Raw genomic sequence first — 71,291 nt, forward strand, 5'->3', positions numbered from 1 at the left:
ATAGTTAGACCTGCTGTAGCTGCAAATACTTTTGAATTAAAACCTAACACTATTCAGATGATACAGCAGTTTGTTCAGTTTGATGGTTTGCATGACGAAGATCCCAACTCTCACTTAGCAAATTTCCTGGAATTTTGCGATACATTCAAAATCAATGGCGTTTCTGATGAGGCCATACGTCTTCAATTGTTTCCCTTTTCACTGAGAAACAAAGCTAAAAAGTGGCTGAACTCGTTACCACGATGGTCTATCACTACTTGGGAATAAATGACCGAGAAATTTTTACTAAAATATTTTTCGTCAGCTAAAACGGCTAAATTACGTAATGATATCTCTTCTTTTGTGCAGATGGATTTAGAAACAATTTACGATGCATGGGAGAGATACAAGGACTTACTGAGAAGGTGCCCTCACCATGGGTTACCGCTTTGGCTTCAAGTACAAACATTCCACAATGGTCTGAATCCCTCAACTTGGCAAATGGTTGACGCAGTTGCTGGCGGAACCATCAACAATAAAACACCGGAAGATGCCTATGAGTTTATAGAGGAGATGTCATTGAATAACTATCAGTGGCAAGTTATGAGGACAAAGCCAACGAAAACAGCCGGCGTTTATAACATCAATTCGGTTACCATGCTCTCTAATCAGGTAGAACTTCTCAATAAAAAGATTGACGGTTTACTTGGTTCTACGCAGGTACATCCAGTAATGAGGTGTGACTCAAGTGGCGGAGGTGTGGATACAAAATACCAATCCTTCAATCCTACAACTGAAGAAGAACAAGTCAACTATATGGGTAACAATAACTTTCGATCTCAAAATAACCCATACAGTAATACTTGTAATGCAAGTTGAAGGAACCACCCAAATTTCTCCTGGGATGGTCAAGGGAATCAAAAGCCACAAAATCCTCAGGGTTTTCAACCGCCACCTTATCAACAAGAGAAGAAACTGAACCTTGAGGAGATGCTCTCAAAATTCATATCAGTGTCAGAAACCCGTTTCCAAAATACCGAGACAGCACTTAACAATCAACGAGCATCGATCCAAGGACTCGAAACTCAGATAGGCCAGCTATCCAAACTAATCTCCGAACGACCACAAGGTAGCTTACCAAGTAATACTGAACCTAATCCGAAGGAACACCTCAATGCAATTAGTACTCAAAATAAGGAAGGATTCATTGCACCGGAGCTAGAACTACAATAAGACAACACGATGAACAAAGGTCGAGAAGAGGTAAACGATGATGATCTTAAACAGGTAAGTATGAATTATGAACCTCGTGTGCCATATCCTAAAGCGATGACGAAAGACAGAATAGAAGAACAATTCAGTAAGTTTGTCAAACTCTTAAAGAAATTACATATTAACTTACCCTTTATTGAAGTTCTGTCGCAGATGCCCAACTCAGCAAAATTCTTAAAGGAACTTTTGAGTAATAAAAGAAATTAGACGCTACATCATATGTGGAACTCAAGGCAGTCTGCTCAGCTATTCTAAAGAATAAGCTACCTAAAAAATTAAAAAATCCAGGGAGTTTTACAATCCCTTGCTTAATTGGTAGTTTGTCTGTGAATAATGCTTTAGCTGATCTAGGGGCAAGTATAAATCTTATGCCATATAAAATGTTTAAACGACTAGGTCTCGGTAAACCCAAACAGACTAGGATGAGCATATAATTGGCTGACAAAACAGTTATATTCCCTAAGGGTATTATTGAAGATGTTCTCGTTAAAATTGATAAATTTATTTACCCAGTATGTAACATCCCGAAATAGGGCCTAAACAGAACAATGGTTGCGAAACCACAAATCTGAGGTATAAAAATTTATTTTATTATTATTTTGAGGTTCATGATATGATTGCATGATTGTGTGAAAATTTTATGATGAAATTCTATGCATAAAGTGCTTAAGTTGAGTTAGGGACTAAATCGAATAATTTGCAAAACTTGCATTCTAGAAGTTTTTAGTATGAAATTGCTTTGGAATATTAATTAGGAGGGTTTAAATAAAAATTTGACCAATTTCTAAGTTCATGGACAAAATAGGACATGGATGGAATTTTTGAAAGTTTAATAAGGAAGGGCATTTTGGTCATTTGGATATTAAATGAAATAAAAAGGGAAAAATAACACAAAATTCATCATCTTCTTCATTAGCACGAAATTTCAAGGGTTCTCCATAGATAGGGTTTGTTTCAAGCTTTCAAGCTCCATATTAAGTGATTCCAAGCCCGCTTTTAATGTTCTTTACGCTTTGAGTCCCTAGCTCGATAAAGCTTATGCTAGCAATAATTTAAGTTAGGGTTCATATTTGGAAAAATACCCATAGGTGAAAAGTGTTTATTTTGATGTTTTATGATAGAATATGAGGTTTTAAATTATTTAGACAACTTGTGCTACTCGGTTTTAAGTGAAAACGAGTAAAAGGGCTTAATCGGTAAAAATACCTAATAGTCATAAGTACATGTTAGAGTGTGAATTTGATGTTGTCATAGAAGGGAAAAATGATCAGCATGTCATAAAACATAATAAAATAGGATGAAGTTTAAATTACGAGCCTTGGGGCAAAAGTGCAAATATGTGAAAGTTTAGGGGCAAAAATGTAATTTTTCCAAAGTTTGGGTCAAGGACTGTTTTGATAAATGTGAATATTAAATAAGTTAAATTTGCTATTATAGATCAAGAAAAGCGAAATTCGAGAGTAGATCAGGGAAAAGAAAAAGTAAAGGACTAAATTATAAAGTTTAGTCACATTTTGTATCGAGGTAAGTTACAGTAAATAAATGAAATATTCTTTTATTTTACATTATTATTGTTAATTTCCAGCATTTATATACTTATTTTCTTTGAATATTTAAAGTCGAATTAAAAGCGAAGTGACAGAGAAAAAGCATTAGGAAGCCCCGTTTGAACCTTAGGAATGTTAGGATATTGGGGTTGACAGATGTGAGAGATGAAATGAGCCATGTAAGTCTATATCAGTTATATGGATTTGGAGACAGGAATGAGCCATGTAAGCCCATATTATATATATATATGGCATTGGAGACAGAATAATTCATGTAAGTCCATGTCGAAGACATGACATTGGCGAGATATTGATGAGCGTGAACGACCTAGTATCCTTAGTATTCCGAGTGGTTCAACGGGTCATTGTACACGTTAAATTACAGTGAATTATTAGCAAAAGGGAAGGTAGATTATATTTATGAATAGTGAAAGGTCAGGTAAGAAAGAAGGTAAGTGAGTAAAGAAGAAGGTAGAAAATGAGAAGTAAAGAAAGATTATGAGGCTAGGTGACATTATGTATAATTATTCATTATGTTGAATGTTGTAATTTATTTGCTTGTAAGCTTACTAAGCCTAGTGCTTACTCTCTTTATTTTCTTTTTCTTATAGTTTTTATCAAGCCACTCAGCGATCGAAGGAAACGTCGGAGACCCGATCACACTATCGAAGAAATCACATTGGTATAGTTAGACGTTTCGTTTTGTGTATGGCATGTATAAGAACTTGGTTTCTTTTGATATGATATGATCAATGAATAATGTGTAAATACTTGCTAGTGATTAGCTAATAGAGTGGTTGATGATATACATGTTTAATAGTATGTATGATTAAGTAGTAACTATCACATGAAAACTAAGAAAAATGTGAAAGTAACTTAAAAACAGATTCAAGTATCAGAAATAACGGGAGTTTGAAAAATCACAAGAAATTGTAGAGACACGGGTTGATGGTGAATAATATATGAAATTAAATCTCGTTGTGTCTATTTTCATATGGAATAAGCAAAACAGGTAAAGGTTTTGTATTTTATAGGGTATCTGAGTTTTGGTGAAATAGGGCCAGAGCGATTTTTGGATCCCCTGTTCCAACTTAAGAAATTCACCATAAATTTTACAAAAATAATTAGGTGGTGTACTTTATATGGTTAGAATCCTTATTCAATCTAGTTTTAAGAAAAACAAATGGTATAGTCATATGATTTTTATACAGAGAGAAAAGTGGTTTGTAGTAAGTATAGGCTAGTACAGTCGAATTCTGAAACAGGGGTAACTTTAACTAATAAACTGTACTAATTGGCTGAGTAAAAAATTCTAGAAAAAATTAGTAGATAGATATATGAGTCTAGTTTCAGGAAAAATTTATGGATCTTAATTTTGAGTTTTGAAACTCGAGAAATGAATTTTGAAGCAACCATGACGCAGAAAAACAGTTTATTCCAAAAATTAAAATAAGTGGTCTAGAGTTGTTTAAAAGGTAAGATAAGTTTAGTAACACCTCAAGCTTGACTCCGGTGATGGTTTCGGGCATGGGGGTGTTACACAATAGACTTTGTCATCTTAGATATGGGTGAGGATAACGAGGTACCTTTAATTTTAGGACGACCCTTTTTAGCAACTGCCAAAACCATTATTAATGCAGGCACAGGAGAGCTAACAATTCGTACAGGAGACGACGCAGTAACACTCTAAGCATGCGACTCAGTCAAAACCTCTAAGACTCAAGATAATGCTATGAAACTTGTCGATGACAACACTAATATTCAATCGTTCTTACAGAAACCTCCTCGAACCAAGACAACAGAGACAGTGCACTATTATCAAGTAGCAAACAAAGACACCCATGAGGAACGAAGGCTTCAAATAGAGGAGCTAGATGAATGGCACAAATCGAGAACACATGATAAACCAAAACTATGCCAAAACAAGCCCGATACCTCTCCTAATCAACTTAAGGTTGGCGATAAAGTCTTACTAGATGCCGCAGATCCCCACATTGTCACTACCATACGAAATGAGAAAATCCCTATTACGGTACTTAGTATTTTTCCATTCGGTACGGTGGAGGTGACTCATCCTGAGTTCGGCACTTTTAAGGTAAACAACACCCGAGTAAAACCTTATTTTAAGATTGACAGCAGGAATGAGGAGTATGAACTCCTCAAACCACCATGATCATTCAACGGAGAGGTAAGTCGAGCTTAGACTATAAATAAGAGCCTCTCGGGAGGCAACCCGAGCACTAACATATTTCGATTTCTTTATTTTTAATTTCTAACACTTTGAATCATTAACTTAATCTTTGAACTGCAAAGCTTTTCAGCACACACGGCCAGGAACATGGGCATGCCTAAAATCGTGGCCAAACAGGCGAAGAGACACGACCGTGCGATACGATCGTGTGGAAGCAGGACATGATTTCCCCAAAACAAGGGGTGTGATAAATCCCCACGGCCGTGTGACATGGCCGTGGGTGAACTTGATAGGATACCATGGGCGTGGGAATGGAAAACCACGAGCGTGCCAAGGACAAGGCTCGATTCTGTTTCTTCGACACTGGCGTGCGACACGCCCGTGGCATTCAGCCGTGTACAACAATACACGGGCGTGCTACCATAAAACACAGGCGTGGGAGAAGCGAACAAAGCTAGGCACGGCCGTGCGACATGGCCATGCTGGACACACGGGTGTGGGATAGTATCCGGGCACGACCTAAATCGCAAAATTTGAAAAACACAGGCTCACCCTCAAAGAACACGGGCGTGACCTTAGGCCGTGTGAACCTCCCCTATATAAGCAAATCACTATTCATCTTCTTCCCCTTTTCAAAACCCTAGCCGAAATCTACCTTCCCCATTCCCTAACCCCTATTCCGGCCACCATTCCCCCGATTCTCACTTCCCCAACCCCCAAACCACCTCAAATCTACTCCCCTTGCATTAATCCCCACTTTCCCCTCTCTACACCCTCCATTTTTCCTCCACACGATTATATCCCCGCATCACATGCCCGTGCTCGCCATCAACACGCTCGTGCGTAGCCCTACAGTACCTTTGGTTCACTTTCTCAACCTTATTTTTCCAATTTGTGTTGCTACATTAGTATTATACATACTTTACATAGATATTGTTACTCTTACAAATATGTTTTAGACAATTAGGAATTTGCTTTAGAATTTTCGATATTTGAATTGTTTAAGCTACTAAATAGCATATACTAATTTTAGGCCTCTTGCTTAACTACTGATGTATCTTGGATTCTATCAATGCTCATGTATTTTTCGGAACATTATGTTGTCATCGAGAGGCAAGAAGGTCGCGGTCCCATCCTCAAAGAGACGCAGAAGACCTGGTTCTTCCTCGGTACGTGCTACAGCCGAAGTTCGGTACCCGTTCCTTGAATTTCAGCAAGCTTCGCAGGTAGAGTTATTTCAGATACTACACGCGCGACCCCTCACTACAGGTTGCTGCATTGACTGGGCTACCGTAGAGCAAGTCCAGCTAGCTGATGCTATCTGCGCCCTCCTGTCCACAGACTCATGGGAACGGTTCTTCGCTATTACCGAGCCCACTTATTTAGAGCTAACTTTAGAATTATGTTCTACTTTTCATTTACAGGTAGTGATGACAAACAATGATGACCCAGGCACAATTCACTTCAGATTAGGCGGTCTAGTTCACGCAATGAGTGTCCCAGAGTTTGGAGTCGTTGTGGGACTTTACACTGATGAGTTTATAGAGGAGGAGGACATGAATGCACTACCACACAATATCCACATTTCTCCCTCTTTGTGCTAGAAGGCTTTGGCACCACTCTCCTCCACCTACGACCCCATCGTTCGAAGGCCTCAGCTCTCCCCCTTTCTCTACGATATCTCCATGCCATATTGGCACACACCTAGACCGAAAGGAGAGAGAACACCGGTGTCGTCAACACCCACGACACCTACTATTTATGGTGCATGGTGAATGCACACGTGACTGATTTGGCATACTTCATTGCTTTCGCCATTCGCCATCAGACCGAGCAGTATAGGAAGGGAGTGATCTCCATCGGCCCTTACGTGACGTGCCTTGCCAGACACTTCGGCCTCCTCAACACCGTGGCCCAGTCATCAGTGCTTACACTGGTAGGTCAAATGTCCCCATAGGGCATCACGACTATGTTACACATGAGGATGATTGAGCACCGCGGTGGGACAGACCCTCCTCAGTACCGTCTCACTTATGCCATTGATGAGGATGATCTAAAGGACATCCCTAATGATGTCCCCCCACATCACGAGGAGCCTTCTACCACGCCACCTAGGGGGCGACCAGTTCATGCAGCTGCTTCATTGGCGTACCTTTCTGACCGACTCGCTCACTTCGAGCAGTATTGCACTACACAGTTTGAGATGATTCACGAGCGAGATCGACGACGTGACAGACGGATGCACGACATGCAGGCCATGATGCAGTAGTTGTGCCAGTACTTCCACATCGCCACTCCAGCGCCACCACCTGAGGGCCCCACAGACAAGGATCATTGAATCCTCCTATCTTTTTATTCTTATCTTTATTTATTTTATTTTATTTATTTTATTTTATTTTTCTTTTTTATTTCTATTTTCATTTCAATTTTATTATTTTATTTTGAAATACATATCTATATTATTAAATTTTAATTTTTTTTCATTTTCTGGTATTTCTAACAAGTAATCCCACTACGCTCTCTTCCACACCAACTCTTAACAAACTCTTCATGATTCTACAGACTTCCAAGCAAAGCTACTAGGAATATTTTACGGAATGAGGAAACAAATGGGAAACAATACCTCACGATTGCCATGTTCAACGCCCCAATTTCTTCATCTAGCTAAGAACAATGACAGCTACTACCTTCCCCAAACACTCCAGCATCAGAATCAAGCTCTGCATCCATATAACAGGGAGTTTCACCTCCTTTCTTCTTATGATTTTCTTTATTTTGAATAATCTATCTTTGTACATTGAGGGCAATGTACATCTTAAGTGGGGGGTGAACATGAACCCAACTTTTTGCATTATTCTCAAATCCCTGAATTTGGTCTTGTGCTTAAGTGATTTTCTCATAATATTGATAGAATGAATTCTGATTGATCCATAATTATTGTTGATATGTCATGAATTAGACCAAGGTAATTATGCATGATTATTTGATTATAGGACCTTAAAGAATCGGGCATGATAAGTTGATATTTTGAGAAATAAAAATTTTAGACTATTTTTCCTAAATTGAGGTATTATCTTGAAATCTTAAGTATACAGGAATGACATCAAAAACCTAAATTTTTTGTGAGATTTTTGAGCCTTTTGAGCATATAGCTTTCTTTTTTGCTCACTTCTTTTGTGGTTTGATTGTGTCAACATTGAATTGTTATTCTAGAACTTGCTTCGATTATACATGTCGAGATCACACGTATGATTTGAGATACTGAGATGATAAAGGCACTTAGGATTTAACCCACTACTCCATAAAAAACCTTCCCACATAATTAAACCCGTAGTGAACCCCCTTTGAGCCTACTAACTTTTTTTTTATTCATTAACCCTCATCATTAACCCATTAACCCATTATTGTTGAAATCCTCTTACTTAATTTGACCCTTTTTATCGAGATTGAATTTAGTATTGTTAGCTCACTATGTTTACCATTTTTTGTTACTGAATCACGAAGTATGATTTCTATATTGTATTGACTTGATTTGTTCTTAAAAAAAAACTCAGTATTATTATTGTAATTCTCAGCAACCTAAAATTGTCATGAACTCATGTAAAATAGTTCTAGATATTTGTTTGTGGTTCAGTAATTAAGTTTTTGATAGTGGGGTAATATATTAAAATTATCTCGATTCTAACCCTTGTCTCTTCAGCTTGTATCCATACCTGTTACCTAAACCCCATTACAACCATGCAAAGACCTTTTGATTAGTGTATCAAATCATTTACAAGTGGTGGAGATTTGATTTTCATGCAAGCTTATGGTAATAACTTTTCATGTTAGACAATCAAGTGCTTAATCTTGAACCTTAAACACTTTGAGTGATTTGAGTGAATCATTAGTGAGGATGTCATCTCTTGTATATTTAGAACTAAAGTTAATTACTTGAAGGAAGGAGATTACCTATAATTTTATTATCAAAATATTTGATTTAGATTGTTTGAGGCTTCTAATGCCCCTATAGTTGAATTCTCATTGTATGATTTTCCGTGGAATAATTTGTAACATTATTAGTAATGCTTATACAATTGAAAGGAATGAATTCTAACAGTAAATGAGAATTTTGCTTGAGGATAAGCAAATGCTTAAGTATGGGGGTATTTGATAAACGCCAAATTATACATATTTATACCCCAAATACTTAGCATATTTATGGATGTTTATTACTAGATTTGTGGATTTTGGTGCTTTTAATCCGGTTATTTCATGTTTTGTACTCAATAGAGCACCAAGAGTCAAAAGGAGCAAAAAACGAGCCAAAAAGGGGACAAAACGGACCAAATCGAGATGATGACACGGCCTAAGCCTTGCTACACGGGCATCTCACACGCCCGTGGCCTTTGGGGTGTCGACCAAGGTTTACACGATTCACACGGCCTGGCCATTGAGCCCACACGGCCGTATGCAATTTAACAGATCAAACACGGCCTGGCAATCACGTCACACGGCTGTGTCCTTTTTTCAAAGAGTTGTATTTTACACGGAAAAGGGTACTTAGGGAGGAAGAAAAGCCAATCTAAAGCCTATATAAACACCCTAAGTGTGACCTAAAAAGGGGGGCTTCTTCCAGAACTTTTCGGGAATACAGAACCACACACCAGGAATTACTTGAAGGAAGCCAGACGATCCATCCTAAAAGCCGGAGCTACTCCAAGACTGAAGATCTCCCTCAGAATTCCTTCAGGGGTTTTTAGAGTTTTCTTCATGTTTTGTTATTTTTATACTTTTGAGATGTACTCTTATTTTATTATGAGGTAAACCCCTTAGGTACTTAAGGGGGATAAAACCTATGATGGATCTTGTTATTATTATCTGAACTGTATGATAAATACTTGATTTGTTCTTAATTATGTGTTCTTAATGCTTGAGTTAATATTCCGGGTATTAGTTCATGATTTGATGTGCTTATGCAGAGGAGAAATAGACCCTGCCTAAGAGTAGATTTGGTATAATTAAGCGGAGTTGATCGAATGCCTAGAAATAGGGTTACGAGATTTTGTCGGATTAGGGTGAAACCTAATATAGGAGTCCATTGAGTGATTTACTGCTTCCCTAGGGGTTTTAATTAAGAAAGAAATTTTAATTAATTCAACTGAGGGTTAGACGTTATTAGTCTCGAAAGGGATAACAACATAGGTTAGGGAATCTTACGGATCAAGTTAAGTGAATAAATCGTCTGGTTCAGATTCAGATAACAAGTGAAATCTAGGTGGATTCCTCCTTGGGTGTCGTTTTTATCAATTGCTTTTCTTCAAGTCTTTTTCCAAATTTTCTCTTTGCTCTAATTAAATTAGTTAATTAGTTTAGACAATTAGCTTGATAAACAAACCCTTTTATTCTTAGGCTAGATAATAAAAAGATAGTTATTACTAGTACTTTTGGTTCCCTTGGGTACGATATCCCGGTCTTGCCATTACAATACTATTGTTCGATAGGTGGGCTTGTCTTTTCGTCGTGATAATAGTTAGTCTAGGTTTGATCTTCATTATAAATATTTATTACTTGTTACGAACCACGCGATCAACGGCCATGACACACGGGCGTGTGGCCTGCCCGTGTGCCTCACACGGACATGTGGTTTACTCGTGTGGAAATGCCTGGGCCGTGTGAAACACTGAATTAGGCCAATTTGGTCCCTTTTTTGGCCTTTTCTTGCTCTTTTTGCCTTCCTATGCTCACCTAAGTATAAAACATGAATTTAAAGGATTAGGATCATTGAATTCAATAAAACCAAGGAAAAATCATCCATAAATATGCTAGACATGGGGTAAAAATATGTATATATTATGGTTTATCAGTTAGCTAAAATCATGGTTTAATATCTGATTGTGATTTTGCTTCTGGGTTATCCTATTTTTTTAGCTAAAGTTGTTGTAGTTTTAGCCTATATAAAGGATGTAAATCAGTGAATAAAAAGTGTCTTGAGTTCCTATTTTTCATTGAGTCTTTTGTATACAATTCATAAAGTGTTACTGAGTGAGCTTCTTTTGTTTTTTTTTTTACAGCAAATCTTCCCATTTAGTCTAACAGTATGGTATCAGCACCAGGTTCGTAAAGATAATTATGGTTGATTTTTCAGTTGGGAAACATGGGAAACATGTATGAAGTCTTACTTGCAGGCTTAAGATGTGTGGGACATTGTTAGCGGAGATGAGCCTTCACCTTGCCTCAAGAAGCTAACAGCTTAAAGAAGTGGAAGGCCAGTGTTGGCAAGGCTATTTTTGCAATTAAAACCACTGTAGAAGAAGAAATGTTAGAGCGTATTAGAGACGCTGACACACCAAAACAAGCGTGGGACACGTTGGAAGAACTTTTCTCACGAAAGAATGACACAAGGCTACAACTCTTAGAGAATGAATTGTTATTAATGAAACAAAGAGATTTGGCAATCAACCGGTACTACACTAAAGTAAAAACCTTATGCCATGAGATTTCTGAACTTGATCTAGTTCTCGTATTGCGGATTCTAGAATAAAAAGAATCATCATTCATGGATTGAGACTGAAGTACAGGAGTTTTGTTGCTACAATTCAAAGATGGCCAACACAACCATAGCTTGCAGATCTTGAGAATCTGTTGACGGGTCAAGAGGCTTTGGCAAAACAAATGGGTGGAGTCTCAGTCAAAACTAAGGATGTGGCATTTTTAGTGGAAAGAGCAAAGAAAAACCCAGGTATAATGTCAGAAGCAGACCAAGAAAAGATTATGGCAAATCAGAAAGCCATCATGGGAGTTCTTAATTTGGAGAAACTTAAAAGCGTAGCAACTAAAACAACCGATTCAACCAGAGGAAAAAGTTTGATGGTGATTGCTATAATTGCGGCAAAAAGGGCCACATGGCCAAAGACTGTTGGTCCAAGAAGAAAGTTGTTGAGAGTAATGTAGTGACATCTAAAGGAGATGTTCAGAATGATGATGAGTGGGATGCTGAAGCATCCTTTTCTGTGGAAGAAGAAGACTTGGCACTCGCAGTAACAACTTCCTAGAAGATTAACTACAAGAACGACTGGATTGTTGACTCTAGTTGTTCTAATCACATGACCGGTGATCAAGAAAAGCTTCAAGATGTTACATTGTAAAAACGAAATCGTGTGGTGGTAACGGCTAACAACTCAAGGTTACCTATCACCCATGTTGGTAAGACGACTATCGCACCTCGATTTAGTTCTGATCCAATGTCAATTCAAGGTGTTTATCATGTGCCTGATGTAATAGGTCAATTTTGGCCTGGGCCTGAAAATAATAAAATTAAACCCAAATTAACAATCCATTTATAACAGTCCAATTACAATGGCCTAATATCGCCCAAAACTAAATTAAACCCTAGCCCACAACATTTTCACCTAAACAAAACAGCAAACCCTAGAACCTAGGCCTCCCCTTTGGCCAGCGCCGCACATCAGCAGGACTTTCACACGCGCCACCACGTCAACCTCTGTACACAGCTGGCCTCCGTACCTACAAACAGGACAAAAAAGGACAACAACACAAAAACAATAGCAAAGCTTGTATTTTTTTTCTTTTCTTCTTTCTTTTCGGCTATAAAAGCCACAAGAATATTGATGTATTTTTTTACGAACACCAAAATATCAAATAGAAATCAGATTAGAGATTTTCAAAGGTGATTTTTTTTCTTTTCGCATGGATTCATTTTTGTAAATAGAATAAAAAAAGCAAAAAGGGGTTAAAAAAGAACAAACCTTCGTGTTTCGTCGCCGAGAACAGCCGAGGTAGTCACTTCCGATGAAAAGTGGCCGAAACCAAATGTTTTTTTCTACTTTTGGGTCATTTTTGTGAATATTTCAGAAATTTTGGGCCCGGATCTAGGTTTAGGAGGGTTGAAATAGCAAAAATAGGGCAGCCCAATGACCGGAGCTAGGCCAGAATCTGAAAAGGGGGGGAGAGTTAAGAGCTTTACTTTTTTTTTTTTTTTGAAGAGGAAGGGCAAAAATGAATATATAAAAAAATTTTGGGCTTATGTAGCATGTATAAAATGACGCCGTTTTGGCTTAGTGCCTACTGACACTAAACGGAGTCGTTTTGTTATGAAACGTATCGATCCGACCCGCTCTATTTAGGGTCCGCTTGTTTTTGGGCAAATGGTCTATTTGCTTCAGGAGTCCTTCCGCCTTTTAATTATTTTGCAATTTGGTTTTCTTTATTTTTTAATTTGACCCGATGATTTCACTTTTATTTCATTTTAGTCCCGCGTTAAACGCTGCGCATAGGAGGCCAGGGATATTTTCCCTTTTGCCCCTCAATACTTTTAGCATGTTGCAATTTGGCCCCTTTTGTTTTTTTCTTTTAATTTGGTCCGATGATTTCATAATTATTTTATTTGCGTCCCTTAAGAAACGAAGCGCATAAGAACTTCGGGAATAATTTCCCATTCAATCCCTTGTTGTTTTTCACCCGTTTATTTTGATCCTTATTTGTGTTTTATTAATTTTTGCATTTTATAATCTGTACCCCATATTTGATTCTGATTGCAATTTAATCCTTAACCCTTTATAACCTCAATTTCTTTTACTTTTTGTGTTTTAAAAATTGTTTTATTAAATATTTAATTTAATATTTTATTTATTTATTTATTTATTAACCCTTTTATGATTAAAATCCATTTATTTATCTTCCTTTTACTTATATATATTATTTATTATTATTGTCATTATTATAATTTTATCTATTATTATTTACTTACACATGTTTTATTATAAATTAGACTCTAATTTTATTTATATTCTACTTTGATGATTTATTTTCAATATTTTTACAAACCATTTTCCTTATATTTATTTATGTACTTATTTATTTGTTTCTTTGTCTTATTTATATTTATTAGTATCTTCCTTTTAGTGTCTTTGTTTTGTCATTATTGTTGTTATTGTTATTATTTATTTTGTTTATTTCATTCGCCTTTGTGTTTATTTATTTTAATTGTTTATTATTTTAATGTATTACAAAGTTTAGATTTTATTATTATTATTATTATTATTATTATTATTATTATTATTATTATATGTTAGTTATCCTTTTTTTAGATTGTACATGTTAGCATTTAAGTAGCATACATATTATGTGATTATTGAGAATCGCTTTTTAGCATATTCATATTATCGTTATTCATCAATGTAACCTTTTTTATTAATACATTTTCTTAATATTGCATTAATTTTCCCAAATTCAAAAAAAGAAAACTTTTAAAAATAGGTAATATTTCACATTTTGAAGATTCGAAAAATCGTACCCTAACTTATAGGGTTTCGATTTTCTCGTTAAACCTAAATAGCCAAATATCCTTTCAAATTTTAAAATATATGGATTTTTAAATAAAAATAAAAATAATATTCCGTGTTTAGAAACCCGAGAAGATCGTGCTCTAACTTAAGGGGTTTCGATTTTCCTCGTTGGATCTAAACAACCGAATATCTTTTTAAAAATCAAAGTACGAATTTTAAAATAAAATGATTAAAAGGCAAGCTTATTGTTGAGGGTTCAAATGTCGTGTCCTAACTCACGGGATGTGGCATTTTGTTATCTCGAGACAAGAGGGCCTTTAATTCTCGTTTTAATTTATCCAAGTATTTTTTAAGTCAACATTAATAAAAAAAGGAAGGATCGTATTTAAAATTCATTCGGATTTTCAACTTTTAACGTTAAGACATTAAATAATCAATTAGGTACCAATTTTGGGCGTTACTAGGGTGCTAATCCTTCCTCGTACGTAACCAACTTCTGAACCCGTTTTCTCGAATTTCGTAGGCCAAAATTGTTGTTCTAGTAAATCAAAATGTTTTCTTAAAACAATCAATCGTAAGGTGACCCGATCACACCTCATAAAAAAGATTGGTGGCGACTCCCACGTTCGTTTTCGCTTTCAAAATAAAAGTCGACCGTTTTCAAAAACTGGTTTCGACACCTGGTGTCGAAACCATTTTTTTAAAGGGATGTTTGAAAAATGGGGATCGACTTTTGAAAAACGAAAACGGGAGTCGCCACCAACCTTTTTAGGTGTGGTTGGATCACCTTATAAAACGTTTTGGTCTACGAAAATTAAGAAAACAGGTTCGGGAGTCGGTTACGTACGAGGAAGGATTAGCACCCTCGCAACACCCAAAATTGGTACCAACTTAAATAGTTTTCTGTCTTAATGTCAAAAATTTGAAAGGATTTAAAAATAGGATCCCTTTTTTAAATTCGGAATTATTTAAGTTGAAAATCGAGATTCCTTAGCTCGAAAGAATACAAACATCACATCCAAAGATGATAGGACACGATATTCTTAAACTCTCGAATCGAAATCATCTCGTGATTTACAAAATCTATTTAGAAGGATACTTTAGGCATTTAGACAAACGGGAAATCGCAACCCAACATGTTAGGGCACTTTTTCCCGAATTCCTAAATACGAAAAACATTGCCTCATTTTAGAAAAACTTTTGGATAAAATATGACAATTAAATGAAATATATATTTTTTAAAATAATGATTTGAATAAAATTTAAAAAATAATTTACTAAGAGTAATATTAAAAAAATTATTAAAAATGAAAGAGTTTGATATGATACTAAAATTATTAAAAGAAAATTAAAATATATATATAAAAAATCAAGGAAACATGGATTAAATCAAAATAAAAGGGTTGAAAAACGAAGATGAACAAAGAATAAAATAAGAACAAACCGTAGAAAATAAGAACGTAAGAGGGAGAGAAATTTGAGTGAAAGCTCTCAAAAATTTTTATTGTTTCCCAAAACTCCAGTGTCTACAATGAAGGGAGAGGCCTCTATTTATAGTTGAACCTCCTCAAATCCAACGGTACAGATCAATTACATCAATGGTTAAGATTAAAAGGTATCTACAAATTAAATCTCTAATATTACAAAATCATATCTTCTAAGATTGCATATCATATCCAAGATTGCAATCATATCTAAGATTCTATCATATCTAAGATTGCATATCATATCTAATATTGCATATCATTGAAGATTATATTTCCATATGAGTCAAGCTTGTAGATGGACCTTAAATCTTTTCAAGTAATGGGCCATTCCGATCGGGCAAAATTATATTTGTAATTTTGGACTAAACTTGGACTTCGTTTTTTTTTGGGGGTTTATTATATTTTTATTTTTGGACTTATTTCTAGGCCCGGGCAAAATTGAGTGTCTATAGCTGCCCCTCTTTGCTCATTGCTGTGTAACAGGAATAGAGCAAAGACTATAAAAGGACCAATTTTGCCCGGGCTCGCCGAGTCTTGAGTTCTTGATCCTTGATCTTCTTTAAATGGCCTCTTGACGGCTTCAATCTACTTCACTGCAACTCAGGAAGGCGATATCTGCTATCTTTGATCTGCTCCCTGTCTAATACAGAGACAACAAATCTGTTATCTTCGATCTGCTCCCCGTCTAACACAGAGATGCCAAATCTGCTTCTTCAATCTACTCCCCGTCTAATCTGAGAGATGCCAAATCATATCTCCGATTTGCTCCCGTCTAATCTGAGAGATGCCAAATCTATCATCTTGGATCTGCTTCGATGTAAACACATAAAGGTCAGATCTGTTATGTCTTCGATCTGCTCCCCGTCTAATACAGAGATGCCAAATCATCTTGGATCTGCTTCAATGAAGGTCCAATCTGTTATGTCCTTGATCTGCTCCCCGTCTAATACAGAGATGCCAAACCATGTTAGATTTGCTTCAATGAAGGTCAGATCTGTTGTGTCATTGATTTGCTCTCCGTCTAATACAGAGATGCCAAATCATCTTGGATCTGCTTCAATGAAGGTCAGATCTGCTATGTCTTCGATCTGTTCTTCGTCGAATTTGGAGATGCCAAATCTGTTTTTTCGATTTGTTCTCTGACAGTACAAAGATGCCAAATCATCTTAGATCTGCTTCAGCGTAAACACGTGAAAGCCAAATCTGCTATGTCTTCGATCTGCTCCTTGTAAATGCAAGGATGCCAAATCATCTTAGATCTACTTCGATGTGAAAGCATCCGAAGGTTAGATCTGCTATGTCTTCGATCTGCTCTCCGTCGAATATAGAGATGCCAAATCTATTTCTTCGATTTGTTCTCTGACAGTACAGAGATGCCAAAGCATCTTAGATCTGTTTCAGAGTAAACACGTGAAAGCCAAATCTGCTATGTCTTCGATCTGCTCCTTGTAAACGTAAGGATGCCAAATCATCTTGGATCTACTTCGATGTGAAAACATCCGAAGGTTAGATCTGTTATGTCTTCAATCTGCTCTCCGTCGAATATGGAGATGCCAAATATGTTTCTTCGATTTGTTCTCTGACAATACAGAGATGTTAAACCATCTTGGATCTACTTCAGCGTAAACACCTGAAGGTCAAATCTGCTATGCTTTAGCCTGTTACCCTACTGCTTAGGAGGTTAAGGCGCATCAATCTTCATTGTGTAACACCCCAAACCCGGCCCAGATGTTATGGCCGAATTCGACGTGCCACATTGAAAATTAAAATTCATGTTTCGTTTTTAGTGTTTTAAAAATTGACTTTTGTTAAGCTAACAAAGTGAATGGAAGCTGGGCACCAGGTAGATATCCATAACAGAGGAGGTGAGCCATGAAGGCTGCTTAAGCACTAAGCTCTTCGATTGGATCCAATCCTAGACATGCCCATAACCATTGCCACACTTGGTTATAACGAGTTGAAATTTATTTGAGTGGATATCTTTGATAAACCAATTAATCGTGATGTTGTGTTATTAGAAAACGTGTATTGTTTTGAAAACGCGCCCAAAGTCTAGCCCATTTGAATTATTATCAACCAGTTTACTGTTACTAAAATAAAATAATCTCAGAAAAGAGAAGAAAATAAAGTTAAAATGGCCTTATTACAACCCAAAAATAAATAATAAATAAGGTAAACTTAAGAAAACCAATCACCTATTTCAAAAGCCCAAAAGCGATCACAGTGGCCACTCTGAATCCTCTCCAGCTCCAAGCCCCTACTTCAAGGCTCACCTGCAAGGTTAAGGAAGGGGGGTGAGTTTGGAAACTCAGTGTGTAAAGTATCCCAACCAGAGCCCAAATTAGTTTAAGCTTTACTGGGCCTAAGCCCTATTTAGAATTTAGTGTTAACTGGGCCTTAGCCCATATCAATATTAATCTGGGCCATAGCCCCTTACAGTATCAGAGTATATTAGGCCTAGCCCATATCAGTATCAATCTGGGCCGTAGCTCTATTACAAGTCGAGATATATTGGCCCTTGCCCATATCAACACAGTTGGGCCCATTTCAATACAGTCTCATATGATTAATGCATGATAACCCCATCCAACCCTGCACTTGCCTCCGTCCATCCCTACACTTCCTGTGGGGAATAAATCACCCACGCCATCCCTACACTTACAGTGTTAGCACTGGTTGCGGCACTAACTATAATCCAGAGCAAAGCTGCTTATATCAAAATATGTGGCACAGCCTCCAGAACGGGTTCTTCCTCCATAACAAATACCAACCCCATGCAACAGATATACATGACATGGAATACAACAAACATAATCAGAATATCATGCATTTTAGTCAAAATTAACCCTACGGGTATAACGGTTATTTTGCACCTAGGGGTAAAACGATAATTTTCATACTTAGGGGTAGTTTAATAAAATTTACTATTCTAGAGTTTACATACATATTCTAACCATTAACACATTAACAAAAGCACTTACTGAGCGTTTTTACCGAATTGGGCCCGTTGGCCCACTAACTCGTTTTCGGCCCATTAAGCCCAAATATACCGAAGTGCATGAAATTGCACACTTTGCAATCATACTGCTTGCGATTACCAAAATTAACAACCAAACCACCTCACAAGCGTTCGCACGCTCGCAAGTTCACAAATGCCGGCTTTTCGGCTTTTCGACTTTTCGGCTTTTGCAGATCTAGTCTATGGGTGGGTGTCGTTTACACACCTATTTTATGACGATTCGCTAACGAGATCTCCCCCACGATTAACCTTGTTGATCTTACTAGCCTCTAAATAGATCTTGATCGCTAGCCTTCGATGCGCACATATAAAAAAATTGAATGAAAAATACTTAATTTTAATCTTGGCAAAAATCGATAGTCTCCCTAAAGTATTTAGGGGTTTTCAGCTTATCCTTGAATTACTAAATAAAGAAAAAATAAGATCTGAATGCTTACCACTAAAGACATTCTTGTCAGAAGCGTTTCCAACACTTTTCAAATCTTAGATCCACTGTGAATCTATCTTAATCATAAGTAGGAAATAGATCTAAAAATTAATTCTCGAATCACTGAAGTATGGATGTTTCGGATTTTAATATAATGAAAAAGAGAAAATAGAAAAATAGAAAAGAGGAGATGACAGTACAGATTCGGCTTTGAAGGAAATCAAAGAAGGAAGAGATGAGATAAAAGAAAAGAAAGAAAAGAAGAGTAGAAGAAGATAGGTTCGGTTATTATCGATAAAGGAAAGATGAACAAAAAGGGAATAATTCATAAAAGCTGAAATTAAAAGAACAACTACGGTACTTAATGCTTATTAAAAATTCTTTCTAATTTCAAATTCCCTTGCTTTGCTCCATGAATTAGGCATTTGAAATTCATCCAACCACCTAGCAGCCTTATCCACCATTTGACCGCTTTAGCCTGCTGCCTGGGAAGGTTTTGGTCCAACTCTACTACTCTCCTACACGCATGCAGTAAAAATGGGCATCCGCACGCTCAGTAGCTCGAACCTGGGCCTTTCACACGTATAGGCACGTCATTGCCATCGCGTCGTAGCTTGCTCTTGGATATATGATGATGTAATTAACTTTAAACCTTACTCTGAAGTCTTGGTCCGTCTAAAACAAACCAAAATAACGCCAAAGACTTGGATTCAACTCGTGCCCTCTCAATCCTCAGAATGCTACTGCCGCCATTGTCATCAAGCTCTTCTCATGATATAATCTGCTCACAACTAATCTTGAGACTTATCATTGCAGTCCGATTTTGTTTAAAATAAAACAAAATATGCTACTTACTGACTCGAACTCCTAACCATATGCACACTCTTAACGCCTCCTTGCCACTTGACCACGTGCCTCTTTTGTGTCACCTTTCCTCTCGAAATATTTACAAGGCCTTCTTGCGAAAATTTTTGGTTGTAAAAAAACAACCATTTGCGCACGCCGTGCCTTGAACCCAGGCACCTCCCATGCCTTTACTAGCGTGCTTAGCCACTGGGCCAGACGTTCCTTCATGCTAAAACTCAGCCTAATTTATTAATAAGGCCTACTACCCAGATTTCCTTAAGAGGCCAAATTTAAGAATTTTGTGGGCCGAACCCTGGACTTTTCCCCACACTATAAGCCCTTCGTTACTTATTTAATTACCAATAATAATAATTTTATAAATATATCTAATAATAAAAATTTCAAATAATACAGTAAATAAAATTTTCATAAAACTTTTTCAAACATACATACAGTAATATTTTTTTTCTTAAATGATAATATTTAAAACTTCTTAATTATTCAGGTTTTCTTCTATTCGAATCCCAGACTTAAGGCCCAATTCTTTCTAGGCCCATTTTTGGGGCGTTACAACTCTATCTCCCTAAAAAAAAATTTCGTCTTCGAAATTTCCAACTATCAACTAACTGTATTACTCAAGTCAAACCACTATGCTTCTGCTGGGCACTCTATCTCTAATTGTAAATTAAGTAATTAATACACCATGAGAGAAGTACGTACCAGCATCTGCTTCCGGAGCCTCCATTCTCACGGCGACATGCTGCATAGACCAAAGCTGGCTGTCTCGCCTCAGCGTGTCCCATACCCCTATCTGGTGCTCCACGACCACGACCCATTCCATTGCTACGGCCTCTTGCTGGCTGCTGACCACCCCTCAGCGGCTGTATATTACCCGTACCAATAGTTTGTCCATAATCTGGTCTCCGAGGACACCCTCTGAAACGATGCTCCATCGATCCGCATCTTAAACAGGCTCCAATCCTTTTCCAGCATTCGCCATAATGGCTTTTCCCGCAATCAACATAAGGTTGTAATCTAACAGCAGCAACAGGGGCTTCAGCTCAGACCGGCCCATCTGGCTTGGCACTTTTCTTGTGTCTTTGATCAGAATTGGAGGGCTTTAAATCTATTTTATTTCTACTCCTTTTCTTTTCCTAGCTCTAGCGCTCAGCGCGCTTCACATCCTCAGTTATTTTAGCTTTCTCTACTAATGCCGCAAAATCTCGCTCCCTCTGTGGAGCTATTAATACCCGTAGACTATCCCGGAGGCCATCCTTGAACTGAACACAACATTCATACTCTGTTGCTACTATTCTACGGGCATATCGACTAAGTCGTAAAAACTCTGCCTCATACTCAGCCACAGACCGATCCCCTTGAGTTAAGTTTAAGAATTCCTTCCTCCGGGCATCTACATAGCTTGCCCCAACATACTTCCCTTGAAATATGGATTTAAAGAATTCCCAGGTAATCCGCTCGAGTTGGGTACCCTCTTTCACAGTCAACCACCACTGGTAAGCTTCCTCCCTAAGTAGTAATACCGCTCCTTTCAGCTTTTGTTCAGCCGTGCAATCCAGGTCATCCATTATTCTCTCCGTAACTTCCAACCAGTACTCAGCCACATTCGGGGCTACTCTAGAAATGCCCTTAAAAACTTCTACTCCATTCGACCGGAGACGTTTCGAAACTGACCAACGGCTTTCGGTACCAGTGTTGGGTTTAGCAACCCTCTCCAGAATACGAAGCATGGCTTGGGACAGTGCGTCATCCCTAGCCGTACGATCATACGGTCTTGTCCCACTATCTGTCGTAGTCAATACCGGTGTCTCACTAGCGTCCACCACAGGTATAGTATCAGAGGCAAGGGACTCAGCTCGAGCCCCTCTACGGCCTCTACCACTGCCCCTAGTACCCCGTCTACGAGTACTACGTGTGCTCATTGTATCAATCGAATTGTCTGTATTAAGAGTTTTATGCACAGATAGAGTTTTCAGAGTTTGCTTTCGCAAATCTCAGCCAAGCTACAGTCTCAATCTTATAGTCTCAATATAGCTTTAACTACAATGTCATAGCAGGGTCTCAGTAATATAACAGATACTTAGTAAAGTTCAGAAAAGGTACTTACTGACTTGGTGCCAAGGATTCAGAGTGCCACTTCTTCAGAAATCAGCAATTCAAATTTATTCTTTGTGCATTTTGAAAACAAAATTTAAAAGAATTTTCTAACATTTCCACAAAATCGATTTTAGTGTTTTTCCATAGAACTAGATTTCAAAATTTTATAAAAACTTTTAGACCCGATCCACAGCCAAGTTGTTGCAACCTGGCTCTGATACCACTAAATGTAACACCCCAAACTCGGCCCAGATGTTATGGCCGAATTTGACGTGCCACATTGAAATTTAAAATCCATGTTTCGTTTTTAGTGTTCTAAAAACCGACTTTTGTTAAGCTAACAAAGTGGATGGAAGCTGGGCACCAGGTAGGTATCCATAATAGAGGAGGTGAGCCATGAAGGCTGTTTAAGTACCAAGCTCTTCGATTGGATCCAATCCTAGACATGCCCACAACCATTGCCACACTTGGTTATAACGAGTTGAAATTTATTTGAGTGGATATCTTTGATAAACCAATTAATCGTGATGTTGTGTTATTTGAAAAGAGTATTGTTTTGAAAACGCGCCCTAAGTCTAGCCCATTTGAATTATTATCAACCAGTTTAAAGTTACTAAAATAAAATAATCCCAGAAAAGAGAAGAAAATAAAGTTAAAATGACCTTATTACAACCCAAAAATAAATAATAAATAAGGTAAACTTAAGAAAACCAATCACTTATTTCAAAAGCCCAAAAGCGATCACCGTGGCCACTCTGAATCCCCTCCGGCTCCAAGCCCCCACTTCAAGGCTCACCTGTAAGGTTAAGGAAGGGGGGTGAGTTTGGAAACTCAGTGTGTAAAGTATCCCAACCGGAGCCCAAATCAGTTCAAGCTTTACTGGGCCTAAGCCCTATTCAGAATTTAGTGTTAACTGGGCCTTAGCCCATATCAATATTAATCTAGGCCATAGCTCCTTACAATATCAGAGTATATTGGGCCTAGCCCATATCAGTATCAATCTGGGCCGTAGCCCTATTACAAGTCGAAATATATTGGGCCTTGCCCATATCAACACAGTTGGGCCCATTTCAATACAGTCTCATATGATTAATGCATGATAACCCCATCCAACCCTGCACTTGCCACCGTCCATCCTTTACACTTCCCGTGGGAATAAATCACCCACGCCATCCCTACACTTACAGTGTTAGCACGATTCTTATGACTAACTATAATCCGCAAACAAAGTCGCTTATATCAAAATATGTGGCACAGCCACCAGAACGGGTTCTTCCTCCATAACAAATACCAACCCCATGCAACAGATATACATGTCATGGCATACAACAAACATAATCAGAATATCATGCATTTCAGTCAAAATTAACCCTAGGGGTATAACGGTCATTTTGCACCTAGGGGTAAAACGATAATTTTCATTCTTAGGGGTAGTTTAATAAAATTTACTATTCTAGAGTTTACATACATATTCTAACCATTAACACATTAACAGAAGCACTTACTGAGCATTTTTATCGAATTGGGCCCGTTGGCCTACTAACTCGTTTTCGGCCCATTAAGCCCAAATATACCGAAGTGCATAAAATTGCACACTCTACAATCATACTGCTTGCGATTACCAAAATTAACAACCAAACCACCTCACAAGTGCTCGCACGCTCGCAAGTTCACAAATGCCGGCTTTTCGACTTTTTGGCTTTTCGGCTTTTCGGCTTTTGCCGATCTAGTCTATGAGTGGGTGTCGTTTACACACCTATTTTATGACGATTCACTAACGAGATCTCCCCCACGATTAAACTTGTTGATCTTACTAGCCTCCAAATAGATCTTGATCACTAGCCTTCGATGCGCACATATAAAAAAAATCGAATGAAAAATACTTAATTTTAATCGTGGCAAAAATCGATAGTCTTCCTAAAGTATTTAGGGGTTTTCAGCTTATCCTTGAATTACTAAATAAAGAAAAAATAAGATCTGAATGCTTACCACCAAAGACATTCTTGTCAGAAGCATTTCCAACACTTTTCAAATCTTAGATCCACTGCGAATCTATCTTAATCGCAAGTAGGAAATAGATCTAAAAATTAATTCTCGAATCACTAAAGTATGGATGTTTCGGATTTTAATATAATGAAAAAGAGAAAATAAAAAAATAGAAAAGAGGAGATGACAGTACAGATTCGGCTTTGAAGGAAATTAAAGAAGAAAGAGATAAGATAAAAGAAAAGAAAGAAAAGAAGAGTAGAAGAAGATAGGTTCGGTTATTATCGATGAAGGAAAGATGAACAAAAAGGGAATAATTCATAAAAGCCGAAATTAAAAGAAGAAATACGGTACTTAATGCTTATTAAAATTTCTTTCTAATTTCAAATTCCCTTGCTTTGCTCCATAAATTAGGCATTTGAAATTCATCCAACCACCTAGCAGCCTTATCCACCGTTTGACCGCTTCAGCCTGCTGTCTGGGAAGAGTTTTGGTCCAACTCTACTACTCTCCCACACGCATGCAACAAAAGGGCATCCAGCTCAAGACTCGAACTGGGCCTTCCACACGCATAGGCACGTCATTGCCATCTGCGTCGTAGCTTGCTCTTGGATATATGACAGTTGCAATTAACTTTAAACCTTACTCTGAAGTCTTGGTCCGCTTAAAACAAACCAAAATAACGCCAAAGACTGGATTCGAACTTGTGCCCTCTCGGTCCTCAGAATGCGCCGCCATCGTGACCAAGCTCTTCTCATGATATAATCTGCTCACAACTAATCTTAAGACTTATCTGCTGCAGTCCTAATTTTGTTTAAAAATAAAACAAAATATGCTACTTACCAGACTCGAACTCCTAACCACATGCACACTCTTAACGCCTCCTTGCCACTTGACCACGTGCCTCTTTTGTGTCACCTTTCCTCTCGAAATATTTATAAGGCCTTCTTGCGGAAATTCTTGGTTGTAAAAAACAACCATTTGCGACGCCGTGCCTTGAACCAGTGCACCTCCCATGCCTTTCCTAGCGTGCTTAGCCTTTGGGCCAGCGTTCCTTCATGCTAAAACTCACCTAATTTATTAAAAAGGTCTACTATCCAGATTTCCTTAAGAGGCCAAATTTAAGAATTACGTGGGCGAACTCGGACTTTTCCCCACACTATAAGCCCTTCGTTACTTATTTAATTACCAATAATAATAATTTTATAAATATATCTAATAATAAGATTTTCAAATAATACAGTAAATAAAAATTTTCATAAAAATTTTTCAAACATACATCTGAAATATTTTTTTCTTAAATGATAATATTTAAAACTTCTTAATTATTCGGGTTTTCTTTTATCCGAATCTCAAACTTAAGGCCCAATTCTTTCTAGCCCCATTTTTGGGGCGTTACACATTGTCCCTTGAAAGACATAACCTGTATAATGTGTATGAGTTCATGCCTAATGATTAGGATGCTATGATCGAAGTGAGTCAAATGCTCCTAATTAAACCTGTTATAAGGCAAAATGTTTATGAATATGACCCCTATTCCAGACGTCACCACTCATTCTTTCGTCGAAGTTTATCCTTATTTCTCTCGAAGTATCATCCCTACTCAGCCTGTGGGTTTGTACCATTCTTCAAACGCTATGACCCACTAAAAATGTCTGTAAAATGATCCTCTCTTAGGATCGAATCGTTTGATTTGTCCAATCATCATTTTGAACTAAAGAAAGAATTTTCTCGAGTTCTTTCAAACCTCACTTACGTGAATTCTTCGAACAATTGTTCTGTTTTAGTTTCTTGTATTATCTAGAAATTTCCAGAGTAATGAGTAAAACTTCATTTGTGAAAATTATTTAGTTCATCTATCATTATTTTAATGCAACATACTTGAAGAATAATGAAAGATGAATTTAATCTTGAGAATAATTAGATTTGAATAAATTTGTCAAAAATACAAAGGAAATTAATCTGAAAGCCTATCTTTGAGAAGGAAAAGAATCTAAAGATAGCAAACAGGACAAAAGTTAGATGCCCTAGAAATCGCCACTTAAGCGTTTATATGCCAGCTCCATGAAGACTTTCTTGAATTCAACATGTGTTTCAAAGATCCAAAGTACTTTGTTGATGCCCCGATATGTAACGCGCTTCACTCTTCGTTGAATCAAATATAGCAAGATTACCATGTGCTCTTCAAAATTTGAACTGCCCTTTCGGGTTTTCAACTCAAAACCCCTTTGGTCACAAGGCGCCCTTTACGGGTTTTCATCTTGGCCTCTCTATTTTTTTTTTCGAAAACTCAAGGCGCCCTTTGTGGGTTTTCACCTTGAATTCTTCTCTCCTTTAGACAAAGTACTTTTTGACTGAGTCTGAAATCACTGGATTGGGCAAACTCTTCCCATCCATTTCTGTTAAGATCAATACACCCCCAGAGAAGGCCTTCTTCACGAAATACGGCCCTTTCCAATTTGGCATCCACTTTCCTCTAAAGTCCTTCTGAATAGGGAGGATCTTCTTCAGCACAAGATCCCCCTCATGGAATTCTCTTGGTCACACTTTCTTGTCGTAAGCTCGCATCATTTGCGTCTGATACATCTGACCATGACAAATAGCCTTTAGCCTCTTTTCCACAATCAAGTTCAACTGATCATATCGCGATTGTATCCATTCAGCTTCATTCAACTTTATCTCTGACAAGAGTCGAAGAGATGGTATTTCTACTTCAATGGGTAACACTGCTTCCATCCCATAAACCAACGAGAAAGGAGTTGCCCTGGTAGAAGTTCTGACAGACGTTCGGTAAGCTAAAAGTACAAATGGTAACTTCTCATGCCAGTCTATGTAGGTTTCAGTCATTTCCCCACTATCTTCTTGATGTTTTTATTAGCAGCTTCCACTGCCCCATTCATCTTTGGGCGATACAGCGAAGAGTTATGATGCTTAATCCTGAACTGACTGCAAACTTCTGCTATCATTTTGTTGTTCAAGTTCAGTGTATTGTCTGATATGATCCTTTTAGGCATCCCATACTGACAAATAATCTCTTTCTTCAAGAATCGACTTACAACCGACTTAGTAACATTCGCATAAGAAGCAGCCTCTACCCACTTCGTGAAGTAATCAATGACCACAAAAATAAAGCGATGCCCATTTGAAGCTTTTGGTGATATTGGCCCAATGACATCCATGCCCCACATAGAAAAAGGCCATGGAGAAGTCATAACGTGTAGACGTGAAGGTGGTACATGAATCTTGTCTCCATAAATCTGACATTTATGGCATTTTTTGGCGTAGTTGATACAATCCCCTTCCAAAGTAGACCAATAATATCCAAACCTCATGATTTGTCTAGCCATCGTGAAACCATTAGCGTGCGTCCCACAAATACCCTCGTGAACTTCTTCCAAGATTAACTTAGCTTCCACGGCATCAACACATCTCAACAATACTTGGTCCTTTCTTCTTTTGTACAAGATGTCCCCATCCAAAACGTAGTTGCAGGCTAATCTCCTTAAATTTTGCTTATCATTTTTAGTTGCCTGTTCTGGGTATTTACAATCTCTCACATATCGCAATATATCCTGATACCAAGGGTCATCATCCTTTTCTTCTTCCTCAATGTTACAACAGTGAGCTGGAGCCTCAAAGATACTCATCTGAATGGGTCTCATCTCCTCCTCTTTATTCACTTTAATCATTGAAGCCAAGGTTGCTAGAGCATCTGCCATCTAGTTTTCGTCTAGTGGGATATAATTGAAAGTGATGTCATCGAACTCCTCAAGTAACCCCAAAACTACCTTTCGATAATTGATCAATTTAGGATCCCTTGTCTCCCATTCACCTTTAAGCTGACTATGTCAAACTCTGAAAGCAGAATTTGCCACCTCGTCATTCTTCCATTCAAAGCTGTTGACTCCATCATATACTTCAGAGGATCAAGTTTTGAAATAAGCCAAGTAGTATGATACAACATATATTGCCTCAACCTTTGAGTCGTCCAGATTAAAGCAGCGCACAATTTTTCAATTGGCGAATATCTCATCTCACACTCTGTGAATTTCTTGCTGAGGTAGTATATCGCCTTCTCCTTTCTTCCCGACTCGTCATGTTGGCCAAGCACACATCCCATAAAATTGCTAAACACTGATAAGTACAGAATTAATGGTCTACCTGGATTAGGTGGAGATAACACAGGAGCATTTAACAAGTATTGCTTAACTTTATCGAAAGTACTCTGGCATTCCTCATCCCAAGTACCTTGGTTGTGTTTTCTAAGGAGGCAAAATATAGGGTCACATTTCTTAGTTAATTGTGAAATAAACCGAGCAATATAATTCAACCTTCCAAGAAAACCTCGAACTTCTTTCTGAGTACGTGGTGAAGGTAAATCTTGTATGGCTCTAACTTTGTCTGAATCAACTTCTATTCCTTTTTCACTGACCACAAAACCTAGTAACTTCCCCGACCTTGCTCCGAAAGTGCATTTTGCCGGATTAAGTTTTAACTGAAACTTCCTTAATCTCAAGAATAATTTCTTTAAAACCTTAATATGTTCCTCCTCTGTTCGAGATTTGGCAATCGTATTATCAATATACACCTCAATTTCTTTGTGCATCATATCATGGTATAAGCTTAACATAGCCCGTTGGTATGTTGCCCCTGTATTCTTCAATCCAAACGTCATTACTTTGTAATAAAAGGTGCCCCACAATGTTATGAAAGTGGTTTTATCCATGTCTTCTGTATGCATCTTGATCTGGTTGTACCCCGAGAAACCATCCATGAAGGAGACCAACAAATATCCCGCTGTGTTGTCTACCAAAGTGTCTATGTGTGGCAGAGGGAAATTATCTTTTGGACTAGTTTTGTTCAGATCTCTGTAATCAACGCACATTCGTACCTTCCTATCCTTCTTAGGGACTGGTACAATGTTAGCTACCCATTCAGAATACTTTACCTCTTGTAAGAATCCTGCATTGAACTGCTTCTTGACTTCATCTTTTATCTTCAATATGATATTTAGTCTCATTCTTTGCAACTTCTGTTGGATTGGTTTACAATCCTGTCTTATTGGAAGACGATGCACCACGATATCGGTATTTAACCCTGGCATATCTTGATAGGACCATGTGAAGATATCTTTGAACTCACGTAGCAACTCAATCAGTCCTTACTTTGTGTCTTCAGCAATATGCATGCCGATTTTCACCTCTTTCCCCTCCTCTAGGGCTACACTCTCTATTGTCTCTTTCTCATGGGGCATAATTTGTTTTTCCTCCTATTTTACCATCCTCAATAGATCTGGAGACACATCACAATCCTGGACATCTCCAAAATCCTGAGATTCCTCTAAACACATGTCTTGTTCGTGAGAGAAATCAGGATTTGTAATATCAATGCTCATGTCATTGATATCTAGGGACCTGTGAGGTATAAAGAATATACAAAGAATGAATGAATTGAAGAATGATTATTTATGTGCTATGAATGAAAGAATAAGAATTACAAAAGTTTAACGGAATATTGGTTGATAAAAATGAAACAATACTCGTTCAAATTGATAAAAGTTATGTTTTATTAAAAAAATAATAGATGATCGTAAGCCCATTCCACAAATGTAATCCTATTACTCCTAGGCCCTAGAGTAACAAGAATGTTTCGAGAATTATTCTGAAAAATTCCTAAAGACTACAGGAAGTTCCTCCGCAGTCCAATTGTTCAGAGAGCTTCTCGGTTCGTAAGGGCGAATGCCCTCAAGGTTTCCTTAATCAGTCCCTTCTTCATGTATGGCATTGATGGAATGATTTCCATTTCCAAACACCCCCATCTCCAGGTAAGCTATCCCTCCTGATACAAAAGTCTAGGATATGTAAGGGAGCGTCTTCTTTTCGCTCAGCCGTGACCCTCTTCTCTCTTTCTCTCTTTCTCTCTTTCTTTCTCTTTTTAACTTTAATTAGGGTCTTTTTATGGATTTAAATGCATGTGATGTGATGCAATGCAAATGCATGAATGCAAAAGAAAATGAGATGTTGATCTTGAATTCAATTCCATTAGAATAACTTTTCTAGAAAACAAACTTCTTTACATGAAAATAGATTACATATGCGGTCTTGCCCTTCATAGTCTAAGTAAACGCTGATCTTTTCTTCATGGTCGAATCCTGTAAATTCTCCAAAATATGCCTTTCCTAGCTCCTTGCTGCTTAATCTGAGCCTCGATCTCTTGCTCGTTTATCTCCATGATACTCATCAAAAAGTGTCGGCTCTTGGATAATCTTCGTTGGTAATTAAATCAAGTCATGTATTCCTTCGTGGACTTCTGGCTTTCTCTCGTCATACCTTTGTTGGCTTGAATCTCTGGAAATTACATCATGTATTCCTCCGTGGACTACCATCTTTCTCTCGTCGTGTTTACTTGGACTATATACAGATGACCGTACTATAATCCACTTTATCAATAAATTCATTTCCTTATGACAAACTATTCTATTTAGGAATCAAATTTCGAATCAACACCTTCTTTTCTTTGATGTAATGTAATGAAAATGCATGAATACAAAAAGGTATCGATCTCGATTCAGTTTCATTTTAGAAAACATTATTTAAGGAACAAAAGTCTTTTCATAAAATGGATTACAAATACGCTTTCGCTCGTAGGCCCAGAGTCTTAACCCTATCTAATAACAAAGCTAACTCTAGAACTCTATCTGAACTGCCCCGCTTTATATTACTTTAGGACAAGTAAAGGTGCATAGCCAACGACTCCCCAAATCCCAAGAAGAGGTACCCAATCAAAACTGCCGCAGCGATAAAGGACTTCATTAGGAGTCATCCAAGGTGCTTTCCACAAAACCTCCTTCTCTCGAAGATTCTGAAGAATATCCATCCACCTTTCTTTTGTAATATCGTCTCTCCTTGATGTAGTTGCTGCTTCCTTTAAGGGGGAATAACCCTCAAAGAACACTCGGCAAGGAACCTTCTCAAGCTTCCAAAAGTGACTATAGAACCATACTAACAACAACTGTGCGCATCCAATGAATATACTTCACTGGCTCTCCGACATGTACTTTAAGGATCTAAACGTCTCAGCTAGGATTGCTAGCACCGGCGTGTTCTGCTTATTGACACGATCGAACAAATCCGCAACTACCTCATCTATGTGCCCCAATGCCTTTAGGAAAATCACCATGCCATAAATACTCAAAGCTAGGACGTCGACCCTTTTCTTTACATCTGGATGTGTCAATATCAAATCCCTCAAAACAGCCCATGGAACGCACTTACTATCACTCTTTTGCTGACACGAGCTACAGCCCACTGCTCACTCATCCCAGTAATCATCACCAACTTCTTTGCAAAAGTTGGAAGACTAGCAGGCCTAACATAAGCCTTGTGACCCTGAATCCTCGGGCAACGCAGTAAAGTCGTATACTCCTCCAAAGTAGGTTCAAGATCAACATCACCAAATGTAAAGCAACTATAAACAGGGCTCCAGAACTGTACCATAGCTCGAAACAAGTGCCTATCTACTTTGACATCTAGCAAATAGGGAAGGTCTCCATAATTCTGATAGAAGAGCTACTTAGCCTCGTCATCCCATTGGGCCCAAATGTCTCTCAATTCCTGAAACTCATTCTGCGTCAAATTAATACCGGTGAAGTCCCATAACTCTGATGTATACCCCTCAGTGACACTATCTCCTTTTTCTAACTGGCTTTTCTCTGACCAGGTACAGACAGAGGCATTGTCCTCCACTTTATCAAGATATTTGTTCCCCATTACAAAACTTTCTAACACAGAAATCGAACTGTGAATCGATATCTTTGAATGTTGAATGACATGCAATGATAGCAAAATAAAATAGGTCAGTATCATATATATAAAAAATGATAAACAAGTACTTACAAGGGTAGCTTACGAAAGGCTATCACTATTTTCCCTAGGGTAAGCACTTAAAGTTCACTATATGAGTTTTAGCTCTAAAGCCAGGGTACCTGAACCAGCAGATTCCTTGGTCTTCACCCATTATAGGCTCATATAGACTAAGTTCAGTTCAGGGGGACACATTTCCCTATGGCCATACGGAGATGAAAATCTCACAAAGACATAGGTATAGTATCCCGGAAGCAATCCACTAGCTCATACGAAGGTGAAAACCTTACAAAAGTGTAGCTTCTCACTCCCACTTAAGGGTGTGACCATAACGGTCATGCAAATGCAATGTACAGCAATAAGGTAACAAACATATGCAGCAAACACATGTAAAAAGGATCTAATTTTAAATCTTCCAAACTTCCGACATTAAGACAGAAAATACTCAATTTCTTGGCTTGACTTTCTTAAGTCCCCAGCAGAGTCCCCAAGCTGTTGAAACTATTTTTTTAAAAGGATGTTTGAAAAATAGGGATCGACTTTTGAAAAACGAAAATGGGAGTCGCCACCAACCTTTTTAGGTGTGATTAGATCACCTTATAAAATGTTTTGGTCTACGAAAATTAAGAAAACAGGTTCGGGAGTCGGTTACGTACGAGGAAGGATTAGCACCCTCGTAACGCCCAAAATTGGTACCAAATTGAATAGTTTTCTGTCTTAATGTAAAAAATTTGAAAGGATTTAAAAATAGGATCCTTTTTTAAAACCGAAATTATTTAAGTTGAAAAATCGAGATTCCTTAGCTCCGAAAGAATACAAACATCACATCCAGCATGATAGGACACGATATTCTTAAACTCTTGTAACTGAAATCATCTCGTGATTTACAAAATCTATTTAAAAGGATACTTTAGGCATATAGACAAACGGGAAATCGCAACCCAGCATGTTAGGGCGCTTTTTCCCGAATTCCTAAATACGAAAAACATTGCCTCATTTTAGAAAAACTTTTGGATAAAATATGACAATTAAATGAAATATATATTTTTTTTAAAAATAATGATTTGAATAAAATTTAACAAAATAATTTACTAAGAGTAATACTAAAAAAATTATTAAAAAATGAAAGAGTTTGATATGATACTAAAATTATTAAAAGAAAATTAAAATATATTTATATAAAAAAATCAAGGAAACATGGATTAAATCAAAATAAAAAGGGTTGAAAAACGGAGATGAACAAAGAATAAAATAAGAACAAACCGTAGAAAATAAGAACGTAAGAGGGAGAGAAATTTGAGTGAAAGCTCTCAAAAATTTTTATTGTTTCCCAAAACTCTAGTGTCTACAATGAAGGGAGAGGCCTCTATTTATAGTTGAACCTCCTCAAATCCAACGATACAGATCAATTACATCAACGGTTAAGATTAAAAGGTATCTACAAATTAAATCTCTAAGATTACAAAATCATATCTTCTAAGATTGCATATCATATCTAAGTTTGCAATCATATCTAAGATTGTATCATATCTAAGATTGCATATCATATCTAAGATTGCAATCATATCTAAGATTGCATATCATATCTAAGATTGCAATCATATCTAAGATTGCAATCATATCTAAGATTGTATCATATCTAAGATTGCATATCATATCTAAGATTGCATATCATTGAAGATTATATTTCCATATGAGTCAAGCTTGTAGATGGACCTTAAATCTTTTCAAGTAATGGGCCATTCCGATCGGCCAAATTATATTTGTAATTCTGGACTGAACTTGGACTTCGTTTTTCTTTTTGGGGTTTATTATATTTTTTTTTGGACTTATTTCTGGGCCAGGGTAAAATTGAGTGTCTACACCTGGCATGAAGAAAAAATTATTATTTGTGGCACAATTAACATCTGCAGACCACCAAGTTTTGTTTAGTCCACAGTGTGTAAAGGTATTCAAAAATGTTAAAGTCTCAGTAACACCAACCATAGAAGGGAAGAGAATGGAATCTTTCTATGTAATGTCGGCAGAAACTGCTTATATGGACAAAACAAAGAAGAATGAGACGACAGATTTATGGCACGCAATGCTTGGAGACATCAGCTATCACAAGCTGAAAGTTATGATGAAGAAGTCAATGCTAAAGGGTCTTCTTCAACTTGAAGTGTAAGATGACACTATTTGTACAGGATGTCAATTAGGTAAGAGCTAGTTCATTCTGATGTATTTGGGCATGTCAAGCAACCTTCAGTTAGTGGGATGCGTTATATGGTGACTTTTATTAATGATTTCTTAAGGTATGTATGGGTTTTCTTTATAAAAGAAAAATAAAAAACATTTGCCAAGTTTAAAGAATTTAAAGAAGAAGCTGAAGCAGAGGTTGGTAGAAAAATTCAATGCTTACACACAAATAATGGCGGGGAGTGCATATCAGATGAGTTTTCTAACTATGTAAGAAATAACAAAATTCATCATCAATTCACATGTGCCAACATGCCACAGCAAAACAGAGTTGCCGAGAGGAAGAATCGATATCTTGCTGAGACGTGTCAGAGTATGCTTCATGCAAAAAATATACCTGGAAGATTTTGGGCAGAATGTATGAAGACCACTGCTCATTTCATTAATAAATTTCTAACACCAAAGCTTGGTTTCATCTCACCTTTTGAGGTACTATGGGATACTAAACCTGATGTTGGTCATTTTCGGGTTTTTGGGTGTATTTGCTATATATTTATTCCAGGTTACTTAAGGAGCAAATTTGATAAGAAAGCAATCCGGTGTATCTTTGTTGGATATGATAACCAAAGGAAAGGATGGAGATGTTGTGACCCTGTGACTGACAAATGCTACACATCACACAATGTAGTGTTTGATGAAACTTCTTCTTGGTGGACTCCACAACAAATGAAATTGCCAGATTCTGAAGTAAAAGAAGATCAACCCCAAGGGAAAATAAAGGAGCAGTTTCTTGAGATACAACCAAGTCCTGCAGCTAATGAAGAAATTGGAGACAATGAAGTTGTTGAGACAACAGCAAATCCTTGGTGAAATGGTGTTCATCAGAGGCAGGAGGCCGAAATCAATCCAGAGGGTGAAGAAACTTCGCAGCCACAACTTAGAAGGTCAACCAAATTTCGTAGGCAAAATCCAAAGTATGCGAATGTAGCTGTAGCGGAGGAAAAACCTTTGGTCCAACCAACAACTTATGAAGAAGCGTCTCAAAATTCTGAATGGGTAAAAATAATGAAGGAAGAGATTGCTGCACTGGAACAAAACTAGACTTGGGAGTTTGTGCCACATCCACCAGATGTGAAACCCATATCTTGTAAATGGGTTTATAAAATAAAGTATCGTACTGATAGATTAGTTGAGAGGTACAAGGCTCGGTTAGTTGCAAGGGGATTTTCTCAAAAATATAGATTGGACTATGAAGAGATGTTTAGTCCGGTGGCAAAGATTGTTACTTTTCGAGTTCTTTTGGCTCTTGCTACTAGCAATGATTGGAAGCTGTGGCAAATGGATATGAAATTTACATGAATCAACCTATTGGATTTGAGAGTGAAAGTCATCTTAGTTATGCTTGCAAGTTAAAGAAGGCTTATATGGGTTAAAGCAATCGCCGAGAGCATGGTATGGCAAGATTGCTGAATTTTTTAACTCAAGTTGGTTATGTTATGGCTCATGCGGATTCTAACCTGTTTGTCAAAGTTAGTGAAGAGGAGTTAGCAAAGTGTTGGTGTATGTGGATGATTTGATAATCACTGGAGATGATAATGAAGAAATCCACCAAGTTCGACAAAACTTGTCAGTCCGCTTTCAAATGAAAGAACTTGGCCAACTTAAACACTTCTTAGGGCTAGAAATTGATCATACAAAAGAAGGCATGTTTCTTTGTCAAGAGAAATATGCAAAAGATTTGTTGCAGAAATTTGGAATGCTCAATTGCAAGACCATCACTATACCAGTGGAACTAAACATCAAGTTTATTACTCATGCAGGGAAAGACTTTGAAGATAGGTTAATGTATCAGCAACTTGTAGGTAGTCTCCTTTACCTAACTTTAACTCGACCTGATATTTCTTATATTGTTGAGGTAGTTAGTCGATATATGCAGAATCCCAAGAAACAACACTTGGAAGCAGTTTGACGAGTTCTAAGATATGTGAAGGATACTCTTGATTATGGTCTTCTATATAAGAAAGGTGAGGTTTGCAAACTAGCTGGTTATTGTGATGCTGACTATTCAGGGGATCACGATACATGTTGATCAACCACTGGCTATGTATTCAAGTTTGGTTTAGTGACAATTTCTTGGTGTAGTAAAAGAAAGCCAACTGTGTCCTTATCGACAACAGAGGCAGAATATAGAGCAGCAGCTATGGCAACCCAAGAAAGTACATGGTTAGTGCAACTTGTGGAAGATTTGCACCAAAAATTTGATTATGCAATAGCCCTCTATTGTGACAATCAATCAACTATTCGTTTAGCAAAAAATCCTGTGTTTCATGCAAGGACCAAACATGTGGAGGTGCACTACCATTTTGTTAAGGAAAAGATGTTACAAGGAGAAATTGAGTTGTCCTATGTCAAGACTGATAACCAGGTTGTAGACTTGTTCATAAAAGGCTTGAGTACAACTAAGTTGGAAAATTTTTGCTCACAACTTGGGATTGTGAAAAGGTTTGGGGTTGGCGTTAAGGGGGAGTGTTAAAGTTCACCACCAAATCAGTTAGTGGCCTAAAATCTTGGGCATATCAGCAGATGAAATATTCAATTAGTTACAATAAAGTTATTGAATGGTTAGCTAAAATCATGGTTTAATATCTGATTGTAGGTTTAGGGTTTTAGGGTTTAGGGTTTAGGGGTTATCCTATATTTTAGCTAAAGTTGTTGTAGTTTCAGCCTATATAAAAAATGTAAATCAATGAATAAAAAGTGTCTTGAGTTCTTATTTTTCATTGAGTCTTTTGAATACAATTCATAAAGTGTTATTGAGTGAGTTTTTTTTTTTTTTTTACAGCAAATCTTCCTATTTAGTCTAACATGTTAAACTTGATAATACCAATGAAGATATTGGTTGGATTCCTTCTTTTTGTTTGTTTTTCACACGTCCATTGACTTGTAATAGTAAAAGACTCGGCACTTGGCACTTTTATTATTAATAGTATAAGCCCCCAATAATGCACATATTTATGTAGTCTTGTGGTGGAGCCCAGACAAGCTATCGACATCCTTGGAAGAAAATATACTGTTACATCTTCGGCATCCCATACCAGTGGTGCCAGAAGAAGCGAAACCCAAACTTCAGGCAATGGTTCCAATATCCATTCCTTGAAGGAAAAAACAGAGACTCCAAGTTCAGACACAGATAGTGAGTTCTTGGTTAGTATTTTGTTCTTTTCATTGGCTATGAAGATTACTATTTTGTTCTTGTTCTTATGGTTTTCCAAGTGTAAATTGTAATGATTGTTTTGGTTCTTAATAAAAGTTGATGAATTTTCTTAGCAAAATGAACAAATATATAAAATATTATAAAAAAATCATTTCGAACGGTTCTTAAGAGAACCATTGACTTGTAATTAATCCAAAGTCTTTGTGGTTTTATTGCCTAATTCATAAAAATTATTCCAAGTCTTGCATTTGGACCTCATAAACCGTGCTTTTAAAAGCACTTGCTAGGAAATAAACTGGATTAAAATAAATTCCACCCAAAAAAGTAAGCAACAAGACTAAATTAATTTATAACTTGCAACTGGGGTAGGTTGGCACCTTCTTTTATTGAATAAATATTAAAATTGTATTTGAAATTTAATTTATTGAATGATATCATATATAAATTTTGATTGTATGTAATTATATATGAATTTTTATTTGATTCAATTTTCACAAATTATTAATAATATTATTGAATTAATATAATTTACCTTGTTATATTGTATATACAAACAATTGTATTAATTTAGTATGAAAATAAATGCATGTAATTTAAACATGTACAATTGAATTAAAATTAAAATTTTATATATAATTGCATCAAATTAAATTTTATCATTAAATTTCGTATATAAATTAATAAATAATTTTTAAAATAATATAACTAATGAATTTGACAAAAAGAAAAGTTTTTTTTCTTTTTTTTTCCAAGTTCCCACCACAAAGTAGGAGATTCAATACGATGCTTTGTAGGTCCAATGTAAGGCAAGAATGTCGAACTTTATTTTAGTAAGGAATGAATTATTTTATTCCAGGGAATGAATTACCTTGTGTTGCAGCAAATTTCCTCAAAATCCTCACTCCGAAAATGAAGAAGGCTCAAAAAGCTGAGAATATGTATCTCAAATCTCGTAAACCTGAATTTCTCTTCATATTATTATTCTTATACACCCTTCCTATGGGTTTACTTGTTCATTTTACCATGGCTGCAGCAATTGATGATGGTAACATCCATTTCAATTTGACTGATTTCACCCCAAATATGCCTCACATAGAGTTTGAAGCTGATACAACCACATCAGGTGGCCAAATCCAACTCACCACCAACCAGAGAAACAAGGCTTTAAACGGTAGTGTTGGTCGAGCCACTTATTACCAACCAATGCACCTTTGGGACAATTCATCAGGGAATCCCCGACTTGCCGATTTCACCACTCATTTTTCTTTCTCCATCGATTCCTTGAATAAGTCCTCCGGAGATAGGGGTGATGGGTTTGCGTTTTTCCTTGCTCCCGATGGCTCAAAAATCCCTCCTCACTCCGGAGGTGGTTGCTTGGGACTTCAAAGTTGCGATTCAGACGCTAACTCTAAATTTGTTGCAGTGGAATTTGATACGTATCCCAATGTATGGGATCCTTCGGGGTTAGATCACGTGGCCATTGATCTCAACTCTATCAAGACTTCTTTTTACCCTGTCCAATGGACGTGGAGTGGCATTGAACATGGAGGAAAGGTTGATACTTTCATCACTTACAACTCTAGTACAAAAAACCTGAGTGTCTTTGTACTTGGTGCTGAGGACTTTAATCGTCTAAATTCATCTAATCTTTCTGCAATATTGGATCTTAGTCAATATTTACCAGAATGGGTCACTTTTGGCTTCTCCGGATCCACTGGATCTAGCATTGAGCTACACACTATTTGTTCCTGGAGTTTCAGCTCCAACTTACAAGTTTCCATGAATAAAACCATCAATCCTCAAAATCTACCACCAATCCCTCCATTCAACTCCAGAAGGAAGAAACAGACATGGCTACGGGTAGTTCTAGCCATTGTTGGTTGCATTTCTACTTTGCTCCTAGTTCCAAGTCTGGTTTGGCTTTTCTGTAGAAGGAGAAAGTACAGAAGGATGAGGGAAGATGGGACCATTTCTTTCAACGTAGACGTGGAAATGGTGACAGCACCTAGGAAGTTTTCCTACAAGGAACTCAGGCTTGCAACCAATAATTTTGCCGATGAAGATCTCCTTGGAGAGGGAGGTTTTGGAAAAGTTTATTTAGGATTCTTGAGGGACACCAATTCCAATATTGCTGTCAAAAGGATAACTCCAAATTCTCAACAAGGGGTGAAACAGTACGAATCCGAAATTACCACTATTATCAAATTGAGGCACAGGAATTTGGTCCAACTTATCGGTTGGTGCCATGACAATAAGGAGTTTCTCATTGTGTATGAGTTCCTTCCAAATAGGAGTCTCGATTACCATCTACATAAAGAGCCATGCTTGTTGACATGGGATACAAGGTATAAAATCGCCATGGGAGTGGCCTCAGGGTTGTTTTATCTACAAGAAGAATGTGATCGATGCGTGCTGCATCGAGACATCAAGTCAAGTAATGTTCTGCTAGATTTTAGTTTCAATGCCAAGCTTGGTGACTTTGGGCTGGCTAGGCTTGTTGACCACGGACAAGGGTCTCAAACAACAAAATTGATCCTTGGGACTGATGGTTATATAGCACCCGAGTGTCTTGACACATACAAAGCCATTAAGGAATCCGACATATACAGCTTTGGTATTGTTGCCTTAGAAATAGCCTCCGGAAAGAAGGCCGTAGCTGTAATTGAAAGGAATGGCAAGAGATTCAAGACAAAACTGGTGGAATGGGTTTGGGAATTGTATAGGGAAGAGCGTCTTTTGGATGCTGCTGACCCAAGATTGTCTGGAAACTACGACATGGAACAAATGGAACGGTTGCTGTTAGTTGGGCTGGCTTGTGCTCACCCAAACTATTTTGACCGCCCATCCATAAGGCAGGCTATTGAAATCCTTCGTTCCAAAGCCCCACTTCCCAGTTTACCACGCGATATGCCGGTTCCATTACACATTGCAGCTCTGCAAGACAACATCGTTACATCTTCAGCATCCACTTCATGCTATACCAGTGGCCAAACTCAAAGTTGAGGCACTGGGTCAAGAATTCATTCATTTTAAGGATAAAACAATGGCTCCAGGTTATGAGACGGAAGCCAAGCAGTGAATTCTTGGCGGTTGGTAGTTGAACCTTCTTTTGTTGTATATATGGCTTCTTGTTTTCTAGTTTTGATGCTTTGTTATATCCGTGGTTTCCGCACCTTGTGTTTTGTTCTTTTGATTGGGTATATGCGAAGATCACTGTATTTAAAGATTCTAGTGTTCTTAGTGTAATGATTGCTTTCGTTGTTAATTATAGTTTAATTTGAAATATTCTATAGATTTTCTTCCTTTTAAATTTGCTTTTATCTCTAAGAGATTGAGATTTGAGACAATTGTGGCTTCATATTGCCCAAGAACCACTAATGGAACTCAGTCACATCCTACAGGATGATAACCGGTCGTGTTATGCTAAGAAAAATATAGGATTAGGTATGCAATTTGACTTAAAATTTTTATTTGAAATAACGAAATAACATGGTAAATTTTGGATATTATAATTATTTATAGTTATATCAGATATTATAATTATTTAAGTTTATTTTACCAAATCAATCTTTAGAAACCATTTATATTTAAATGTTGTAAATACTAAACTTTTTTTACCAAATAAATCTTTAGATCTATTTTGTATTAGTTTACTAAATTAAATTATAAATATTACTAAATTTATCACAAAAATTATAAATTCTATAAAAGAAATTAAATTTTAAAAAAACTTTAAAAATTTTGGGGGTCAAACATAAATTTTTCTTTTCTTTAAGCACTAATCATAATATCAACTTAAAAAAAAATAAAACCTAAAAAGGTTAAAGAAAATTCATAAAATTTAGAGGGGTCGGGCCCCGCGACCCCCTAGTTTTGAGAATTTTAATTGGGAGCAGAATAAGAATATAAATTCTTGGGGGATAAACTTAAAATTTTCATACTAAAAGGATTGAATTGTATTACTGAACAATACGAGCGTCTAAAATTACAATAAACTCATTTATCCAAAATGGCCCAAAGCTCCAACCTAGATTCGCCCTTGCATGCGAATTTTAGGGATGTGCCAAATGAATTATATTTCTTTCTACCAAAAAATAATAGTATAATTTAAATGTGATATTAATAAAATTTTGACTGTCATTTCTTCTTTAATGTTTCATACATTCGAAAAGTAATCATCACCCTAAAGCCCATTGAATAACTTTGTTATGTTTAAAATAAGTTAAAAAGATTAAAGAAATTAATAGTATAATTTAAATGTGATATTATGCCTTTATTTATTCAATTAAATAATAATTCAAAGAAAATCGATTAATCTTAAGTCTTCTTTTACCTCTTTGAGAAAGTATATTTACTGCGTATAATAATTCATGTAATCTATTTCTTATTTATCAATTTGTCCTTCCATCTTATAATGCAAACAATTTATCCTACATTTGGTTGGAGTATTATTTTCTAGTTATGTTTTAGTATATGAGTTAGTAATAAACTAATTCAGTTGGTAATATTTAACCACTCTCATGACTTATTTATAACAAAAAAAAAAGAATTTTTTTTGCTTATTTTGAAGAGGCATTATTTTTTACATGAGTTTCTGTTAGGGATCGACCCATATAAGCAGCGAACAAGAAAAGTAGAGAAGAATGAACACAAATATTTAATGTGGAAAACCCCTACGAAGAGGATAAAAACCAATGGCAAAGGAGGCTTCAGCTTTTCACTAAATGAGTAAACAAACAAGAATACAATATTGAGAAAATAAGCCTTAATGTACAAATTCAAAACCCGAATACAAAGTTGTAACTCGGAAACAAAATTTTCTCCATGTTTACAACGAAAACTCTCACCAAAACTCATTTGTGACTTATTGTAGCCTTCAAGATAAAAGCCCTGTAGTACTACATATTTAATTGCCTACTTAATTAGTCTTTTAAAACGGGGATACAATGACCCCTTTTAAATAAGCTAATATTAGAGTTCTAATCACATTAAAATATCCTTAGAGTATCAAAGTTCTACTGGGAAAAGATAATGGAATTTAACTAGGAGAAAAAACTCAGTGTTTGTGGGAAACAAGTCACCATGTCTCAACGTCCTCATTCGCATCGTCACAATGTTGGGAAGCTTCTCATCGTGATGTTGCCAACTAGCTTTGGTAAGTGCCTGCAAACTATTCAATAAATGTGAGGCACGACCCACAGCTTTTACTTATCTTTCTAGTTTCAAGTTTAATTTTTTATTAACTATTGCAATATATAGGTAATAAATAAGTTTTTCCCTCATGTTATTACAGTAGTAACCATACGATGCATTAGATAAATGTAATGACCCAAAAGTCAATAAAGTCGAAAACAGTGGTTTTGGAATGTTGTTTTCCGAAGATAGAATTCGTGAATATTGTTTATTCATAATTACGAAGGTATTACAGTATTATATTGAGGTTGATCTAATAATCTTAATTATTAGAAAGTTAGACAAGATACAAGTGTATCGGTTTTAAAGTCGATGATTTTGAAAATTTAGGTGTTGGGACCTCATTTCTCTAAACTGTACTCGTAAATATTTTATAGAGTTATATTAGAAGTGAATTAAATTTTTGGTTATGTAATTTTGAAGAAAAAGTGTTTAATTAAAATAAAGGGACTAAATCAAATAAGTGATAAAAGTAAGAATGAATACTAAATTATAAGGTGAATCTATATTTGAGGACTTATTAAATAAATAAACCCTTTTTTATAGATTTTGATAGGGGATGTTTATGAGGATATTTGTTACATCCCATTTTCAGTGAAATCGAAACAATGGTTTTAGGACCACAAATCAGATGTCAAAAAATTTATTTTAATATTAATTTATGATCTACAGCATGATAGTATTATCATATAAAAATTTCGTTAAGAAATTTTAACGTTTACATGTTCAATTTGATAAAAAGGACTAAATCACGTAAAGTGCAAAAGTTGTATTCTATTATCTAAAGGTATTAAATAACTATAGAACTTTACAGTGGACGTCCTTATATGGTAATTAGACTATTAATGTGTTAGTGGATGATAATGGTTTGGCAATGTTGTAATTTTTAAATATTATAAAGGTTAATAAAGTAAATTAGGTATTAAATGAATAAATAAAGTAAACATAAAGCTTTCATCTTTATTTTTTTTCTTCCTCAACCGAAATTTCAAACAAAAAGAAGCCATGGATGCTGGAAAATTTCAGCTAGTCAAATTCCTTGCATGTAAGCCCCTAAACTATCAGTTTCTTATAATTTTTATATTTTTTATATCGTTGCAACTGGGTCCAGCTAGCCCTACCTTTGATTTTGAAACTGTTAAAGATTTTGAATGTTGTCATTGATGAATCTTGTGATTTTTTATGTTATATGATGAATTTGGAATGTTGATTTGTATTTAAGAGTATTTTGTTAAATGATTTTGATGAATTTTTTTATTAGTTACTAATTTGTTAAATTAATAAAAGTATAAGGATTTAATGTGAAATTGTTGCATAAATCGGCTGTTTTGGATACCATGAACATTCGAATAAGCTCAATTCTGGGCAAAAATGGTTATTTTTCATGTTTTGGGCTCAGTGACTAAATTGAATAAAAGTAAAACTTTAGGGGCAATTTTGTAAAGATGTCAAAAGACAAAATTGTATGAAATGAATTGTTTTATTGTCTAAATTAATATATTGAATGAAATTATTAATTTGGATCAAGATCGAGTGGAAAATAGAGGGAAATAGAAAATTACTAAAATGTCCCTAAACTTTGGTATTTCTACAATTTAGCCAGGTAAGTTCGTAGTCCTTAAACTCGAACTCTATTTATTTAATTTAAATACTTAATCATTATTTTGATATATTAATTATATTTACATATATGCAAATGATTAAATTATGAGATGAGAAATTGTGTATTATATATATATATATGAAATGTGACATTATGAAATGAATCAATAAGCAATTAGAATTTAAATCGATAGTATGGGAATGCTATATATGGAGATATAATGTGGAATGATGAGATTGAAGTTGAATAATGTTGGTTAATGTATGGAGTTAAATAAAATCTTGTGTTTACATGCTAGGTAAGTTCGTAATCTTGAAACTCGAATGTCATTTACTTAATTTAATTAGTTAATTGTTAATTATTATTTAAGTATGTTTTTATTTGTGTCTGGTTAAGTTCTATTGAATGGATATTGATAAAATCATAAACAGATAGAATGTGACATTATGGAATAAATTAATGAATGGTTAATAGATAATTGAAGTGAATATGATATTGAGTTGATTATTAGATAATTGAAGTGAATGTGATATTGAGTTATGAAACGTGATATTGAGTTATGAAATGCGATATTGAGATTATGAAATGTGATTTTATGGACTTGCGAATGAGTAATTGATATTGTCGATTCATCCGACTAAAGCTGGGCTCACTATTTATTTCATCGGTTTATCCGACTAGCGCTGGGGGCAAATCGATGGTTTATCCAACTAGAGTTGGGCTCACTAATTATTCATCGGTATATCCAACTAGCGTTGAGCACAACTTTCATCAGTTTATCTGACTAGTGCTGGGCAAACATTTGTCGATTTATCCGACTAGCGCTGGGCGCAAACTCTTTTGTGGATTATCCGCTAGGCACCAGGTGTCTTGTATCAACTGGACTATACAGCAAGGTTTTATGAATCATCTAAGAAGAATGGTTATAAGTATTACTAAAAAAGATTATATTTACTTATCTATATACAATTATTCATTAGAAGATATGATATATTCTTGAGTTAGATTATTAAAGTTGTGAAATAAATTCAAATGCTTTAGATATACTTGTGGTTTTTCGAATAAGTGAAGTTTACTTAACGTGGATTGGTTTGTGCCATAATATAAGTAAATTGTTGATTGATATATGCAAAGCTATTTATATAGCAAGTGATGTGAATTGAGGTATATGTTTAAACCAACTAAATGTGAATACTTGTGAAAATTGAGTATAGCATGAATTAAGATGATAAAATGCATGATATTGAAATGGTGATATCTTGTAATTGTATATTTAGATAGTAGTATGATAGTATAATTCAATTTGAGCATTCATGTATCATATCATGTCTTAAAATGTTCGGATTATAGAAATATCATTGAGTTTTACTCAACGTGCGGTTTTGTTTCCGTACTCTCTTTTGATCACCGACCCAACATCTAGCAACGATCCTGATCTCAATTATGGTGATGTTTACCTTTTGTGATGGCATGTACCTAGGATGTCCTAATCGGTAGTAGTTTTATGAGTGAATTGTAATTAAGTATAACGTTGGTTTGATATATACATACATATATATATATATATATATATGTAAACATGTGTTTGTTTTTGAAGCCATAATATGGTAAGCTTGTTGTTTAAGGCACATTTTATGTCCACACGGTCAGAGACACGGGCGTGTGGCTTGGCCATCTGGCCGTGTGAGACACACAGCTAGCATATGGGCATGCGAGGCCATCCTTGAGGGTTACACAGCCTAGCACATGGGCGTGTAACTTGGCTGTGTGACCCAAGTCAGTGAGTTATGTAACATCCTAAACCTGGCCTAGAAGTTTAGATCGAATCCCGGATATTACATTGACCACCGAAGTGATCGTAGGTGAATTTTTGCAAAAACAGGTTGTCACGTCAAACCGAAACATTTAATCGTCTAAAAATTCATTTAGTAAAATTACAGTTGAGATAATATATATATAAGTAGAATAAAACTTAAATCGGAATATGTACTACAATTTTATAAAAGCTTACAGTTCAAAATCTAAATGACAAAATAGAAACTGAAAATATAACGTTTACTAAGTTTTCTCTAAGTCCGTCTGAAATCTCCGCATACCGAGCCCAGCGTTAGAAATTAGATAAGGTACCTGAAAGGGAAACACTAAGAGGGGGTGAGCTACTCGAGCTTAGTGTAAGTTCGAAACAAAACAAGAGACAGAATTACAGTATTCAAAGCAGAAGCACAATAGAATTTCAAACACACACAGAATCGGAGAGTATACTTGAAACTAACGTCCCAACCAAATGTAACAACCCGAGTACACCAAATTCATACAGAAAACTCTACACGAGTGCTGTATAAACATACAGATTATAGACAACTAATCTTACAAATAGAACTCATAAACAGATGCAAATGAAATGCAGTCAGATAATAAAACCCACCCATCCAACCAACACACCTCTCTGTCCCCCAATCACACTGCATAAGAACTGTTTAAGCTCATCCAACCAAAACACACCACTTAGGACCTCAAAAGGCCAATCCAACCTTACACACCACATATGTGGACTAAGCCACTCAGATATCAATACGCAGTAGAGCTGGCATATGTGTTATGCAAGACAATGCGTGTAAATTATGCAGTCACATTCTGATTATATTGCCGATCAGATAATAGTACGCAGCAAAGCTGACGCACATGCAGTAAAGTGTGATAAATATGGATAAAGATATGTCAGAATGAGCCTGTTGGTCCAGTGGTTAAGTGGAGTGTTGACGTTGCAAAAGGTCAAGAGTTCGAGTCTCTGCGCGAGCAAAGGATTTATTTTTACTTGTAACCGTGTAAGTTCTTTTGCCTCCCACTCTACTTTTCATCATTTTGCTGTTTTCTCTTGCCGAAGTTACATTGAGTTCTTTCTTCTTTTTCTCTTTTTCTGTCTTTGTTCTTTTCTCCTCTTCGTCCCATTACTTAAGGTTTTTTCGAAAGCAAGTCTTTCAATTCCGAGTTGCAAGTTTTGGTAAGTCTTTTGATGATTTCCCTTTGATATGTTTCATACATGGCATTAGGGAGAGGTTTTCAAGCACTCATGGGCATCACTCTGAGATTTATTTGGGTGCAAGATTCAGTGTATATTTTGAAGGTGGGAGGTTAGTCGCTTTTGGGTTAACCTTGATGCGAACTCATTATGGGTTGTTTTATTAATATGATATCACAGGTTCTTAAGTACCATTGTAGGGTGATGTTGTTTCGTGCTGACTTCTTCGGCTGTTTAAGTTCGATTGTAATCACTCAGTTGTAGAAATGACTGTTAGTTCTTTTGTTGGTGATAGGTTCTCTTTAGAGGGTTGGTGATCTCTAATCGTCATGTATGTTGTGCGAAACTTGTTGGTGTAGTGAAGGTAGCGTTTCGGGATTTTGGCATATGGTCTCCTCTTTTTGGCATTTTGGCAAGGATGGTTGGAGGGGACACTATCTTTATGTTTAATGATCTGTTTCTAATGGAGGCCTAAATTGTGTTTAGGTAATTGGTAGTCGACTGTAGTGATTTGACCGGTGCTGAAACAGTAAGGGAATCATTATCATGCATTCTAGGTGTTAGGGTATTCGTGGTTGTGTTCTCTGCAAATAAGGTGTGTAACACACTACCCCTACTCGCAAATCGGCAAAAGCCAGAATGAGTGACCCACAACGCTACACAAGTGTGCGCTCACTAGTGAGGTAAACCGAACGCCTAAACATGGGCGTAAGATCATTGGGGCCGGCCATGAGTAATTTCATAGGCAGAGTCCGTTTTGGGCCATCTTGGGCCGAACTGGGCCGTGTGGACCCCATGATCTCGTGGGCCCCACATGGGTAAACCATATGGACATGTGGAGATTATTGGGTCAGGCTATGTAATTCATATGGCTAAGGCCATTATAGGGCTTTGTGGGCCATACGGGCGTGTGGGCCCACATGAGCTGCAATATGGGCCTTGGGCCCATTTCCACTATTTGACTGTTAAGGTTGCACGGGTCGCCCGAGATGACTGTGGACCTTCTATTGGGTCGATAGGTGTACCTAGACCCTTAATCGATAAAATGACTATTTTGCCCTTATGTGTTAAAATAACTGTTTTACCCTTATATGGTAAAATGACTGAAATGCCCCTACATGGTAAATTGATTGTTTTGCCCCTATGTGATATATGTTTATATTTTAGCATGCTATTGTAACTGTGTTGAGTACATGTTTAATATCATGACATATGGCATGATGCATTGCATGGGGTGGGTTTTTATATGATGGAGGAAGTGTACTGTTTTGGCAGCTCTGCTGCAAATCATTGATGGCTTTAAGCCTATTTTACTGGAAGCTCTGCTGCAAATACTGTTTAGTGCCACAACCGGTGCTAATTTTGGTGTGTAGGGATGGGTGGGTTGATTATTTCCCCACATAGAGTGTAGGGTTAGACGGAGATGGTGTGTAGAGACTGGATGGGTAGGACTTGCATACTGTTTACTGTTACTGCACTGTTTGCTGTTACTGTAATAGGCCAAGGCCTGAATATATAACTGTTTCTGTATTGAGATGGGCTAAAGCCCAAACTGATATTGTCACTGTTTATATTAAGGGCTTAGGCCCAGACTGTATTTGCACTGTTTGATTGTTTGTTTGCTTATATGGGATTACATACTGAGTTTTTGTAAACTTACCCATTTGTTTAACAGTACAGGTAATCCCCAGCCTTAGGCATATCGGTGTTGCGAGGGACTCAAAGGTGGCCACACAACCGCACGTATTTTCTTATTTGATTTAAAATTAAGTTTTTGGGGTATTTTTATGTAATAAGGCCTCTTTAATTTGGGTTTTATTTTTAATTTGGGGGTTTATATTTGTTTTGCTTTAATACTGCTAGTAGTAGGAAAAACACGCGGGTTTTCAAAAAGATAAATATTTTTCAAAAAATACCACGAATACATAAATGGTTTTAAGAGCTACTGCAAGAAAACAACGTTTTACAAGTAAACGCTAGTACGCAACTGTTTTAAAAAGCTTCTGCTATAAACGAGATTTTGAAATTAATAACGTTTTAAAGTGAATACTTATTGATAATGAAGCAAGTTTTAAAATCATCTTTTAGATCACACAAAGAGGCTAAATAAAGATTGGGCTTTTCAAATGAGAACATGCTTTACGAAAAACACTTCAATGTGACATCGCCAGGTTCAGCCATAACGTCCAGGCCAGGTTTGGAGTGTTACAGGAACCTAAATACGATATACAAAATTATCAAAAGTTGTAACTAAAGGTATAAAGGTGAATGAATGAATACTTTACAAATAAATTAGCACATTTTTATAGGATACATCTATCGATAGAAAACCGGTCCACCAAGTATTGCTTTATGAGGGAGATGGATTAGAAAGTGCATCATAATAGTGAAGAATGAATGTGGAAAGATCTTCTCCAAATTGCATAAAGTCAAAATGGCTCGATCTTGTACTTTCTCAAGTTCTTCAACATTCAAAACTTTGCCACAAATAGCTTTCATTATATTGGATAATTCATTTATACAAGACGTCACATTTTTTAACATACAACACCGTAAAGCAACTGGCAGTAAATCTTGCATCAAGATGTGATAATCATGTGATTTTAAGGAATATATTCTTCTATCTTTAAGACTCACACATTGAGATATATTTGATTCATACGCATCTAGGACCTGTATATCCTTCAACACCATGCAGAACATTTCTTTCTCTTTCTTTTACATTCCAAAAATAGAAGACGGCAACCAATATTTCCCATTTGGAAGTACTTAGGGATGAAGATCACGCCGAATTCCAATGTCAACTAAATCAAGTCGACTCTGAAGATTTTCTTTCGATTTTCCATCGACATTCAAAATTGTCTCAATGATGTTCTCGCAAACATTCTTCTCAATATGCATGACATCAAGATTGTGTCGTAAAATGTGATGCTCCCAATAAGGCAACTAAAAAAAATACTTCTTTTTTTTCCACAAGTCCGCCTCATTAGGATCATCCTCTTCATCAGATTCATCATCAGATTCATCCCTCAATCTTCTCTTTTTTTGCGTGTTTGATGGTTGATTCATCTTCCCATGACGAAAATTGATATCTTTCAACATGAATAAGATTTCAGATCCAATGGTCGGCTCAGAAGCTTCTCTGAACTCTTCAATACCGTCAAATAGAATCCTCTGAAATCTAAATCTATGATTTTTATCTAACCACCGACGATATATAACCACTTCAAACTTGCGTAACACAACAAAGACAAGCATAACGTCTTTTGGTACTCCAACCAGATAAATTGGCATAAGCTAGGAAATCATTAATAGTCCACAACAAAGCTGCACGTAAATAAAAGTTCTCCTTTCTCAATACATCGTATGTCTCAACACCCACCCATAATTGTTTTAACTCTTCAATAAGTGGCTGCAAATAAATGTCAATATCATTTCTGAGACCTTTCTTTCTAGGGATAATCATAGATAAGATAAAACAATATTGCTTCATGTAAATCCATGGAAGCAAATTTTAATGAACAAGCACTACAGGCCAAGTACTATAAGAAGTGCTTATGATTTTATAAGGATTAAATCCATCAGATGCTAGCCCAAGCCTCACACTCCGAAGATCACTTGCAAAGCTTGGAAATTTACTGTAAATGATTTCCAATCTAAAGAATCCGCAGGATGCCTTAATAATCCATCACCGGTTCGTTGATTATGATGCCACCTCATAGACCCAGCTGTCTTTGACAACATGAAAAGCCTTTGAAGCCTTGGTATTAGTGGAAAATATCGCAAAATCTTGACTGGCTTCTTTCTTAACTGTGTCTGACCTTCATCCTCATTCACATCTTCTATATTCCTATTCATCCAATGAGAATTGCTGCAAACATGACAAAACTGTTGGTTTTTCCTATCACCCCAATATAACATGCAGTCATTTGGGCAACTATGAATTTTGTCGTACCCAATGCCTAAATCTTTTATCAGTTTCTTCATATCTTTGCATGAATAAGAGATTTTTGCAAACGGAGGCATATCTCTCAAAAACTCTAACAGCATTGTAAAAGAGTTTTCGATCCACCCTCCCAAACATTTTAAGTGAAATAGACGAATGCAGAAAGACAATTTTGAATATTTTGATCCATCGTAAAGTTCTTCATTCATTTCATTAAGTAAATTGTAAAACTTTGCCGCTTCTCCATTTGGCTCTTTATCAGGTACACTTCTTCCCGCTTCGGTAAAAGCATTTTCACCAATATTACAATCATCGAATGTAATAAAGTCAGGTGAAAACGATTGCAAACCATGACTGTGCATATTAAATGCATCCCGCAACATACCTTCTATGTCATCTTCTCTAACAGACTGCTTGTAAACACTATGAAGATAAGTCGGATTAATAGTTGAAGAGGTTCTACTAGATGTACACTCTCCATGGAAAATCCATTTTTTATACCTCCGAATAAAGCCATCAACAATTAGATGTTCGTAGACAACTTCACGAAAATGCCAATTGATGTTGCCACACTTCTTATACAGGCAAAGAATCATATTCTCTTAGCTTGCATTTTGAAATGCAAAATTTAGAAAAGTTTGTACTCCATTTCGATAGTCATTGCTTACCCTTGACAAATTCATCCAACTCTTATCCCTTTTTTTGTTCTTGAGGTCTAAAGTTGACAATATGATATTTATTTATGTCAGTTATGTAAAATATGTAAGTCATGAAAATGATGTAAGTTATGTAAATTCTGTAAATTATGTAAGTTGTGTAAATTATGTAAGTTATGTAAGTTATGACATTTATGATATGATATATATTTATGTATTATGTAAGTTATGTAAGTTATGATATGATATATATTTATATAAGTTATGTAAGTTATGTATGTTATGTGAGGTATGTAAGTTATGATATGATATATATGTAAGTTATGTAATTTTAAAGAAATGAAAATGAAAATAATGTAAATTGAGTAATATCTGTATGGGCATACATTTGTATTGTCAAAAGAAGATTTCACCATTTCACTAATATACACACCTCAACTCAGTTCAACATTTTCATTGTTTTAAAAAAAATTAATCTAAACCAAAACTCAAACTTTAGTATAATTTAGTATGGTTGTTAGTTTTAAATAAAATAGACTTAATGGAATAATGTTAAATTGGATTTATGTTCATATTTGGCAGCAACTAGAGGTGTGCATGGGCCGGGTTCGGCCGGGCCCACAAAAAATTTTAGGCCTATTTTTTAGGCCTGGGCCCGGCTGGCCCGAAATATGGGCCTAAAAATTTGTCCAAGCCCGGCCCGAAATAAAATTGTTAAGCCCGAGCCTGGCTCGACCCAACCCATATTAAATTTTTTTAACTTATTTCGTTAAATAAAAAATTTTAAAATATATTAAATAATCAAATACATTTAAAACAAATATTAAAACAAAAACAAATAAAAATATATTAAAACAATTTTTAAACAATACACAAATTGAAAATATAATAAAATTAATTATATTAAAATTAAAATAAAATATAAATATGATTAAAAATAAAAATATATATATTTAGTATATAATTGGGTGGGCAGGCCAGAGCCAAAAATTTACCCGAGCCTGGCCCATTTTCTAAACAGGCCTCGATTTTTTGCCCAAACCCATATTTCGGGCCTATATTTTTACCCAAACCCTCCCATTTTTCGGACAGGCCTTCGGGTCGGGCTGGGTATCCCGGCCCATGCACACCTCTAGCAGCAACAGTGATGTAATATCAACAAGCCATTCTTTTGATTCTTTTCCATATTCTTTACATTTACAATCATGCCCGATAAATAATTTAAATTTTATTTCACACAAGTATGCTAAAATTCAAGAGAACACTAACCTCAATAAGCTTCCCAAAATAGTAGGTTCAACAAGAAGCTTCAATCCAAACGTAAAATCTAACTTCACCCTTGTTCTCTTCTCTAGCTTCAAGCATATACCTAACATTTTCCATGAAAAAAGCCATTACTACTTTCTCAAATATTAATTCATGTATTATAATTTGATCTCAAAATATTAAATTTATTAATATATTATGAGTCATTCATAACTTAATATGCATTTTTAAAAATAATTTTATTTAAAAAATTTAAAATTTAAATGCATTTAAATTGAAAACAATTATAAATTAACATGTATACTAGTTTAAATCCACTTGCTTGTTTGAACGTTGATGCATTTGCATGCCCACTTTGCCTTTCACATGAGTTTGAGATAAGTGGCTAACCCTAAGTAGGCCCCACAAGCACATGGCCAAGTTAGCAAACGCCTTGATTTTTCTTCTTCTTTTTTATTATTATTTTATGTAATAAATTTGAGATATTTATTCCACTAAATTCCATTAAAGAGGCAGACAACTACTCCCACAAAGTTTAGGCAGACAACTAGTCAATACAAACCATAACCTTAAATATAAATTATTTAATATATCCAAAATATTCTAAATATATTTATAATACAAAATAATAATAATAATAATAATAATAATATAACCCAATATTTTGATTTCTTTTTTTTCTCAATTTTTTATTTCATATATTTCTTGCTAAATTATCATCCCAGTTTTAATTCATAGAAAAAGTCAAAGATATAATATATATGGAAATTAGTAAGAGGCAGCTTGCAATTTCCAGGAGGTGGACTATAATTATAAAGAAAAAGAAACAATAAAGTGATGAAAATAATGTGATATATACAATTTGATGAAAATAATTGGAGTCTTTCCACACTCCCCAGTTGCTTCAACATCCTTAATGAACACCATGCAACTTATATCAAAAACAACCAGTGCAACAATGAAATAAGCTTTCAAGCTAAACATCTCTGCTAAACAAACTTTTCAACACCCAATTTGCAGAAATTTGAAACAATGAATGCCTAACATATACCAACGTTGCAACATATATAATACTATTGTCTATGTTAGTGGTGCCCATCGATCAAGTGAGCCAAGGCTAATAATTTCCTTTTACTCTTTATTACATCCAATCTCACCTTCAGGAATATTTTAGGGCAGCAGAGCTAATATTTAGTATTTTGGATTTAAATTTTAAAAATAGTATAAATTTAGTATTTAGGGCAGCAGAGATAAAAGAAAATTTGTAAACAACTCATGGTAGAACGAATTAGAAAAATACAACACTGAAATTCGTTTTTTTACAGACTTGAAATAAGCTACGGAGGGCGAAATTTACCTATGGTTGCGATAGTGGAGAGTGACGGCGACGACGACGCAACAGAGAGGACAGCGGACGGCGATGAGTAGGTGGTCGGGTTGGCGTCTTCAGTGGTATGACAAAAGGATATGGCTAAGTATCGGGTATGAAAAAAGGATAAAATGTAAGAAAGGAAAACGACGCCATTTTGGTAAAAAAAAAAGTTGACCGTTTATGGCGTTCTTGAAAAGCGCCGTTAAAGTCGATCTATTACGGCGTTTATAAGATAGCGCTGCTAAACCCCCTAAAGCTCTGACGTGTTTTCATTAAAGTTAAATGTTTTTTACGGCGTTTTCTAAAAATCGCCGCTAATGCCCTACCAAAAAAACGATGTCTCAATTAAAGTAAAATACTTTTTGCGGCGTTTTTTCAAAAGTGCCACTAATGGTCGATCCATTGCGGCGTTTTCAACAAAGCACCGCTAATGCCCTACCAAAAATGGCGACGTTTCAATTAAAGTAAAATACTTTTTGCGGCGTTTTTTCAAAAGCGCCACTAATGGTCGATCGATTGCGGTGTTTTCTACAAAGCGCCGCTAATGCCCGAACAAAAACGGTTTTAATTAAAGTAATTTTTTTGCTGCGTTTTCTCAATTGCCCCACTAAAAGTCGATCTATTGCGGAGTTAAACGCCGCTAATAACCTATTCAAAACGGCACGTTTTGATTAAATGAAATTGTTTTTTGTGGTTTTTTTCAAATGCGTCACTAATAGTCGCTTTATTGCGGCATTTTCTGGAAAGCGCCGCTAAAGCCACTAAAGATGCATCCGAAAACGGCGCCGTTTTATTTAAAGTAAATCATTTTTTGCGGTGTTTTCGACCAAGCGCCGCTAATGCCTCTAGAGAAACGGCGTCGTTTTGTTTAAAGTAATATGTTTTTTGCGGCGTTTTTGACTACCTTCTATAGTAATAATTTTTTTTAGTTTAATTATTTATTAAATTCCTTTAAACTAATTTTGTTTTGTTTCTAACAATATATTTAATTTGTAAAATTTAATAATTGTGTATGAAAATAATTTAAAACAATAAAACCAAACTTCCTTACGAAGAGTTTGTGTCCATGAGTTTAATTTTTTGTGCAGCTCATAAAATTTAACTTCTCAAAATTTATCCCTAAAGCCTAAACCCTAGATCCTAAACTCTAAATTATATGTACCCTAAATCTTAAACCCTAAAATATATATCTTAGCCCATTAACCCTAAATTGTAAACCCTATATATATTAAAAGGTACAAAAGTAATTAAAAATAATAATCTTATTGCTTACCTAAACCCTAAAATAATTTTATTTTTTTTGTCACTTTTATCAAAATCCCTAACCCTTAAACACTAATATCTTGACCCTTAAAACCATAAACACTAAAACCCTATTTACAACACATTAAACCCCAAATCACAAACCATAAACCATAGATCTTAAAACACTAAACCCTAAATCTAAAATTCTAAATATTAAACCATAAACCCTAAAATCATAGACCTTAAACCTTAAATATTAAATCTTAAAATCTAAACCCTAAAATACAATTATTATTTTTTTAAGGCATTTTTATCATAAACGCCGCTAATGCTTGCCCTTTTGCGGCATTTTTACCATAAACGCCGCTATAGCTCTAAACTTTTACGGTGTTTTCCTATTAGTGCCACTATTGTATAACTTTTGCGGCTTTTTTTTCCCAAGCGCCACAAAAATGCCGCTAAAAACCTGTTTTGCTATAGTGGCGATATTTTCAGGTGCTGTCATCGCAAATGATGCTGAGGAGGCTGAGATTGGTTTTGAGACCTTGGTTGCTTCAATCAGCTTTTACAGAGATTGAGATCGCTAAGATGAAGGTTGGAAATGTCGTTTTCTCATTGGCGGAAAAAAAAGGTAATGATATGGCTTCTCCTTGGCGATGGCAGATGTTAATCGGACGCAAATGTTTAAAACTTGGTGGTGATGTTTGGTTGTGAAGAATTAGCAGGTTACATGTTTTGTGCTTGGACTGTGTTCTTTATTCTGTTTTGCTGTTAATTTTTTAGTTCTTGGACGCTACTCTGTTTTTTGTCAGTGCAGTTTGAACGAAGCAAAAAAAAAAAGAGAAAAAAAATCCCCTTTCTTCTTTTTCTGAGAGTGTGTTCAATGTTAAACTTGATGATACCAATGAAGACATTGGTTGGATTCCTTACTGCTTTTTGTTTGTTTTTAACACGTCCATTGACTTGTAATAGTAAAAGTCTTGGCAGTTTTATTGTTATTGATAGACCCCCAATAATGCACATATTTATGCAGTCTCGTGGTGGAGCCCCGACAAGCTATCGACATCCTTGGAAGACAATATATTGTTACATCTTCGGCATCTCATACCAGTGGTGCCAGAAGAAGCGAAACCCAATAACTTCAGGCAATGGTTCCAATAACCATTCCTTGAAGGATAAAACAAAGACTCCAAGTTCAGACACAGATAGTGAGTTCTTGGTTAGTAATTTGTTCTTTTCATTGGCTATGAAGATTACTATTTTGTTCTTGTTCTTATGGTTTTCCAAGTGTAAAGTAATGATTGTTTTGGTTCTTAATAAAAGTTGAATTAATTTTCTTAGCAAAATGAACAAATATATAAAATATTATCAAAAAAATCATTTCGAACGGTTCTTAAGAGAAACCATTGACTTGTAATTAATCCAAAGTCTTTGTGCTTTTATTGCCTAATTCATAAAAATTATTCCAAGTCTTGCATTGATGGACCCCATAAACCATGCTTTTAAAAGCACATGCTGGGAAATAAACTGGATTAAAATAAATTCCACCCAAAAAAATAAGCAACAAGACCAAATTAATTTATAACTTGTAATTGGGGTAGGTTGGCACCTTCCTTTATTGAATAAATATCAAAATTGTATTTGAAATTTAATTTAATTAATAATATCATATATATAAATTTTAATTTTATGTAATTATATATGAATCTTTTATTTAATTCAATCTTCACAAATTATTAACAATTTTATCGAATTAATGTAATTTACATTATTATATTGTATACACAAATAATTATATTAATTTAGTATGAAAATAAATGCATGCAATTTAAACATATACAACTAAATTAAAATTAAAATTTTATATATAATTACATCAAATCAAATTGTAGCATCAAATTTTATATATAAATTAATAAATAGTTTTTTAAAATAATATAATTAAATGAATTTGACAGAAAAGAAAAAAAAAATTCTTATCTTTGTCCAAGTAATTCCCACCACAAAATAGGAGATTCGATACGATGCTTTGTAGGTCCAATGTAGGGCAAGAATGTCGAAACTTTATTTTAGTGAGGAATGAATTATTTTATTCCAGGAAATGAATTACCTTGTGTTGCAGCAACTTTCCTCAAAATCCGTACTCCGAAAATGAAGAAAGCTCGTAAAGCTGAGAATATGCATCTCAAATCTCGTAAACCTGAATTTCTCTTCATATTTTTATTCTTATACACCCTTCCTATGGGGTTACTTGTTCATTTTACCATGGCTGCAGCAATTGATGATGGTAACATCCATTTCAATTTGACTGATTTCACCCCAAATATGCCTCACATACAGTTTGAAGCTGATACAACCGCATCAGGTGGCCAAATCCAACTCACCACCAACCAGAGAAACAAGCCTTTAAACGGTAGTGTTGGTCGAGCCACTTATTACCAACCAATGCACCTTTGGGACAATTCATCAAGGAAGCCCCTGCAGATTTCACCACTCATTTTTCTTTCTCCATCGATTCCTTGAATAAATCCTCCGGAGATAGGGGTGATGGGTTTGCGTTTTTCCTTGCTCCCGATGGCTCAAAAATCCCTCCTCACTCTGAGGTGGTTGCTTGGGACTTCAAAGTTGCGATTCAGACGCTAACACTAAATTTGTTGCAGTGGAATTTGATATGTATCCCAATGTATATGATCCTCCGGGGTTAGATCACGTGGCCATGGATCTCAACTCTATCAGGACTTCTTTTTACCCTGTCCAATGGACGTGGAGTGGCATTGAACATGGAGGAAATGTTGATGCTTTCATCACTTACAACTCTAGTACAAAAAACCTGAGTGTCTTTTTACTTGGTGCTGAGGACTTTAATCGTCTAAATTCATCTAATCTTTCTGCAACATTGGATCTTAGTCAATATTTGCCAGAATGGGTCACTTTTGGCTTCTCCGTATCCACTGGATCTAGCATTGAGCTACACACTATTTATTCCTGGAGTTTCAGCTCCAACTTACAAGTTTCCATGAATAAAACCATCAATCTTCCAAATGTACCACCAATCCCTCCATTCGACCCCAGAAGGAAGAAACAGACATGGCTACGGGTAGTTCTAGCCATTGTTGGTTGCATTTCTACTTTGCTCCTAGTTCTAAGTCTGGTTTGGCTTTTCTGTAGGAGGAGAAAGTACAGAAGGATGAGGGAAGATGGGACCATTTCTTTCAACGTAGACGTGGAAATGGTGACAGCACCTAGGAAGTTTTCCTACAAGGAACTCAGGCTTGCAACCAATAATTTTGCCGATGAAGGTCTCCTTGGAGAGGGAGGTTTTGGAAAAGTTTATTTAGGATTCTTGAGGGACATCAATTCCAATATTGCTGTCAAAAGGATAACTCCAAATTCTCAACAAGGGGTGAAAGAGTACGAATCCGAAATTACCACTATTATCAAATTGAGGCACAGGAATTTGGTCCAACTCATCGGTTGATGCCATGACAATAAGGAGTTCCTCATTGTGTATGAGTTCCTTCCAAATAGGAGTCACGATTACCATCTACATAAAGAACCGTGCTTGTTGACATGGGATACAAGGTATAAAATCGCCATGGGAGTGGCCTCAGCGTTGTTTTATCTGCAAGAAGAATGTGATCGATGCGTGCTGCATCGAGACATCAAGTCAAGTAATGTTCTGCTAGATTTTAGTTTCAATGCCAAGCTTGGTGACTTTGGGCTGGCTAGGCTTGTTGACCACGGACAAGGGTCTCAAACAACAAAATTGATCCTTGGAACTGATGGTTATATAGCACCCGAGTGTCTTGACACATACAAAGCCATTAAGGAATCCGATATATACAGCTTTGGTATTGTTGCCTTAGAAATAGCCTCCGGAAAGAAGGCCGTAGCTGTAATTGAAAGGAATGGCAAGAGATTCAAGACAAAACTGGTGGAATGGGTTTGGGAATTGTATAGGGAAGAGCGTCTTTTGGATGCTGCTGACCCAAGATTGTCTGGAAACTACGACACGGAACAAATGGAACGGTTGCTGTTAGTTGGGCTGGCTTGTGCTCACCCAAACTATTTTGACCGCCCATCCATAACGAAGGCTATTGAAATCCTTGGTTCCAAAGCCCCACTGCCCAGTTTACCACGCGAGATGCCGGTTCCAATATACATTGCAGCTCTGCAAGACAACATCGTTACATCTTCAGCATCCACTTCATCCTATACCAGTGCCTCCAACAGAAGCCAAACTCAAAGTTCAGGCACTGCGTCAAGTATCCATTCCTTTAAGGATTAAACAATGGCTCCAGGTTACGAGACGGAAGCCAAGCAGTGAATTCTTGGCAGTTGGTAGTTGAACCTTCTTTTGTTGTATATTTGGCTTCTTGTTTTCTAGTTTTGATGCTTTGTTATATCCATGGTTAATGGTTTCCGCACCTTGTGTTTTGTTCTATTGATTGGGTATATACGAATATCATTCTATTTAAAGATTTTAGTGTTCTTAGATTGCTTTGGTTGGCTATTTAAATATAAATTGAGAATGCACATATAATTCCTCAATGGATTGATATTATTCTGAATGAGTAATTTTGTCTCTAGACTCCACTGAGAATCTAATGTCTAAAGATAATTTAATTAGATGAAAATTTTGTTCTCACTTTAATATCATGTCTATTTATATATATTATATTTAAGCTCATGATTGAGTTGATATATCAATTTAATAATATAAAAGATAAATTAGATACATTCATAAAAATTTATATATTAATAAAGTTATAAAGATAAATTAATTTAGAAGAAAAAACCACCGACAAATATTTTATTATTTTATATGAATATTTATTTTTATTTTATAGGGTGAGATATAAAAAATTATCACTAAGGTAGTGAGTGTGTGAAGAAATCTAGTATTAAACTATATGGATTGATAAGTGGTGCTTACATGAATATAATAATTAAAATTTTTAAAGTTAGTTACTTATGTTTAATGAAAATTTTAATTGTATTTTAAATATTTTTATTTCGTATAATCTCTTGATAGGTTCTAACGAAATTAATAGATATAGAAGTGGATGTTTGAGTGGAGTTTATTAACTCAAGTTAGTGCTCCTAATTTTCGGTCCAACTTTTGTTATTTGTGTATCTTGCTTTATTGTTAATTTTACGAAGTTTTTGACTAATTTTAATTTTTATACATTACGAATTGGTTCAATTTAATTCCTTTAATTTGAAGTTTTAAAATTGTAATCTTGATATTTTAATTTGATCAATTTTAATTCTTATATTTTTCGAATTGGTTAAATTTAATTCTTGTAATTTGAAGTTTTAAAATTGTAGTCTTAATATTTTAATTTAGTCAATTTTAGTTTCTATACTTTTTGAATTAGTTAAATTTAAACCTAAACAATAATAATTAAATTTATTTTGTTAAATTCTAATATTATTCTTATAGTATACATAAAGTTGTAGACTTATAATTCATTCTCTAAATTCATCATTCTTAATCTTTATACTTTTTAAATTTAGAATTTTGAATATTAGTACTATCGACCACTATTAAATCTATTAATTAGATTTTTAGATTCATCATTCCAACTTGCTAATTTGAACAGTACATCAAAGGAGGGCCTATTGTTGGATTTGTAGATTTGAGCCCCTGAAATGTTTGTGTGTGTATGCATGGCTAAGTAAAACTTTTGAAATTTCTTTTACAAATTCGGATAATAGTAATTAATTCGAATTTGGATTCATATAATAATACTAAAATAATTTGCGAGTAATAAACGAATTTAACTCTTTAATTATATTTGCATAATCAGATTCAAATAATTTTAAAAATACAGATATTCGATCTATTTTCGTTCTTAATAAGCTTGGTTAAAGATGTAAAGTGCTATCTAAATTAATATTTATATAATTTATCAGATTGAATAGATCATCAGGCTGATATCTATGTCAAATAGCAACACATGTTAGAAAATTATTAACTAAATTCAATAACTTAATTAAATTATTATCTATATTATTTTTAAAAAAATTATTGAATTGGTATCACCTATCAATCGAGTCATAATTCAGTTAGAAAATTATCAAAAAAATTATGCATTTATAAAGTAAGTTATACAATTACGTGGGTATTCTTAACTTTTTATATTTTATATATCAATACTCCATAATGAGATTTAAACCAAATACACCGTGCATATAAAACATTTTTGTATCATTTGAACTAAATTAATTTTTATTTTTATATGAAACTTTAATAAATATATTTATTAATAAATTTGTTCTATATTTTTTTTCATTTTGATTGATGGAAATAAATTGAAAGCTTAATTAAATAAATTTAAACAAAATTCACCAAAATAAATTTTAAAAATTATTTAAAATTTAAAATGAAAAGTCAAACTAAACCATGAAAATCTTCCAACATGAAGGTTACGATAAAGCAATCCTAATTGTGTACTCTTTATTGCCTAATTCCATATACCAGTAATATTCTAAGTCTTTGCCTTTAAAATGACCCGACTCAAAATAAAATAATTTATAATTTAGTTGGGGGTGGGGGGTGCGTTGGAACTTTCCATTCATGGAATAAACATTAAAATTGTATTTGAAAATATAATATTATAAAATTCAATTGAGTCTTAACTCGATTATTATAAGTACTATAATTAATGTAAAAGAATGTAGGTTCAAGTACACTGAAACACATTATCTTTTTACGGAATTTCTTATTAATTTTACCATGGCTGCATCAATTGATGATGGTAACATCCAATTCAATTTGACTGCTTTCACCCCAAATATGGCTAGGATAGAGTTTGAAAATGATACAATCGCATCAGATGGCGCAATCCAACTCACCACCAACCAAGTAAACGATATTGTTGGTCGAGCCACTTATTACCAACCAATGCACCTTTGGGACAATTCATCAGGGAATCTCCGACTTGCAGATTTCACCACTCATTTTTCTTTCTCCATCGATTCCTTCAATAAGTCCTCCGAAGATAATGATTGTTTTCATTGGCTACGAAGATTACTATTCTTAGATTTAAATTTTGTTCTTGTTATGGTTTTCTAAGTGTAAAGTAATGATTTGTTTTCGTTCTTAATAAAAGTTTAATTTTCTTAGCAAAATGTACAAATATATAAAATCTTATCAAAAAATCATTTCGAACTTGTTCTTAGGAGACCCATTGACTTGTAATTAATCTAAAGTCTTTGTAGTTTTATAGACATTTATGACCACAATAAGTGGAGCCCTTAGAAGAATTCAATTATTTATTAAGAAAAAATTTATATAAAACTGGAATACCATATTATTTGTATATATTTTAATAATTTAATGTCATTTCAGCATACAAAATTTATTCAATAAATAATTAAAAAACAAAAACAAAAGAAAATATCAATTATGATTATGTTCGTGTTTTTAATCTTTTATATTTTTGAACTAAAGTATTTTTAGTTTTTACATGAAACCTTAATAAGTATATTTTTAATAAATTTGTTCTATACTTAATTTTTATTTTAATATTGTATATATTTCATGTGTTATTATTAATTAATTTCAAACCATACATTTCATTATTTATTGTATGTTATTTTTAAACATAAATCTGTATTTTAAATACATAATTTTCACATGTATACATATATAATAAAATCTGTAATATTTTATTAAAATTTTAAAATTGATTTAAAAATTAAAATTGTGTATCAACTAATACTACAGATATAATCCAATATTAGTCTAAACATATTGAAACACATTATGCCTGTTCTTTTTTATACAATGCTTAAAACTACTCATAGTCCCTCTTCAACTCATAAATAAGAAGAATGCATTTCAAAATACTCAAACCTACATTCTCCTCAAGGGCAAAGCCAGAACAACCTTTTAGGAGGGCTGAATGAAATTTTAATTTTTTATTGTCTATATCTTTATAATTTTTAAAGGATTAAATTAAATTTTTATAATTTTAGGGGGCCAAAGTATAATTTTACCTTTACTAATTTAAAATTTTAAAAAAATTTAAGAGCTTAAATAATAATTTTACATTTTAAGGTGGGCCGAAGTCCAGCCCCCTTTAGATTCGCCACTGATCCTCCTGCATTACCAACCGTACTTATACCAATCGAGTTAAAATCAATTAAAAAAATTTGGCATTTATTACCTAATTACGTATACGGGTAATCTTCAAAGTCTTCGCAGGTCTATTGTCATTGATGGACCCCGAAAATCAGTCCATTAAAAGCACTTGTAAGAAAATAAACTGGCCTGAAATAAATTTCACCCAAAAATAAGCAGCTAGACTAATTTATAAAGTGATGTAGTTGGGTATGTTGGCACCTTCCTTTATTGAATAAATATTAAAACTTTATTTGAAATTTAATTTTATATAAAATAATATAAATTTTAATTTTATGGAATTATATATAAATTTTTATTTAATTTAACTTTTATAAATCACCGTTAACATTATTGATTAAGTATCATTTACATTATTATATTGCATATAAAAAATATATTAATTTAATATAAAAATAAATGTATGTAATATTTATTTGTTTAAATTTGTAAATATCAACCACAAAGTAGGGGATTCAATACAATGCTTTGAGGGTCCAATGTATGGCAAGAATGTCAAACTTTATTTTAGTTTATTTCCATACCTGAAGAGCAATGAATTAGCTTGTGTTTGCAGCAAGTTCCCTCAAAATCCTTACTCTGAAAATGAAGAAAGCTGAGAATATGCATCTCAAATCTCTTAAACCTGAATTTTTCTTCATAGTATTATTGTTATACACCCTTCCTATGGCTGCATCAATTGATAATGGTAACATCCATTTCACTTTGACTAATTTCACCTCAGATACGCCTAGCATAGAGTTTGAAAATGATGCAACAGCATCAGGTGGCGCAATAGAACTCACCACAAACCAAAATGGCAAGGCTTTAATCTATAGAGTTGGTCGAGCTACTTATCACCAACCAATGCACCTTTGGGACAACTCATCTGGGAATCTCCGACTTGCAGATTTCACCACTCAATTTTCTTTCGCCATCAATTCCTTGAATAAGTCCTTCGGAGATGGGGATGAAGGTGATAGTAGGGCTGATGGGTTTGCGTTTTTCCTTGCTCCCTATGGTTCAAAAATCCCTCCTAACTCCGTAGGTGCTTGCCTGGGACTTCAAACTTGCGATTCAGACGCCAACTCTAAATTTGTCGCAGTGGAGTTTGACACGTTTCGCAACCTATGGGATCCTCCGACGATGTCAGATCACGTGGCCATTGATCTCAACTCTGTAAAGGCTTCATTCCACCCTGTCGAATGGCTGTGGAATGATATTGAAAATGGGGGAAAAGTTGATGCTTTCATCACTTACAACTCTAGTACAAAAAACCTTAGCGTTCTTTTACGTGATGCTGATGACCTTACTCGTCAAAATTCATCTAGTCTTTCTGCAATATTGGATCTTAGTCTATATTTACCAGAATGGGTCACTTTTGGCTTCACCGGATCCACTGGACGATTATCTGAGCTACACACTATTTATTCCTGGGATTTCAGCTCCATCTTACAGGTTTCCATGAATCTAACCAGCAATCCTCCAAATCTGGCGCCAGGCCCTCCAATCAACCCCAAAAGGAAGAGCAAGACATGGCTATGGGTAGTTCTAGCCGTTGCTGGTGGCATTTTTGCATTGCTCCTAGTTCTGGGTCTGGCTTCGCTTTTCTGCAAGAGGAGAAAGTACAGAAGGATGAGAGAAGATGGGACCATGTCTGTCAACGTAGACATGGAAATGGTGACAGCACCTAGGAAGTTTTCCTACAGGGAACTCTGGCTTGCAACCAATAATTTTGCCGATGAAGGTCTCCTTGGAGAGGGAGGTTTTGGAAAAGTTTATTTAGGCTTCTTGAGGGACATCAATTCCAATATTGCTGTCAAAAGGATAACTCCAAATTCTCAACAAGGGGTGAAAGAGTACGAATCCGAAATTACCACTATTATCAGATTGAGGCACAGGAATTTGGTCCAACTCATCGGTTGGTGCCATGACAATAAGGAGTTCCTCATTGTGTATGAGTTCCTTCCAAATAAGAGTCTCGATTACCATCTACATAGAGAGCCATGCTTGTTGACATGGGATACAAGGTATAAAATCACAATGGGAGTGGCCTCAGCGTTGTTCTATTTGCAAGAAGAATGTGACCAATGCGTGCTGCACCGAGACATCAAGTCAAGTAATGTTCTGTTGGATTTGAGTTACAATGCCAAGCTTGGTGACTTTGGGCTGGCTAGGCTTGTTGACCACGGACAAGGGTCTCAAACAACAAAATTGATCCTTGGGACTGATGGTTATATAGCACCCGAGTGTCTTGACACATACAAAGCCATTAAGGAATCCGACATATACAGCTTTGGTATTGTTGCCTTAGAAATAGCCTCCGGAAAGAAGGCCGTAGCTGTAATTGAAAGGAATGGCAAGAGATTCAAGACAAAACTGGTGGATTGGGTTTGGGAATTGTATAGGGAAGAGCGTCTTTTGGATGCTGCTGACCCAAGATTGTCTGGAAACTACGACACAGAACAGATGGAGCGGTTGCTGTTAGTTGGGATGGCTTGTGCTCACCCAAACTATTTTGACCGCCCATCCATAACACAGGCTATCGAAATCCTTGGTTCCAAAGCCCCACCGCCCAGTTTACCACGCGAGATGCCGGTTCCAATATACATTGCGGCTCTGCAAGACAACATTGTTACATCTTCAGCAGCCACTTCATCCTATACCAGTGCCTCCAGCAGAAGCCAAACTCAAAGTTCAGGCACTGTGTCAAGTATCCATTCCTTTAAGGATAAAACAATGGCTCCAGGTTATGAGACGGAAGCCAAGCAGTGAATTCTTGGCTGTTGGTAGTTGAACCTTCTTTTGTATATTTGGCTTCTTGTTTTCTAGTTTTGATGCTTTGTAATATCCATGGTTTCTGCACCTTGTGTTTTGTTCTTTTGATTGGGTATATACGAAGATGGAAAAGGATTGTATGAAACAGTGACGCCACGTCATCTGTATCCCTTTCCAATAGTTTTATGTCAAATCATTACTCTTATCCTGAATTTCAGAATTTTATCCTGAAAAAAATTAAATCTAAATTAAAATATTGAAATTCAGGATAAAATCCTAAAATTTAGGATAAGAATATTGATATGGCATAAAGGAAAGGGATACAGATGACGTGGCGTCACTGTCTCATACAATCATTTCTCATACGAAGATAACTCAAATAATTTAATTAAGTATTAAAATGATCTATTTTTTTAATTAAACACCAAAATAATCTGAAATCTACAGTAAAAGTTGATGGGGCTAAATTATATGGCGCCACAAACTTGCCACATCAACAGGAAGCATAAAAATTTAATTTTTTGGTGGAGCAATGTAAAATGACGCAATCTGTATAAATACCATAAAAATATTACAAGTTCTGAAAAAATAGGGGACTTTAAAATAATTTTCTATTTTTTGGTGGAGCCAATTTAAATGGCGCCACGTGACACCCTTCTGATTTTTTTTACTTTTTTTTTAAATTTTTTCTTTTTAAATTTTTAAATTTTTCTTATTTTATTTTATTTATTTATTTTTGAAATTAATTTTAAAAATTTAAAATGTATATTTGAAATGTTTTATAATATATATTTTTAAAATTTTAAAATTATTTTAAATTATTTTTAAATTTTGAATATTATTTTTAAAATATTAAATATATTTTTAATAATATAAAATATTTAAATATTTTAAAGATTTGACCTTTCAAATTTATTATTAGTTTTTAATATTTTAAATATTATTTAATTTTTATAATATTTTAAATTATAATTTTAAATTATTTTTAAAGATATTCGCTTTTAATAAAATAAACTAAAAATTTAATTAATTATCAAAATGACCCATTTCTTTAATTGGCTCCACCAACTTTTCTTTGTAAATTTCAGGTCACTTTCGCGTTTAATTAAAAAATGAGTTATTTTGATAATAAATTAAATTTTTAGTTTATTTTATAAAAATCAAGATATTCAAACTATTTTTAAATTCTATTTAAAGTTAAAAATAATATTTTATTTAAAAAGAAAATTTTGAATTAATTAAAAATAAAAATATTTGTTAAAAAAATTATTTGTTAAAAATGAAATTATTTAAAAATATATGATTTTTAATTATTTTTAAAGATATTTAACCTTTTAAATTATGATTTTAAACCTTTTAATATTCAAAAATAATTAAAAAATCATATATTTTAAATCAATTAATTTTTAACAAATAAATCTTTTTTAGCAAATATTTTTATTTTAATTAATTCAAATTTCACTTTTAAAATAAAATATTATTTTTATTTTAAATAGAATTTAAAAATAGTTTGAATATCTTGGCTTTTTTATAAAAATAACACAAAAAATTAATTTATTATCAAAATAACTCATTTTTAATTAAACACGAAAGTGACTCGAAATCTCCAGTAAAAGTTAGAGGAACCAAATTAAAAAAATGGGTCATTTTGATAATTAATTAAATTTTTGGGTTATTTTATTAAAAAGTCGAATATCTTTAAAAATAATTTAAAATCATAATTTAAAATATTATAAAAAATAAATAATATTTAAAATATTAAAAAATAATAATAAATTTGAAATGTCATATCTTTAAAATATTTAAATATTTTATATTATTAAAATATATATTTAATATTTAAAAATAATTTAAAATATATATTATAAAATATTTCAAATATGTATTTCAAATTTTTAAAATTAATAACAAAAATAAAATAAATAAATAAATAAAATAAAATAAGAAAAATATAAAACTTAAAAAAGAAAAAAATTAAAGAAAAAGACAAGAGTTAAAAAAAGTAAAAAAAAAAATCAGAAGGGTGTCAGGTCTGGTAGCGCCATTTAAATTGGCTCTACCAGAAAATGAAAAATTGTTTTGAAGTCCCTTATTTTTCCAAAACTTGCAATATTTCCATGGTATTTATACAGGTGGCGCCATTTTACATAGTTCCACCAAAAAATTAATTTTTTATGCCCCTGCTGACGTGGCAAGTTGGTGGCGCCATATAATTTGGCTCTACCAACTTTTACTAAAGATTTCAAGTCATTTTAGTGTTTAATTAAAAAAGTAGGTCATTTTAATACTTAATTAAATTATTTGGGTTATTTAAATAAAAAAGTCCGAAAATTACTCTATTTAAATATTTTATTCTTCTTAGTGTAATGATTGCTTTGGTTGATTTCAAAAATTTAATTCATTTATTTTTCAAATTTAAAAATAAAAGTTGAATTGTTAATACTATTAAATTATGTATAATACATCCAAACAATTATAATCATAATTAATCATTAAAAACACAACTGAATTTATTATAAGAAGATATTCAAACTTATATTAGAATAAATCTATATATAATTCACATTGTGGGACATAAACAATAAGGGATTTCGTCTCTTAACTCAGATGACAGCCTGAATACTTGAAAAGGCAGTGATTCACACAGTGGGAACGCCTTGTTAGGTGCCTAATAATGTGGACCATGTAGACTCACATAGTTATTCACCAAGGAAATCTCTATATATGCTCACTTGGATTAGCAATAATAATTATACATTGTTTTTGTTTTTGATACAATATTGGGGATTAGGGATGGAAGTCACACAATTTAAACCTGTATTATATGGATGTCTGTAAAAAACCTTAACTATCACTCCATCCAAGTGAAGACAATATATATTGTTTTTGTTAGCTATTTTAATTTTAGTTTAATAGTTTTTTGTTAAAATACGTGTTAAATTTTTAACTATTTAATTAAAATACTTACTTTGAAATATTTTAATTTTATATTTTAATCAATTATTTTCATTAAAACCCTCCTAAGAATGATAACTAATTAATTCTACGTAAAATAATTTAATAAATTCAGTTTATTGTTATTATCTTTTTATTTAAAATTTGCGGAGTAAATAGAACTTGTAAGGACCCAAATCTGCCCAGGCCCAACAACCCAAAACTAAAATTAAAAAACAAATCCAAATAACCAAATTTCAAGTCCATTTACAATGTTAAATAGCCCAAAAATCAAAACTACCCAAGCCCAATTTATATGACCCTAGACCCAACATTTAAAACCCATAACCCAATATCCAAATAAAATAAATTGGGCCCAAATGGCCCAAGATCAGACTATCCATAGAAACCCTAGGGTTTCCACCTTGGCGCCGCAGCCTCCAGCATCCGTAAGCTCCCACGCACGACCCTCGTATGCCCCAGCGCCCCTCGTGCCTCCACATCCTCCTCCGTACCTGCAAGAAGACAAACAACAAAACAATAGCAGCGAATAGAAACAGAGAACAATTGTATATTTTTTACTTTTTTCTTTTTTCCAGGGAAAAAGCCATAGTCTTTAATCTTTGTAAAAGGAGGCAAACACAGACATTTTACATACTGAAATACAAAAGAAAAAGGAACCGAAGAAAAAGGTGATTTCATGAATTTCATTCATTTCTTCTGAATCAGTTCCATCGCTCTTTCATTTCGCTTTGACTTCTTTTTGTATAACGAAAAAAACAGAGGACTTACCTCGCTTCTAGGCCGTCGGTCCCCTATCACTTCGTTGTAATCGGAGATAGAAGGGGGATCTGAGGCCAAAATAGGCCATACTTCGAAGCTTGGGGCGTCGGTCACCGCACCTTCGGCGGGCTGGTGCTTTTTTGAGGGAGAAAATAGAGGTGCGGCTGAAGAAAAAGGGAGTTAGGGTTTGTGAGGCCGAATCCTCAGATTTTAGCCCTTTTAAGGGACCTCATGCGGCATCGTTTTGAGTCCAGCTCAATGGCTCCAAAACGGTGTCGTGTAGTTAAACCCGACCGACCCGATTCAGCGCCCTCATGACCCGCGCGTTCGTCGTGGTAGAGGGGAATTTGTGCTTCTAGTCCCTCTTTTTTATATTAGCCTCTAATTGAGTTCGTTCGAGACTCCCTGAGTTTTTTAATTTGGACTTATAGTTTGCGCTTATTTGCAGTCGGATTCGTGCCTAAACGCAGCACATTAAGGATCTAGTACATTGCCAGTTCTAGTCCCTATGTGTTTGTAGGCGTCAAGCTTTAGTCCTTCTTCTAATTTCAGCAACTTATTTTATTTATTAAATGTCCCTTCGGTTTTATTTGTGTTTCAATTGAGCCTTTTTTTTTTATTCATTATCTTCGACATTTTCTATTTTATTCTTTGAAACCCTTTTATTTTCGATTTTCTTTTTTATTTCACCATTTAGTATATAATCTTGGAGTATGTTATTAATTTTGTATGGTTTTAGTTTGTTATTCATACTTTTATTTATATACGTGTGTGTATATCTATATAAAATTATATAAGTCTATTTATTCATTTTTCTTTAAATTTGTTCGTTTGAAATGTTTTTATATACATGTGTATACTTTATAATAAGGTATATTATTTTATGTATATTATTAATCTTTATATTATTTTATATATACGATTTCTTTTAAATTTATTCTCATACTATATTACA

At 35.0% G+C, this 71,291-nt stretch overlaps 5 protein-coding genes, 1 long non-coding RNA gene and 1 other non-coding gene across 8 annotated transcripts; 5 read left to right on the forward strand and 2 right to left on the reverse strand.

Annotated features, from left to right (window-relative positions):
• Positions 1-315: 315 nt before the first annotated feature.
• On the reverse strand, positions 316-422 carry LOC128292236 (small nucleolar RNA R71). The gene has a single exon (XR_008282220.1). It is a non-coding gene; the product is annotated as a small nucleolar RNA R71 (small nucleolar RNA).
• A 20,793-nt stretch (positions 423-21,215) lies between these two features.
• Positions 21,216-21,995, reverse strand: LOC108465425 (uncharacterized). The gene has a single exon (XM_017765749.1). The coding sequence runs from the start codon at positions 21,993-21,995 to the stop codon at positions 21,216-21,218; it is 780 nt and encodes a 259-aa protein (XP_017621238.1).
• Positions 21,996-38,205: 16,210 nt separating this feature from the next.
• Positions 38,206-40,693, forward strand: LOC108465427 (L-type lectin-domain containing receptor kinase IX.1-like). 2 transcript variants are annotated; one of them, XM_053026864.1, is made up of 2 exons: positions 38,229-38,348; positions 38,444-40,693. In XM_053026864.1, the coding sequence occupies exon 2, from the start codon at positions 38,494-38,496 to the stop codon at positions 40,411-40,413; it is 1,920 nt and encodes a 639-aa protein (XP_052882824.1). In that variant the 5' UTR covers positions 38,229-38,348; positions 38,444-38,493; the 3' UTR covers positions 40,414-40,693. The 2 variants fall into 2 exon arrangements, with proteins under 2 accessions (XP_052882823.1, XP_052882824.1); XM_053026863.1 differs by having other exon boundaries at positions 38,206-40,693.
• Positions 40,694-43,581: 2,888 nt separating this feature from the next.
• LOC128291687 (uncharacterized) lies at positions 43,582-45,233 on the forward strand. The gene is made up of 2 exons (XR_008281507.1): positions 43,582-43,648; positions 44,888-45,233. It is a non-coding gene; the product is annotated as an uncharacterized LOC128291687 (long non-coding RNA).
• Positions 45,234-56,220: 10,987 nt separating this feature from the next.
• On the forward strand, positions 56,221-60,191 carry LOC128291613 (L-type lectin-domain containing receptor kinase IX.2-like). The gene is made up of 4 exons (XM_053026813.1): positions 56,221-56,412; positions 56,744-56,918; positions 57,809-58,123; positions 58,371-60,191. The coding sequence occupies exons 1-4, from the start codon at positions 56,221-56,223 to the stop codon at positions 59,186-59,188; spliced, it is 1,500 nt and encodes a 499-aa protein (XP_052882773.1). The 3' UTR covers positions 59,189-60,191.
• Positions 58,380-60,191, forward strand: LOC108458538 (L-type lectin-domain containing receptor kinase IX.1-like). Its single transcript, XM_053026732.1, has one exon. It carries the CDS (start codon positions 59,306-59,308, stop codon positions 59,996-59,998), a length of 693 nt encoding a protein of 230 aa, XP_052882692.1. The 5' UTR covers positions 58,380-59,305; the 3' UTR covers positions 59,999-60,191.
• Positions 60,192-64,281: 4,090 nt separating this feature from the next.
• On the forward strand, positions 64,282-66,812 carry LOC108460187 (L-type lectin-domain containing receptor kinase IX.1-like). Its single transcript, XM_017759563.2, has one exon. It carries the CDS (start codon positions 64,448-64,450, stop codon positions 66,614-66,616), a length of 2,169 nt encoding a protein of 722 aa, XP_017615052.1. The 5' UTR covers positions 64,282-64,447; the 3' UTR covers positions 66,617-66,812.
• The last annotated feature ends 4,479 nt before the right edge of the window (positions 66,813-71,291 follow it).

This window comes from Gossypium arboreum, chromosome 4, assembly GCF_025698485.1.
Source record: "Gossypium arboreum isolate Shixiya-1 chromosome 4, ASM2569848v2, whole genome shotgun sequence".
NCBI classification, from domain to species: Eukaryota; Viridiplantae; Streptophyta; class Magnoliopsida; order Malvales; family Malvaceae; genus Gossypium; species Gossypium arboreum.

Excerpts from the sequence above, each read along its gene's own strand:
- LOC108465425 (XM_017765749.1), bottom strand. The coding sequence starts at position 21,995 with ATGAGCACACGTAGTACTCGTAGACGGGGTACTAGGGGCAGTGGTAGA.
- LOC108465427 (XM_053026863.1), top strand. The coding sequence starts at position 38,248 with ATGAATTATTTTATTCCAGGGAATGAATTACCTTGTGTTGCAGCAAAT.
- LOC128291613 (XM_053026813.1), top strand. The coding sequence starts at position 56,221 with ATGATGCTGAGGAGGCTGAGATTGGTTTTGAGACCTTGGTTGCTTCAA. Across the intron at positions 56,919-57,808 it reads TCCAAGTTCAGACACAGATA|GAAATGAATTACCTTGTGTT; the intron begins GTGAGTTCTTGG and ends ATTTTATTCCAG. Across the intron at positions 58,124-58,370 it reads GAGAAACAAGCCTTTAAACG|TGGAATTTGATATGTATCCC; the intron begins GTAGTGTTGGTC and ends AATTTGTTGCAG.
- LOC108458538 (XM_053026732.1), top strand. The coding sequence starts at position 59,306 with ATGGGAGTGGCCTCAGCGTTGTTTTATCTGCAAGAAGAATGTGATCGA.
- LOC108460187 (XM_017759563.2), top strand. The coding sequence starts at position 64,448 with ATGAAGAAAGCTGAGAATATGCATCTCAAATCTCTTAAACCTGAATTT.